At 42.1% G+C, this 72,089-nt stretch overlaps 2 protein-coding genes across 2 annotated transcripts; one reads left to right on the forward strand and one right to left on the reverse strand.

Annotated features, from left to right (window-relative positions):
• The first annotated feature begins 7,571 nt into the window (after positions 1–7,571).
• Positions 7,572–8,174, forward strand: LOC139689344 (uncharacterized). The gene has a single exon (XM_071586428.1). It carries the CDS (start codon positions 7,572–7,574, stop codon positions 8,172–8,174), a length of 603 nt encoding a protein of 200 aa, XP_071442529.1.
• Positions 8,175–31,041: 22,867 nt separating this feature from the next.
• LOC139689302 (endocuticle structural glycoprotein SgAbd-8-like) lies at positions 31,042–50,580 on the reverse strand. Its single transcript, XM_071586374.1, has 4 exons — positions 50,479–50,580; positions 41,613–41,737; positions 36,109–36,277; positions 31,042–31,931 (listed from the first exon to the last, which is right to left on the reverse strand). The coding sequence occupies exons 1-4, from the start codon at positions 50,485–50,487 to the stop codon at positions 31,809–31,811; spliced, it is 426 nt and encodes a 141-aa protein (XP_071442475.1). The 5' UTR covers positions 50,488–50,580; the 3' UTR covers positions 31,042–31,808.
• Between the last annotated feature and the right edge of the window lie 21,509 nt (positions 50,581–72,089).

Here is a 72,089-nt window from a genome sequence, read left to right on the forward strand (position 1 = left end):
AAATATTTTGAACAATGTCCTCGATCTCCTAATAATTTTTATTCTTAAACGAAGTTCCAGTAAAAGTTTCTTCTACCTTTCCCTCTCTAGACATCCTATTTGGGGGAACCGGCGAAGTTATTCATACTACCGCAGCACAACATACGTTTCAAGCTAGGAACTAATAAAAGACACAATTGTGCAAAGTCCCGTTTTACGTTGTCCACTTGAGGTTTAAAAATTTCAAAACTATGCAGTCCTGCGGATGGAGTTAGTGCCAGTGGATATCGCCATGAAGACATCTTAAATCGAAGAGAGAGAAATACTGTAGATTTAAAATTAAGGCCCTCCTTTGGTTTCTTCTGTGCCATTCGCGTAAAATATATACTTTCCCGAATGTATGGAATTGGGCGATGTAATGTGTATTCCGTCAATAATTCTGTCCGCATGGATATCCGTTCAACTTAAATAAATTTCCCAAAATTTCTGCATATTCATGGATCTATATGGTGTCTTTTCGTCTCTTAAATGTTATGTAAATACGAAAATAAACTACCGTAAGTTTACTTACTGACGGATCGATTATCTGTTATCAAATGACAATCAAAGAAGAGGGTGCTAAATAATGTGTAATGAACGAAGATACCAGTCACCACTTCACCGATCCAACGTAAAAGTTTGTGTCGCTGTTACATGAGGCCTCTTAGCCAGGATTCATTGCCATCGGAGAGGCATTTAGGGATGCGCATGTTCTCCAAAATTCACCCAACTCCCCCCATGGTAGGCCATTTAAATTCTGATACCAGAAGGTTAGAATTTCTAAATTCAACATACATATTGTTTTTTTAGGAGCCTCAAGGGGATAAAGGCACATTGATGAACCACACGCTGTCACCATCACTAATGGCGGGGTGCAAGATATTAGGCACATGGCTGCAAAAACTATCACCAATGAAAACAGATATTATTTTCCATTTTATAAAAGAGTTAATAGTGCTACACACACAATGCCGTCATTGAATTTAGTTTTGCTCAAAAATTAATTCCGTATATGTAAGGCATCAAGAGGGAGGTTCTGTTGTGTATTCAATAAAAAATTCGTCGATCTGCCCAATAGCGCAAGGGTCCATCAAAGAACCAATTGATTGGCAAAGATCCGAAGATTCTGCCAAAAATCTAATAGCGTATAAATTGAACGTCCAGGTAATCCGGACTCTCACATTTGTCCTGTTACATATTTAAGGAAGTGGAGAGAATTGGCGAAACGAGGGCTCACCTTCATTAAAGGGATTTACGCCTGGAAGGAAATAGGCGCTCCCCTTCCACAGCCCGCCAAAACTCTCTGAAAAAATCTTCAGGGCCTGCATCATTACCTTCTTGTATTACAGGTATACTTCCCTTTCGCTCCCCGATTTCCTTCGCACACATTCAAAATGGCACGGCTTCTCCACACCTCGGTCTCAAATGGGATTAGGTATGGCTCCCTCCTTAGTTCCTACATGCTCTTCCATCGCCTTAGGCTTCCATTCTCCGTACCCCCACCCTCCCCTTCACATCCCCTTCGAGGGACGCCACACCCTCTCCCTCCGCCCATCCAATACTCTGAATATCCATCTTCCCTCCTTTTCTCGATTTACAGCGACCTATGAGTAAGAAGGAACGGCATTGCATTGATGAAATAACACAGTTGAATACGAGAAAACATGTTTCAATACTTTTGATTGGTTCTCTCTGAGCGATAATCCGAATGTGTTCACTGCACGAATGCTGGTAGTATTTATTTTGAAGCTACGCTAATATACATATATTAGGAAATATTTCTTAGAAATATATATTGAGGTACTCACAGAGAAGTCCGCCCATTATGAAATTGTTGAAATTCTAGAACTGAGCTTTCTTAAGTATCTATGGTAGTGGTTTCCACGGAAGCTACGAGTTCTCGGACCATTATTGCCACGCACCATTGTTTTGATGCAGCACTTGATCTGAAGTATAACTACATTCGTAGATTCAAATGATTACATTTTCTTTAGAACCCTATCTACGTATAGAAACATGGTGTTTTCGTATTTTCCGGCTTATGGGTAATTTTTCAATATATTTTTCCTTTTAATTAATTATAAGTTAAAATTGCAGCATTGCTCAACTCGACTGATTATGACGGGTACTTCGTATAGGAATAGGGTAATTATTAATCACGTGTAATTAAGGAAAGTATTGGTGAAATGGACTTATGCGGATGGAATGAGTGTGAATGCATTGGCAAATATCAGGAGATAATTTGAAGTTACAGTAGGTAGTGAACAGTGTTTATTATGGTTAAATTGCCCCTTAAAGTGCATTTTTAAAAGAGTCAAAGTTGTTTCCATGCAAGGTTAGTTATTAAATGTACCTCTGCTTTAAATAGGAGCAGTAGATTCTACGATCTAGTTTTATTTACTTATATTAACGGGGTAATTCTCCTCCTATAACATGATTTCTCCATATATTTTTCGTCTAAGAATATGAAAAGTAAAAATGACGAAATATCTCGAAACTTGTTCTGTTATTGCTACGGGGAAAACAATTATGGATTGTGGTCGGTACTTTTAAACTAATCGGGTAATTGAGAATCGTGGATAATGAAGCAGAGTGACGGTGACCTTAGCTCATGCGGATCGAATGAGTGTGGGTGAATTTGTGAACTATAAAGAGATGATCGGTAGTTACAATAGTGGTCAAACAGATTTTTCTTATCGGTTAAATTTACTTCATAGGCTCATTTAAAAAATCCTCGAACTGTTTTCATGTCAAGTTAATTGTATATTGTTACTGTGTTTTAATAGAGAATAGTGGAGCAGTTAGTACATTTCTGCAAATAACTCAGACGTTATTACTTTTGAGGCGGCCACGTTCGAATTAAAAAATAGGACGTAGGGGATTATAAGGAAGAATGGCAACGTTTTAACATCAAGGTATTGTTCTTGGCTTTATGGAATTGTGTAAATAGAAATGGCTAACCTAAAACAGATTTTTAAAACCAGACACAAGGAGGAACCAAGTACTTACAGACATTTTTTTAATTTTTACATATTTAAGTATTACAGTTTTTTGGTGCAGAGTTTATCCTCATAGAAATATAGTAATACAGTGTATTTACAGTCTGTGTTCCTATGTCACTTTCACAATTTTCTTGTATCGCAGTTGGCTGTCCATGACCACCAGGTTGTGATCGATATTTATATCTGTGCCAGGGTAGCCCTTGCAGGGCTTTAACTTGTTTTCTGTATCCCGTTCTCATGAGGATGTATTCAATTTGGTATCTTGCCCTGTCCCCTGGCATACTACAGGTGTATCTTATTCTCCAATGTTTTTCGGAGAGGGTGTTTGCCACTACCATGTTCTTCTCGTTTCAGTTTCTCAATTTTGTCTTTCTCGGGCGGGGTTCCATTTACCCCATCCGCACTGTCCCACACTCCTTCCCTTTCGGCCCTCTCCAACCACAGCGTTCCAGTCTCCCATCACGATTAGGTTCTGTCCATCTTTTGCTGCTCCAATAACTTCTTCCAGCTGTTCACTTACTTCTTCTATTTCCTCACCTGAATGGCTGGATGTTGGCATATACATCTGCACTATCACTGTTTCTGTAGGCTCTCCCTCTAACCTTATCATCAAGATCATCTCACTGTATGGCCAGCACGATTTGACTCTTCTTTCCCACTCCTTTTTGAATATGATGCCCACTCCTGCAATTCTCTGTACATCTCCTAAGCATATCACCGTGTGTCCATCGCTCCAGAAGTCGTTGGCCACTTCATCTCACTCCCTCCTAGGATGTCGATCTGTCCATCTCCATCTTAGCATTTTCCAACATCGTGCACACTCCCAATAATTTCACGTTCCATATCCCTATCCTGTATTTGTCCACCTTGACTGATGTTCCCCTCCCAGTAGTCCCCAACCGGGGGTCCGATATACCATTCATGAGGGAGAGGAGGGGTGGGTGAGAGCCTCCTCCTCCCCTCCTCTCTCACCCACCCCTCCTCTCCCTCATGAATGGTTTATAAATGGACTGCGTCTTGATTAATTTTGTACCTGATGATGACGCTTGAGCGTTGAAACTGGTTGTACGTGAATAAAATACAGCGGAAAGATACATTGTATTCTTCATTTAATTAAGTCATTGACTACCAACACTGCATTATTTTAATCAGTATCAAATAAAAAATATGAAATTGTGCTATTTATCCTTGGGTAACATTCATTCTTTGCCATTCATTTCTTTTTTCCAGGAAGCGTGAATGGTTTAGCTTGGTGACAATATGTGCTGCTGTTTAATTGATGACAGTGCTCGGTTTCTGTGAAAGTGTAATTACAACCCTATAAAAATGACTGAAAAATAGAAAAAAATTGTAACCAACATGGTAAAGAAAACTCAAATTAACCACAACGAAAGGAAAAGGAGAGTTCATTTGTTTCTTAATTTGAATTCATTTGTTTTTCAAAACTATTTTGATTCATACAAATTGAACCTGTTTTTATCACGACCAATATTCTGTGTATTTTGGTTATCCTGTTTTGTTTTCAATTTTTCGTGCTTCATCTGTGGCGGCAGACGAGCGCGCGACGGATGCCTCACTTGTTGGCGTAGTTGCGCGACGGATGCCTCACTTGTTGGCGTAGTTTTGTAACCACCCACCAGAGGTCTCAATGGGGGTGGAGTGAACGCCGGAGCGGGCAGCCTAGGCAGTCCCTTCTACGTACGCGCTAGAGTACGGTTCCATTGTCAGAGTGCCTGCGGCACCACATTGTACCTCATATACAATAAACAACTGTTGTCGCTAACCGGCCTACGTTCTATTACCACCTGCCGCTAAAGTGGTGACCCCGAACGCGAATTTCTTTTCACGTTTTCTTTTTCTCCTCAAAGTTAGCGCGCACGTGGTCATTGCGTCTCCATGCCACGAGGACACTCCGCCATTAAGCGTCGACCGCATTGCCGTTAGGTTGCCGAAGTTTTGGGCCGAGCGACCGGAATTATGGTTTTCACGGGCGGAAATTCAATTCAGGCTGTCCGGCATAACATGTGACGACACTCAGTTCGGTTACGTGGTCAATCAACTTGAGGACCGATACGCGATCGAGATCGAGGATGTGATTACGAATCCTCCCTCCACGGGTAAATATATCGCCATTAAGACCGAGTTAATTAGCCGCCTCACCACATCCAGGGAGCAGCGTATCCGCCAACTCCTTGAGCACGAGGAAGTTGGCCATCCCCACCTACGGATGGGTAGTGCTGCGTTTAAATTTTCGCTTACGGCGAGATTTTTCCTGGCGGTTTGTGGTCGCTGACGTGGGCAAACCTATAATAGGCGCCGATTTTCTTAAGCATTTCGGCCTGTTGGTGGACATGCGCAACTACCGCCTCATCGACGGTCTCACGTCCCTTTCCGTCGGAGGGCACTTAGCTAAGGGAGAGGTTGAGCATGTGAAGTCCATCGCCGGCAGCTAGCCGTTCCACGCCCTGCTCTCCCGTTTTCCCAGCATCACCCGACCGGCGGGGACCCCTAAGCAGCTAAAACACTCCACAGTGCATTACATCCGCACCACACCTGGCCCACCGGTTTCATGCAGACCACGGAGGATGGCACCAGACAAGCTCGCCGCCGCACGGAAGGAGTTCGAGCTCATGATGCAGATGGGTACTGCGCGGCGTTCTGGCAGTTGCTGGTCCTCCGCGTTGCATCTGGTTCCCAAAAAAGGTGACGAGTGGCGGCCGTGCGGGGATTATCGCGCGCTAAACGTGCGGACAATTCCCGACCGCTATCCAGTCCCCCATATCGAAGACTTCGCCGCCGGGCTCCACGGGAAAACAGTTTTCTCCAAAATTGACTTGGTTAGGGCTTACAACCAAATTCCGGTTGCGCCGGAGGATGTTCCAAAAACTGCTATTACGACCCCCTTCGGGCTTTTCGAGTTTCCCTACATGTTCTTCGGTTTGCGCAATGCTGCGCAAACTTTCCAACGATTTATGGACAATGTGTTACGCGAGCTAGACTTCTGTTATGTTTACCTCGACGACATTTTGGTTGCCTCAGCCGACGAGGAAGAGCATAACAGGCACCTCAATGAAATTTTTACGAGGCTCAGCGATAGCGGCGTTCTCATAAACTCCGCCAAGTGTATTTTCGGTGTCGCAAAAGTTACCTTTTTAGGCTATAGTGTTTCCGCCGAGGGTACTCAGCCTCTCGCAGACAAAGTGGAAGCTATTTGTAATTTCCCCTTGCCCGGAACCGTAAAAAAGTTACGCCAATTCTTGGGGATGCTTAATTTTTACAGAAGGTTTATTCCCAATGCAGCTTCACTGCAAGCCCCACTCCATAATGTCCTGGGGGGGAAGGTAAAGGGCAGTGACGTCCTGGTGTGGTCGGAAAGCCTAGGGGAGAGTTTCGCTTCTTGTAAGCAAGCGATTTCGCAGGCTACCCTACTCGCCCACCCGAACCCCGAGCTACCCCTTGCGTTATTTTCAGACGCATCCGACAGCAGTTTGGGGGCAGCCCTCCAACAGTTAACACACAAGGGTTGGCAGCCCCTTGCCTTTTTCACGAAAAAGCTTAGCCCCGCGGAAGTAAAATACAGTGCTTACGACAGAGAACTACTGGCTGTCTATAGAGCAGTGCTTCATTTCAGGCACATGATCGAAGGGAGGCATTTCATTATATTCACTGATCAAAAACCCCTTACCTTCGCGTTTCGACAGAAGGCGGATAAGTGCTCCCCACGGCAGTTCCGCTATCTCGACATGATAGGACAGTATTCTACAGATATCCGCCACATTTCCGGGAAGGACAACGTCGTCGCGGACGCCCTATCCCGAGTCGAGGCAGTGTCGCTCGCAATCGACTACAAGGCCTTAGGCATAGCCCAAGAGAAGGACGACGAACTGCAAACTCTCCTGACAGAAAACTCGTCCCTCTCTATGAAGAAGATCATGCTACCCGGTGCGCAGGTGGAAATTTTTTGCGACGTCTCCACCCCAAGAGCCCGCCCTTTCCTTCCACATAATTTCCGAAGGGAAGCCTTTAATTCAGTGCACAACCTTTCTCACCCCGGCGTTAAGGCATCGGCAAAAACTCGTCGCCGAGCGATTCGTGTGGCCCTCCATCAATAAAGACTGTCGAACATGGGCTCGCGAGTGCATCCCGTGCCAAGCGGCGAAGGTGACTCGCCATGTGTCAACGCCGGTCGGCACGTTCACCCCGCCAAACGCCAGGTTCGAGCATGTACACATCGATTTAGTGGGACCGCTACCGCCATCCCGCGGGTACCGATGTTGCTTGACATGCGTGGACCGTTTTTCCCGTTGGCCGGAAGCTTATCCTTTGCAGGACATAACCGCGGAATCCACCGCCAGGGCACTCCTTCTGGGATGGATAGCGCGGTTCGGCACGCCCCTCAGGATAACGACGGATCAGGGCAGACAGTTCGAGTCGCATCTTTTCAAGGAGCTGACGAAGTTCCTCGGAGTGACTCACCTACGAACCGCCGCGTACAATGCCGCGGCGAATGGCCTGGTCGAACGTTTTCATCGCCAGCTGAAAGCTTCGATCATGTGCCATGCGACGGAGTGGTGGACAGACAGCCTCCCCGCTGTCTTGCTGGGCATCCGTTCCGCATGGAAAGAGGACATCCAAGCTACCCCTGCAGAGGTGCTTTACGGTCAGACTCTACGCCTGCCCGGAGATTTCCTCGCCCCAGCATCCCAGGCACCACCACACGACCCCTTGAGTTTCACCTCACAGCTCCGGGACCACATGAGACGAATCACACCCCAGCCAGGTTCCCGCCATGGGGACCATCCCGTTTTTGTCTTCAAAGACCTGCGGACGACATCTCATGTGTTCGTGCGGAATGATGCGGTCCGGGGCTCACTTCAGCCTCCTTATGAGGGTCCATTTGCGGTAGTCAGCCGGCTGCCGAAGGATTTCGTGGTCAACATAAGGGGGAGGAACGCCGTGATTTCTCTGAACCGGTTGAAACCAGCATATATGCCCACCGGTGATGAACCACAAACTGCGGGACATCATTGCCCAGAAGGAAGTGGAGCAGCAGAACAGCAGCAGCAGATCCCTGTTCCCTTTTCCCCAGGGTACACCACGAAAGCTGGACGAAGAGTTCGGTTTCCCCACCACCTCAAGGATTTCGATGCCTAGATTATCGCCATGACTTCATACTTTTGTTAATATTGTCATTCCTTCACATATTTTTTTTTGTTCATTTATGTATGCATTTCCTTTTTTTTTCTTCGATTGTATGTTTTTAACGTCTTTTCATTTACCCTCAGGGTAAATGACTGCTAGGGAGGTGATGTGGCGGCAGACGAGCGCGCGACGGATGCCTCACTTGTTGGCGTAGTTGCGCGACGGATGCCTCACTTGTTGGCGTAGTTGCGCGACGGATGCCTCACTTGTTTGCGTAGTTTTGTAACCACCCACCAGAGGTCTCAATGGGGGTGGAGTGAACGCCGGAGCGGGCAGCCTAGGCAGTCCCTTCTACGTACGCGCTAGAGTACGGTTCCATTGTCAGAGTGCCTGCGGCACCACATTGTACCTCATATACAATAAACAACTGTTGTCGCTAACCGGCCTACGTTCTATTACCACCTGTCGCTAAACATCATTCGTCCCTTTGAATGGATAATCACGAATTTCCTTTACTGATAATTTAATGAAATAACATAATGATTTTCAGCCTCATCCACTGGTACTTGCAAGAAAAATTCATTTTTTCACAGAGTTCAGCAACATTGCCTCTCACAATGCTACAACATGCTACCAACACTACTTCGTCTGACTTATGTGGGAGTTCAGATTACTGCAGGTTTACTCTGCAATTGTTAAACCCTCCTCTAACATTCAGAAGATTCAAATTTTCAAGTGGGATATTTCCTTTGATGAAACTTTCGGTTTTGTCTTTAATATACTGGATGCATCTCCCCCTTAAGTTGTCTGAAGCTATTCGGATATATATGTATGTGTGACTGCTGCTCAAACCCACTCATGCCAACATTACTTGTTATTTTATTGATATTTTGACACAATATTACTCTGTTTTTCACTATACTGCAGCTGTACCTTCACTTCCATGACACTGTTATGCAATAAAAACCACAAAAACTGTTTCTTCATCTATAATGAGTAATCCAGTTATTAAAAATTCTTCCAAACATCGTTTTCCATTACAGATAATTTTGGCATGATGACTTCATAGATGTAGTTAAAAGGTCACAAACTATATACCATTTAAATTACAATACATCATTTAAAACCCATAAAATATCCCATCTTTTCCCAGCAATAATGGTAGAACTGTAACTTGCGAGTACATGATTGGACACTGACTGACATGCCCATTCTATATCATGGGAAGCAGGCACCCTAAGTAACTTTTAACTCATTTGCAAGTCTTAAGGCAAAAATTTAGTGAACTTTTATTATAACTTGATAAATATTCAAAACCTGGCTAGAACAGCAGAAAACTATGTCAGTAGAAAGCAAGTCTTCTATTATACTTGTGTTAGGATTAGGGTGTCTGCAATAGAATTATTAAAAAATTCCCGGAAATGTCCAAGTGATGATTAATTATAGTCCAAGGGTGATTAATATACACCAGGTGGTAGTCACATTGAGACATAGATTTCCTATGAAATTAAATCTAAATTCTGAAAGAATAGAGATGGATTGTTACACTTGAATTTGAATGCCAATAGTTGCAAGTGACCATGAGTTTTCCAGAATTGTTAGGTTGGTGAACGCCATGTTCTATGCACACATTATTATTTAGAGTTTCCTCCGAATGTTGTAATGGTAGCTCCATGACTAGCAAACACTTGAACTAAGGCATTAATACATGCCACTAAATTACTTTACATTCCAAGACAAGAATTAAAAAAAAACTCATTAATAAGTACAGGGTATTTTTTTAAAGTAATCTACGGTTTAAAGTAGGTTTTGGATGGACACAGCTACCAAACAAATATTTTTTGACTTCTAACAAAACATAATCTAGCAACTTAGTCTACACAAGGACCCTTTTCATCTCTGTACTTCCTTCATCCCTTCATCCCGTCCAACATCCCTGTACCTGCCCTTTCCTCGTTTGCCTAACATTCTCCCCTCAATTACAGTCTTCAACATCCTGCTGCCGGTCAATACGCCCCTCATCCACTTCTCCTGTGTCCACGGGATTTCTCCCAACAAACCCCTCTCATCGCCCACCATACCAAGTACTTCCTCATCTGTTTTCTTCTCTGTCCATTTCACCTTCTCCATTCTTCTCCACACCCGCATTTCAAAATCCTCCAATCTACGTCTATCCTCCTGCTTCAATGACCATGTTTCCACGCCGTACATAGCTACGCTCCATATCAAAGTTTTTAGGAGTCTTTTCTTAACATCCTTACTCAAAGTCCCTGTCATCAACTCCCTCCTCCTTGTGAAAGCCTCTTTGCCTAGCGCAATTCTTCTCCTTACGTCCCCAATGCTTTGACCGTATTGGACAAAGCAGTAAGGAGGTATGGAGAAGAATTTCACAAGTACAGATTATATATTCCAAATTTCTAAATTTTTTCAATGGGAAGCAACATCCAGAGCTTGCTTCATGAGTATCATGGCATCTCATTCATGTTGAAAATGAAGACCTTAGTTTTCACGGATTTGATTCCAGGGCATCAAACCATTTTGAAACAGATTAATACTGATTGTTCAATAACATAACTCGATTTGCAATTATCGTATTCTAAAGAAATCTGACCTCAGAAAATTTTATTGAGCATGAAACGTTTAAGAGTGCCAAAAAGTATCCTAGTACAAAAATATGATCAATCGTGACAGAAAATTATTTCATATTTTTTGATGCCGGAAAAACGAAATGAACTTGTGCTTGACAAATGTTCAATGCTACTGCTTGGAATAGACTCCTAAATGTAGCCATTCATGTAAACTCAATAAAACATATAAGGGACCAAATAAACTACATTGGGAGATTCCAGCATACCAGCTGACATATCAGATACAAAGCGGTGGCTAGAATTTTGAGTGGTCAAGGTGTGAAGTGTATTCAACAAATTGGCTTGAATTCAAGTGCTACTATGCACCACTTGGTTTTAAAGGGATAAAGACTTCTAATATCAAAATTGTAATTAAGTACATAAGGGTAGTCAAAGAAATACTTATTTTTAATCTGAGGGAGGAATGGACAATAACATCAAAAGAATAAAATGCAATGCTGTAACGGAAATGACGTTAGAATGATAATAATCAAATGGATGATGAGAGACACCACTAAACATTAATAAAGAGGATAATAATGGAAAGCTGGGAAACTGGATAGCACTGATGCATAGGACCTCCCATGGGCCATAATTTAAAATTATAACCTTTTTCGGATAATATGTGAAGGAAAATGTAAGAAAAAAAATTCCTCCATTTCACTCTTGCTCCCAAGAATGAAAGAGAATCAAATAATGCACTCCCATATATGATGCAATTTGAAGAAATTACTGGCTGCTTAGAAGAGAATGGACTGCAGTATCTTTAAGTCCTCCTATGACTAACTGATGACATTTATTTGAATCACTTCTTTCATGCCATCTCATAATTATTTTAGAGTATAAATAAAGTTAGAGCAATAAAGTTCCCATAAAGACCACTAAACATCCTGGGACAGTAATTTTTACCATTAATTTAAGTCAAATCATCACACAAGTACACATATATAGGTGGGATCAGTATATTTCAGTCAATGAAAAACAAATGAAATATCTCTTTTTACCTGGACTTTAATCAACGCCCCATATCGCTGGGTTGCCATAGTTTTCAACACGTGGGCTTCATCAAATATCACATAATTCAAAGGAAGTTTACTGAATATTTTCTCCTCTACACTTTTGCCAACCAAATGGTAACTGAAATAGAAAAAATATTAATAATGATAGACTTGACATTAAACCTATAATATGTATAAGGCCTGTATATGTATCACTGAATGTGAAAACAAAAATGCTTCTTATCACATCATTTTGCCAATAAAAGATTCAACAACATGATTTTACCATTATTCCCTTTATTCATTCATTTCAAGCAATTATAAATGAATTCCATTCTATACATGCATGCCCTTGCAATATATACTCGTCAAATGATGTCTGCAATTGCAACTAAAGAATCAACAATAACACCCTACAGTGGCACATTCAGGGAAAAGTTTAATCAAGGGAAGTAAAAACCATAAACACAGTAATCAACCCGAAGGTTGGTTAAGTAGGTGATGGTAGAGATCACCCAGTACTAAGCCCTGAAAATTCACACATCAGGGTAGGGGGGCCAGTTCCTTTCCCTGTGCCGGTTATGATTTTCCAGGAAGATCTGGTACCAGAAAAATCACTTAGCTTGGGTGGAGCTGCAGGTGTCCAGAGTGCCTTGCCCGGGAATCGAACCCGGGACCCTCCGGTCAGCAGTCCAACGCTCTACCCACTGGACTACCGCGACCCACTCGAGGGAAGTATAAACTCAAATGAGATTTTTAATTTTTGCCACAATAATAATACATGCATAATTTATTTTGCATCCTTGTTTTGTGTACTACAAATTTTGAAATTCACCCTCTCAGTGTCATGGGATAATGCATCAGCTGGTAAAATGCACTTGCATAAATTTCAAAGTTTTGCAACACCTTTGGGAAAAAAATTAATGCGTAGCTAATTTTTTAAACATTAATGTAATGCTTTTTACTTAACCATAAAGAGATTGCTGATTTTAGTATTCTGAAAAATTGCATCAAGGTTAAACTGAATAATTACAACAATTTAATTGCAAATAATAATATACAAAAAAATAAATTGTTGTTTTGTGGCAACATATTTATATATTAATTGTCACATACACCATAAACTGCTATAATTACATACCAAAGTTAATATAGGAAGTTCTTTCCCAAAAAAGATAAGGAAATAATGAAAATTTAGGGAAATGTGTAAATTTCCATTGGTTCTTGCACACTGCCATTTTCTAATTTCCAATTTTCTTCCGAACTCCTAATGATTTATGCATACAGTTTGGGACCCCGACTTCTTCCAAACGTGTTTCCCACTGCAATCTAGGCAATTTTTTTTCTTTCTTGTCTGAAAGTCCAACTTTTAACCCACTAAATTGGCAGCGGGTGTTATCACATCATTTTCTGTTAATCCAAGCCATTCAGAATCCAGGGCTTCTATGATCTGTATTGATGAGTAATAATACATACAAGCAAACATCATGTGACATTACATACTAGTAATAAAATACAAATATCATACATACTAGGCTACATCATGTGAAGACTACAGAAGAAGTAGCTTGATTTCACATGCAGCTAAAGTGGTTCTCAGGATCATCAACAAGAAGATGAAGTGAAGGTAAATGATTACTCAGAGGATGTTCAGTTTGAGTTTAGGAAGGGGAGAGGCACGTGTGAGCCATTGTATTAAAGAGTAAAAGGTACTGATAGAGTACAATAGTAGAGTAGATAGAATACAATCAAAATTTATTTGTTCATTTTGTAGATTTTGAAAAGATATTTGATGGGAAAACTAATGAATGTTTTACAGAGCACAGTAGGAGATTGGAGGGATAAGCGTTCTGTTCATGTGTCAAACTGCTCAGGTATGAGAGGGGGGGCGGAGAGTCCGGATGGGCTGTGCTAGGAAATGGCAGGAGACAGGGCTGTCCATTATCACCGGTGCTGTTCAATATATATTCGCGTGTGGAGGAAATCATTAAAGAGGCATGAGAAACACTGGCCATAGGAATAAAAATCGGTGGGAAATTAATGAAATCATTTAGGTTTGTAGATAATCCAGCTTTAGTTTTTCAGTCAGCCAAGGGGCTGCTGGCATTGCTGAGCGCATGGGAAAGTCTGCAATAGATATGGGATGAGAATAAATGTTAACGAAACAAATAATCTAAGTTCATTCTGTTGTAAAATCTAGAAGATCCAGGTAGAATCAGAGCTGAACCAACTAACACTGCGAAGAGAACCATTGTGACCAGGTAGAATAGGTGACAAATATCATTGATTTCACAAAATGTTTTCATTACATGACAACTGCAGAAATGTGCATAACTCAAATACCGCAAATATTCTCTATTAAATCAATTAAGATGTTGAGCAGAGCCTTGATAAATAGGTAATGGTTGATGAAATATCCATTTCACTGTTGGAACTTTGATGAAAAAATTTTAATAAACCTAATGAAGACAGGATCAAGAACCAATGCTAATGAGTGTCACATTTATGGATCTAAAATACCAATAAAATAGCATTTAGATCTTGGGTGCAGACTCTATCCTCATAGAAATATAATGCAGTATCTTTGCTTTGCTCAACCCCACATCCTTCCCACCTCACTATGCTTATTCCAATAATGCCCATTTCCCATTTCTCCATCACTCCCTTCCATTTTTCTAGCTTTAAATGCCTATGGATGGTCAAAAGATTTCAGATTTATATATTTATTGTTTTCATAACACCTTATTCTTTCTAGTTAAATATTCTTCTCATGTAAAGCCCATGCAAGAAATCAGAATGAGTGGCTATGCTACTTTTGAAAAAAGGGCAGTTCCACAAGGCAGTGTTCTAGGGCCATTACTCTTCCTAATTTACGTAAACTATCTACCAAACAATTTACATTCCCAAATATGACTATTTGCTGATGACTGTATTATATACAGATGGATAGAGCATGTAAATGACCACGTAATACTACAAAATGACATCGATCGCCTGGGTGACTGGGTTACAAATAATAATATGGGCATTAATATAAGTAAGAGTAAGAATATTCAATTTTCAAATAAAAAACATTCAAAAAAGGAAATTTGCTCCCTCTTTGGAGAAAGAATCCCATTTACCAGTCAATGCAAATATTTAGGCATTTATTTAACTAGGGATCTTGGGTGGGGGGTCCAAGTAGATAATTTGACATGGAAGGCATTTAAAGTATTGCATTAGGTAATGCTGTAATGAGAAATTTAAAAGGAAGTAGTGTAGCCACAGAAGAAAAAGCATATAAGCTACTGATTATCCCTATCCTAGAATATTCGTCCATAGTATGGGATCCATATGAGGTGGGACATATTAAAAAGATAGAAAAAGTTCAAAGAAAGGCAGAAGATATATAGTATACCCGGAAGGTACAAAAGAACAGATAATGCCACGGATATGTTGGATGTACTGAAATGGGAGAGTTTGAAAAATAGAAGAATATGGAGTAGGTTAGGTGTGATGTATAGAATTGTTAAAAAGGACGAAGTGTGGGAAGATTTATGGCAAGAGATAGAAAAGCCTAACTTTAAGGGAAAAAACGACCATAGTTTCAAAGTAAAAATAAGGACGTAAAAAACAAATAAGAAAAAATACTCTTTTTTAAATAGAACTATAATTGATTGGAACCAGCTGCCTGGAGGTTTGTTTGAGCCCTTTCCATCCAATTTTAGAAATTTTAAGTATAAATGTAAAGCAGCCACTGGGTAATAAACTTCATTGTAGTTATTAAAATATTGTTTGTATGTGATGTGGAAGTTTGTTTGTATGTAATGTGGAAGTGTCATTGTATGTAAGAATATTTTGTCTCTTATCTGTTTTTCTAGTGCATTTATGTATGTAATTTTTGTTGTAAGAGTTATCTTTGATCAAACTTGAACATTGCCACCAGGAAACTCTTCTAATTGCAACGAAAAAAAAAATTTTCAACCTTGAAGATTCCATGTTATTATTTATTTATCTAGTTTTGGCTCCCGTTATCTAAAGAATCCCAAGTTCTCTTTATAGTTGATGTTATACGCTGTTTGTTGAACCCTACTTTCCTGAATCTTCTTGACTATAGTCCATAGTCTAACTCAAACCTCTTATGAAGGGATTCAACCTGCTTACAGAGAAAAGGTGCCTTTGAACACCATCAACGTATAACCACCTCACAAAAACACCTTTGAAACTCTGCCGTGTGTGACTCCTAATCATGCGAGTCCCCTAATTGCCAGAACTTTGGCAGAATAAACTGGCTGTGCAACAAGAAAAGCAGAATGGCATTAAGTTTAGAGTCTGCTTGAGTAAAATACACGTCCTTCAAACCAAAAGCATTCAGCATGCGAAAGTTGAATATTTAAGGATGAAAGGACAGATTAGGAGTTTGAGGAAGTGTTAGAGATATTTGATGGAGGGCAGGATGATGATAGGGTGCTGCATATGTTGCTATTTAAGATGAAGAAGTGTTCGATTGTGAAGTTGGTGGTAGGTACATTACTCCGTCTGAGATTGCAAGTATATGTGTTTTGCAGGCGATTAGAAATTTGGACATCTTTATTAATTTAGTTTCAGTTAATTTAGTACCTATACATATATTCTTAAATTCGTTGTACCAAATATATTCATGCAATATTTATTGGATTTAAATTTTTGGACTGGATTATTTTTAAACTAATTTGGATTTATTAAATAATCAGCAATTTCGATTCAGGACACAATTCAATAAAAATTTATGATTTTCATTATATTTAAAAATTGAAAGTTTATAAAAATTTTTGAGCATTCTGCCCGACCCTCTAATTATTTTTTATTCTTAAACGAAGTTCCAGTAAAAGTTTCTTCTCCCTTTCCCTCTCCAGACATCCTCTTTGGGGGAACCAACGAAGTTATTAATACTACCGCAGCACAACATACGTTTCAAGCTAGGAACTAATAAAAGACACAATTGTGCAAAGTCCCGTTTTACGTTGTCCACTTGAGGTTTAAAAATTTCAAAACTATGCAGTCCTGCGGATGGAGTTAGTGCCAGTGGATATCGCCATGAAGACATCTTAAATCGAAGAGAGAGAAATACTGTAGATTTAAAATTAAGGCCCTCCTTTGGTTTCTTCTGTGCCATTCGCGTAAAATATATACTTTCCCGAATGTATGGAACTGGGCGATGTAATGTGTATTCCGTCAATAATTCTGTCCGCATGGATATCCGTTCAACTTAAATAAATTTCTCAAAATTTCTACATATTCATGGATCTATGTGGTGTCTTTTCGTCTCTTAAATGTTATGTAAATACGAAAATAAACTACCGTAAATTTACTTACTGACGGATCGATTATCTGTTATCAAATGACAATCAAAGAAGAAGGTGCTAAATAATGTGTAATGAACGAAGATACCAGTCACCACTTCACCGATCCAACGTAAAAGTTTGTGTCGCTGTTACATGAGGCCTCTGAGCCAGGATTCATTGCCATCGGAGAGGCATTTAGGGATGCGCACGCTTTCCAAAATTTACCCAACCCCCCCAGCATATAAATCGTACGGTATACGATTCATATGTTGATATCAAAAGGTAAGAATTTGAAACTTCAACATTTATCTAGTTGTTTTGAGCAGCTTCAAGGAGATGAAGGAGTATCAATGAACCACACGCCCTAATGACGGGATTAAAGATACCAGGCACATGTACATATTTATTAGTCGCAAAAACTATTACCAATTAAAATCTTTGCTAGTTTTGCACTTCATTAAAGAGTAACTAGTGCTACGCACGCAATGCCGTCATGAAGGGCCCATTGAAATAGCTTTTGGTAAAAAGGTAATTCCGTGTATGAAGGGCATCAAGAGGGAGGTTCTGTGGTGTATTCAATAAATCATTCGTCGATCTGCCCAATCCTGCTCAAAGCCTGCTCAAAGAACTCATCGATTGGCAAAGGTCCGAAGATTCTTCCAAAAATCCATCAGGCGACCATGCAGCTGGATTGGTGTGGAATTTGGCCATGGCAGCAAAGTATAAATTTAAAAAGGCAAACATAGTGATTAGGGGGATTATAAGAAGAAAAGATATTTGGGAACGCAAAATCGACTTCATTAACGGAGGGAATAGACTGGGTGCGTCAAAGAATAGGTTTATTCTTTGTTGATACAAACTGCTGGATTAACGATGGTGATCTAGGGCTAGATGGTGTCCATCTTAACAGAAGGGGTTCCCATAAGCACGTAAAACTACTAGGCAATTTAATAGACACATAGAAGAAGGAGGGAAACTTATAGGTGTCAACCGCGGTGATTTGGAAGTGGAAATCAACAGCCACCGCAGAGGCGAAATCACTTTCTGTGCGACAGCCTCATTCAACTGGGGAGAGTTCACGAAAGAGTCTGTCAGACGAAGAAGAAGAACTGAAGCAGGGACCGGAAGCGGAGAGCGGACGAGCAGGAAGGCGGGGAATGGCGAGGAACTACGGGATGTGTAGCGAGCAATGTGTTGCCCAGTGGCTGTACAAGCAGACCCGAGGGTGTGCACGGAATAGACGGTAAAATTGAAGGTAAGGGCTTAAATATCCTCCAGGTGAACTGCAGAAGTATTCTCAACTAAACTAGGGAATTAAAGACTGTAATAGATGCGTGTAATCCTAGCATCATAATTGGCACAGAATCTTGGCTTAACGATAGCAATACATCAGCCGAAATTTTTCCGTCACATTACAATGTCTATCGAAGGGATCGAGGTTGGAGGGGCGGAGGAGTATTCATTTGTGTTTGCAGCAGCATAATGAGCTTTTTAGATTGGCAACAAAGTGACTGTGAGATGATGTGTGTCCATCCGCATTCGCTATCAGTTTTCATTCATTTGAGCATTCAAGCTACGAATTTATTTGTTAGTTGTTGACACACAATATATTGTAACGTACCCTCAGGTTTTGAACTATTACTCTTGGAAACTTTTTATTTTGCAATATGCAAATAAAGAGTATGTTAAACGAATTTTGCACTAGTTGCACGCAAAAATTATTTTTCTTCTTATTTAAAAATATTGCAAAAATTATAGAAAAATATTTAATTTTTGTCGATGCATTATTGAGGCGATTAAATGATTATTTTTTGTGATGGAAAGTAGTTTATGAAGAGTGATTCACTGGATGCCATGAGTATATATCATTTTCTTGAAGTGGACTCTAAAAAAACCAACGGAAAATTTTGTCAATAAGTAAATTAATCAGGGAGGTCTGGTTTGGATAAACCTTCAGTAGTGTCCTATCGACTTTGATTCAGCAAGAAGCCCCGGAGCGTATCAACGAAAGTATTTACGTATTTTTGAAAGTTCATGTCAAAATGCAGATATTATAGGGCTTACTACGAGAGCAATGCAATAAATAGCTACCACTTATTGTATTCGAATAATTTATTGCGTAAAAATTTTACTTTATGTTAAACTTTTAGCCTTATGTGTAATAGACATGTGGTAGAGGCTTCATTGATTTGACTCGAGCATTGCTACACGAGTAAGCACGTACACCTACGGCATCGATGAACGCTGCTTTGGAATTGTGCTTTCCCCTGAGAAAATTATCGGCAGGGGCACTTTTAAATCTACAGGAAAATTATCGAGAGGCTTTCCCCATAGAATCGCTAAAATATGATTTGAAGAAGTGAAAAAATCAATTTCTTGGGAAGGTAAACCCTCCAGTCACTGTTCTGAGAGAGCTAAGCATCTACCCCATGTGACTTTTTCCTCCCTCTCGCCGTAGTGAGGGTTTACTTTGGTGCAAAGCGTTCTTCAAGAAATGGCTTCCAGGATGGAGATGGTAAAAAGGTGGGACGAAAACTTGGCTTCTATCAACATTCGGAGTAAGGGCATGTCGTTCAACCGATACCGATTACTCCTTATTACTCAGTCTTCAAAAAATAAAAGTGGTGTCGCCATATTTCAAGAGGTATCGCCCGTAAAGTTAAATATATCAGTGTGATTGCAATAAGAATTAGAAATTTGGACGACAATTGAGAAGTAATTTCCTTGAATATTTCCTTTTTTGAACGCGCTCGTCGTAAAACATCACTCGTGATCACTTTTCAGTGCGTCGGGAAGATTACTATTTCTAAAACAAAACTAGCTGTCATGAAGAAAAACTCCTGCGGATGCGAATGGCTAAGAACGGATATTTGCGGCAAAGGAGGAGGGAGAGGTCAGAGTGTGGGAAGTGACGTCAGAGTAACGTGATGGATCGCGGACGGCGCCATTACTCGATGGGAGAGGTTCAAGGTGAATTGCAGTCGGAGGTACTGAAGGGTACGAGAAAGTAAGCGGAGGCTCTTATCTTCTTCTTGAGTGTGTATCGGGGGTGATGAAGCCAGTGAATTAGTCTTGAAAGCCTCCGAGGTTGTTGATCCTCGACCTCGTTGAGTGTTTCTCGCTGATTGCCTTTAGTCAGTCTTAGGGGATTGGAAAACTTTCTTTTAAATGAAAAGGTAAATCATTCACGAGTAAATCAATTAAATGTCTCGGTAACGGCGACCATTCAACGATGTATTCATGCCCGTAGTGTTACATCAGCTGGTTAGTTTCACTTCACAGACATTGTCTTGAAAATGAAAAATTGACGGATTAGTTCGGATGAAACACGTGGGCTACATAATCTGGAAGACCTGGAGGGCTTATGATTATTATTGGTATTCTACCGTTTAACGTAGGTTACGGATTATAGATGGACGCAAACTGCACAACCGTACATATATTTATTATTAAAACTCACATGCGCAGTTAGACAATGTCAGGTTCCACACAAGTTCCAAGTATTACAATCAAACTTGCCTTGGAAAAATAACAACATGACATCTCAAATCCAATCAATATGGCAAAGATAATAAATAAAATCAGTAAAGGAAACTTCGAAACGCCAACCTCTAACACAAAAAATAAAGAAAATCCCCACCTCATCAACATCAGTTTCCCAATCAACAAGAAAAAATAATCAAAACTAAACTGCTACATCTATTTTACACAATACATCGATCTGTTACATCAATCAAATTATTTTATAAACTGTTTACGTATTTTCTTAAAAGTGTTAGCCCTTTAAGGAGGGGCCTCGAATAGTATTGCAGTTAAACTGTTCCAATCAGCAATTGTTTTACTTATAAATTAAATTGTTTTGATGTGTTCTTTGTGCCCGGTATTTTACCTTGAATTTGTAATCATTCTTCCCCATAAAATTTGGGTTCCCCGCCTCTTTCCTAAGATCTGCCCAAGCTTTCTCTCCCTTCAGAATGCGGAACATTCCACAAAGTCGGCTTATTTTTCTTCTACTTTGAAGAGGTAGGAGGTAGACTCTCCATCCTCCAATGCTTCCCCAGTACCTATCAGGCAGCCTTTCTATGCACCTTTCCCAGTTTTATATCCTTTTTCATGAGGGTCCCTTACATGAGTACTCCAAAACTGGCCTTACCAGGGTCTTGTACGCCTTTGCCTTAGTTGCTCTAATGCTCGCTTTGAGGTTTCTCAGTACCCAATTTGCACCCATTTGCTCCTTCTAACAAAAAACAACCTGACATACTTGTCGTCCGACGCTGCAATTCACCCTTCTTCAATTCCGCATATATTCTATCTCTTTTCATTCCGTCCGTCCTATTCCTATCCCTTGCACGCTTGCCTAAGGTTCTTTCATTCATTAAAACCTTCGACATCTCATCGCCAGTTAAAATTATATGCATTTGCCCCTCCTGCCTGCTTTGAATTTCTTCCAGGATTCCCCCTTACTCGTCTACGATACCTACTACTTCCTCAGTCGTTATCCTTTCTGTCCATTTCACCTGTTTCATCTTCATAATCACCCACATTTCAAAAACCTACCATCTTAGCCTATTGTTTTGCTTCAAAGACCATGTTTCCAATCCGTACAAAACAATATCAAAGTTTCAACGAGCCTTTTGTTGACAACCTTACTCAACACCCCTACCATCAATTTTCTCCTCCTCGTGGAGGATTCTTTGGCTAATACGATTCTTCTTTTTACGTCCCTACTTCTTCGACCAGTTTCATACTAAACACTTAAAATATAATTTAACTCTTCCACCTCCTCTTGTTTGTGCCATCCTATTTTAACGTTTAATTTAGGCTTTTTCTTTTGGAAAATCACATAAATATTGTTTTATTTATATTCACTCCCATCCCAAATCTATCGTACTGAAATACCAATGCACTCATAAATGCTTGAAACCCCTAAATAACTGAAAAACTAAATCTTGGCCACCCACAAAACTATCTGATATTATCAATTTTCAAACAGCTTTCATTATAATGTGCAGTTTTTCCATGCTTCTTTGATCAGTTCCTCCACAAGGTATTCATGGTAACATAGCGCATAACAAGTAATGGCATCAGACAAATAAATAAGCTGGATTTTCATAATTGGGGGGACGAAATGAGTGATAGTAAGGAGGAAGAGGTCCGAAGGAAACTAGACGGGGAAACAAGACGACAGGGAAGACCGACGCGAGGAGATTGGGACGGGTCAATAGGGTCAGGGAGGCGGGTTGTATTACAGGGGTTGATGGAAGCCAAAAGACTAATGAGCATTTTGTGTGATTAAGAGGTGACCCAAGGGAAGAGGTCACTCAACCATCTTGAGCGCAAAGGCGCTCGAAGAGAGAAAAGAGGAAGAAGTTCCGGTAACCTATGGCCATTGGCAATTTTTACGATAACCTGTATTATATTCGATCAGAAAGGGAGGAAATGCTGAGAGAAGACATGATTGTAATATAGGGAGAAGTTACGGAAGTGTAAATCATGGCGGTGAATGATGGAGAGGAAGAAATTCAACGGGCGATCAAATGCGAGTTAGAGACAAGTGGGAAGAGCTGTGGCCCAAATTTGGGAAGAGCATTGATCGCGAATTGCTGGAAAGATAGTTATAGAATAATATAGAGCGGGGGTACGAAATCAATCAAGTGGTTGCCGTAATATTGAATAAAAAGGCAGAAAGAAGCGTAGTAAACATGGAACAAGTAACAGATAGAATATTACTAGTAGAGATAAAAGCAGAACCGACGAACTTGGTCATTGTTCAGGTATACATGCCACCGGGCAACCATACGGAGGAAGAGGTCGCTAGGATATATGAACAGTTAGAGGACATGATCGCGTGTGTTCCTGCAGGGAAACATTTGATAGTGATGGGGGATTGGAATGCGACGGTAGGCGAAGGGAGAGATGGTGATGAGGTCGGGGACTACGGTTTAGGCACGAGGAATGACCGCGGGGAGAAAGCAATTGAGTTCTACAGGAGACAGGGGTTAGTCATCATCAACAGTTGGTTTAGACACCACAAAAGATGCAGGTATACATGGAAAATGCCAGGTGACTCAGAAAGGTATCAGCTAGATTATATCCTGGTTAGACACAGGTTTAGGAACAGTGTGATAAATTCGCACAGCTTCCCGGGAGCGGATGCGGACTCAGGATCCAGATGGACAGTGTGAGGAAGAGGTTTCAGGGAGGGTTGTCCATTATTACTAGTGCTGTTCAACGTACAGGATATACGTGCTGTACCTGTATACGTGCGGGAAAGGATTAAAGAGGCATCGGAAGAACTGGAGGAAGGAATAAAAGTCAATATGAAATTCATAAAACCAGTTAGGTCTGAGTACATTGGAAATGAAGCGCGATATATGGGATGAGAATAAATTTAAGTAAAACAAAGTTTTTACAGAAAGAGAAAGGATGAGCTAAACATTACTATAGGAGGGCTATAACTAGATCTAGTGGAACCGTGCACCCATCTCGAAATTATTTTAGACCAAAATGGCCAAAGTATTAGGGTCATAAAAAGAAGAGTTGCGTTAGGCAAAGATGATTAAGCAAGAATAAGAGAATTTATGGCAGAGACGTTGAGTTCGGATGTTCAGAATAGGCTCGTTAAAACTTTGATATGGAGCATAGTTATATACGGCGCGGAAAAATGGTCATTGTAGCAGTATTCCAGGCGCAGATTTGAAGTTTTTGAAACACAAGTGTGGAGAATGATGGAGTTTTGCAGAGGAATGGTGAGATTAGTCGAGAGACGCGGATAAAGTGAAAGGTGAAGTGGATGGAAAATAAACGAGGAAGGGCGAGAGGTATGGTGGGCGAGGATAGGGGTTTGTTGGGAGAAATCCTATGGAGGCAGGAAAAATGAATGGAGGGCGCATTGATCGGAAGTAGGATGTTGAAGACTGTGATGGAGGGGAAAGTCTTAGGTAAACGAGGAAGGGGTAGGAATAGGATAGGGATGTTGGACGGAATGAAGGAAGTACGGAAATGAAGAAGGACTTATCATAGAATAGGATACGGGGTTAGTTTTTAGGAGAGACAAGGGATTTGTTGCTGTGCAGTTGCTTACAGCTTGTGTCTATCCAAGTAAATTAATTCAAGGACAGGGGAAACATAGGCTAAGAAACACGTGCGGAGAGCTGGCAAGTGAAATACAACACCACCTAATCGGTAAATTAAGGCCAATAATAGTGAAATACTGTGGCCATGGAGGAAACATATGGCCACCCTTTCTATGTTTAGGGCACTAGATAACACTGAGGTGGCAATATCTTCTTGCTGAACAATTCTCTTCTAAATGCATAAATCCATCCACCACATCGAGGTGGTAGTCCATGAGTAAGGCTTACCTGCATAATTTGTTTGAATAGGCCTAGAATTTTAGAATTTTGGATTTATGGTTTGTATCTTGAAGGTTAATTAGTACGCGGGGTTTTAAAAAATTATTTGTTCACATCAACGACGAAAACATTAACATATAGACTTTAGAAAAGTTGGATGCTAATATTAACAAGCGGGGTATAATCGATGGTTTCTGGCGTAACTTTATGCAAGCGATTCAGATTAGAAATGAAAAAAGTAGTAACTTTGAGATTCCACTGAAAATGTAATACGAGACGACCCGGGTTTCGACGCTCAACGTCATCTTCAGGTGACAACTCTGACGGGCATCCACCTGTATATATTACACTCCGGGGGGGGGGGGGTGAGAGGGTGGGTGGGGGAGGGAATTGAGCAATGACAGTTGGAAGGAAGGGTAGAAAGCATGATGCCCCCTATGAAGAGCATTCCTCCTGGGGGGGGAAGTACATGCCGAGCTCCCTCCCACCGCGTTAATCGGCCCGAAATTACACCCCCCCCCCTGGTGGACGGTGGTGGCGTGGGGGATACCCCCCATCGTCGCGTGCGACTCTTTGATCGGACCGCCCTGCCCCCCCCTCTCCGCAACGGATGTGACGTAGGGGCGCTTAATTTTGTTTGGTGTGCTTGAAGGTTGATTCGAGCATCGCCGCGCTTTAATTGTCGGTGCTCTGCGAAAGGAAGTCTAGGCTGGCAGGCACCTCCCCGTACACCCCTTCCCCCCCCCCTTCTTGAGCGGTGGGAAATCCATTGTTCACGGGGTAGGTGGCGGAATGCCCGGCGAGCTGAGATTGAGATTAGCCGAGTCGGAGATGAAACCGTTCTCATTATTTACGCGCGAAAACGTGAACATATCCCTTCCCAATGGGTCTCCGACATGGGACTCAGGGGTCCGTTTTTAATAATTTCCCTCTCGAGACCACTCGTATGGGAGCCCGTTGCGTCGAGTGGTTCGGGTGTCCCCCGCTCTCTCGCCGCCCCGGGGCAACGGGTGCTTGGGTGACTGGCATCTTCGGAGTTGGCTACACCGTTCGCTGGGCGGTGGTGCGGCCGATTCCGCGGCTCCGCGCGCGCAACTGCGCCGCGCTCGACGCACTTGCGACGTTTTATAATGTGAGGGAGCTTCATTTGAGACTAGACAGCCCTGAAAATTAATATTTCAATGTAGCATGGAACATTTTATTTTGTTTCATATTACTGTGAATCTTTGTGGAAGGATTGGTTCAATAATGATTTGCAAAAGATAACTTTAACTTATCAAAGCGCAAGGTATTTAAATAAACTTGGATGTGCATACTCTTCCCACTCGTAAACGGTCTTTGTTCCTCGGCAGTTCCTTGAGCGTTGGAGAGGGTTTCTTATTCTGGATCGATGTTCGTCGGTCCTATATGTACCTCTCCTCCCTCTTCTCTTTAGCGCTAGACTTCCTCTTATTATCATATTCTGAGCGGACACTTCCTGACGGTGCGCATCAGTGTTTTCTTAATCCATTTAAGGGACTGTATTTTTATGTTTTTTTTTGCGGAGGGTACAAAATGAGAAAATGTGTAACTCATTTTAACAAAGAGAAGATTTTTTTAAAATATGTTATCTGCACTCCATTCAGCATTGCTATCGGATAATGTGGCGACTCGATGCGATTGTAAGTAAACTTAAAATTGGACCAGAGCGCGGCCGGCTTATGCGAAGATCGGCGCTTCTTGAAACAGTTTCAATCGCTGCCGTCCAAATATGTTATCGATTTCGTACAATTCACGTAGCAATACGACATCGGCCTTCGTGGAACTCAAAGGGGACAATCAATGCGGTTTTTTTTCTATCACATAACGCAATTTGCCTGGACAAAAATACTTATTGTCTAAGATGGATATAGAGTTGACCAACAAAGGAAACTGATGCATATAAGTAACCGAGTTTCTGATTATAGAAAAAAATATATAAATAAAATATAAGTACTCTCGTGAATTCAATAGATTATATATAATAAAAGACAATAGTTTTATTTTAACTTTATTTGTGTAAGTGGATCGAGCATATATATATATATATATATATATATATATATATATATATATATATATATATATATATAACTTGGACAGCAACAAACAATATAACAACACATAAAAAGAACACTTGCACGTTATTTCTTGATAATTTCGACGGAATTTAGCTCCTTCTTCATCGGAAGAAACAGAAGACTATATATATATACAAATATATAAAAACACAGATGTAGATTTTTAGAATATAGAGACACAAAGAAAGGACACTCACAATTTGTTATTTTACGTTTTGACAGCACGGCTGTCGTCTTCAGAATCATGATTCTGAAGACGACAGCCGTGCTGTCGAAACGTAAAATAACAAATTGTGAGTGTCCTTTCTTGGTGTCTCTATATTCTAAAAATCTACATCTGTGTTTTTATATATTTGTGTGTCGCCGAAGAGCGTTCCATTTCGAAGATATTTTATATATATATATATATATATATATATATATATATATATATATATATATATATATATATATGTATATATAGTCTAATACATATATAGTCTTCTATTAGAAGAGGCGTTGAGGAGGGGGTGCTGACGAGGGGGGGATGGGGCCTGGCCTCTCCCCCGGCCGCGGAAGCGCGCAGTCTCCTGGGAGGTTCTCTCATCGGAGTGCCGGACGAGGCCATTTCCAGGACGAAGGGGCCTGCCGCGCTTTGAGGCCGCCGGCGAAGGTCGGAGGCGGCCGGGTTCCGCAAGTGAGGTGCGGGGTTCTTGTTCCCACGCATTTCGCCATTAATTCATTCCACAGCTTTCTGACTTACTTAATTCTTGAGCGTGTGAAGTTCCAAATTTGGTTTCAAGAATGTGACGACTAAATATGCGGCAATGGTTTTTGTTGGGATATCTCCCTTCAAGTCACCACTATTCATAATTTATTCATATCATTCGTTGTGAAATTTGCTACCATACGCCGAAAGACCCGTGACACCTTTTAAGCGCGAATCTGCATTCAGTGTAAGTTGCATCAGCCTACGGCGCATGCGCAACCTTTCAGCTGCTTTTAGTTTGTGATTACTTATCAGGTCAATATCTTTACTCTTCTCTTCCTCCAGTGCCCCCAGGAGTACCTCAGTGCTACTCGGCTTCAAATTGGACGTTTATTAATAATGAAACGTCTCGGGGGCAACTACGCAATTGCCCTTGCTCCCCGTCATTGTAATTCGATTCATTTAATTTATATTATATTCATGGATCTTTGTTGTAATCACGTCCGAGCGTCCTCGTGTTTATTACTCTGCGGGAAATAGGTCGCCCGATACGGCGTACGGAATGTTAAATGAGGTCAATAAATGGTTGTTAGATCGGACCAATCTGTTAGAGAAGCTTCAAAGGAAGATCATATCATGCAATAATTGTCTTTATTTAAGCCTTTCGCAAAATTAATTTCGGATAAAATGGTAACAAAGACATATAATGAAGTACTACTCTTTAACACAACATCATTAATTACGCACTATTGAAACTGTATCTACATTTCCTGTTGGAGTCCCAATGGTAACCTACTTTGCACTGCAAGCAGAAGCAGATTAATGAGTATTATGATAGGTATTCGTAATCGAGGAGAACCATAGAATAATTTTATTTTACATGCGTTTCAAATTTCCAAGTGTTCATGGTCTACAGCAATGGTTTCCCACGATGGATATGGTATCCAATGTCTTGCTAAAACAAAACGGAGAACTTTGATGAGTTGCAGCGTCAAACAACGACAGCTTGCAAATTATTCTACGTTTTATCCTGCCATCCTCCACTCATAAGTGAGGCAAATGATGCCGTCATAGGCTTAAATTAATTAAAACAGTTATGTAGCTCGCAAAATGAGCTTTCAAAAAGATTTGGCAAATTCAAAAATAATACTTCTAGCATGAGCGCTCTTTTCAATACGTTTAGCTTAAAAAAATTGAGTTTTTTCGCCACCATTATTTTCTTTTGTACCAGATTTGTTAATTCACGTATTTAAGATGTTTTCCCCCAGATACGGCTACCCACAAATATATAATAACTGATGTTATTACAATTCCAAACTAAAAGATCATAAATTGGCCCTTTCGGAATATCACAAAATTTTATCTTCAATAAAAGGTTGCACTCCATTGATTTTTGATTAATGCTGGATTAAATTAGTGTCAATTTTGTATATTGTACGTTAAATGCAATTCAGTCAACTCCATTCGTTCATTCCTTAGAGTTCTTCGCTTTACTTGCTATTGATAAAGATGCCACATTACTGCAACAAGTACAAATAAAATAATAATTATTTAAAATAAACAGCTGTCGGGTACCTAACAGATAGATTACGTTACGTTAATTATGTTATTAAATATCACGGCCCCACACTTAGATTGGTTAGATCAGACCATAAAGATGGGATAAGGAGGATGGATTCCAGCATACAAGGACACAGATACTCGTTCTTCCCCCGGACAATCAGGAATCATAATGCTAAGGAACCAAATTCACCATAGAAAAATCGAAGACATTCTACTCACAGGTCAGGACAAGATTAAGCGTTGCATAGACATAGTTGGTACGTTCGTTGATGGTATATGTGCCTGCATGCATGTGAGTTGTAAGGGTTTTTTCATTCATCAATACGATTTTGTGTGTGTGTGTGTACATTAACATGGGTTTTGCTCTGGTTTACGGGTGGTGGCCTAGCACCCCCCGCCACACGCCCTGGCGGCGGCTTGCGGTGTATTATGTAGATGCAGATGGACATTTGTAACGTTCTAAGTTTTATTCGCCGGCTTTGAAAAAGCTAAGGGAAAAAATACGATCCATTACTCGATATTTAATTATTCATTGAAGGCAAGGCCGAACTATGGACATCCTGGATATCCAACGCAGTGGGAAAACGTGGTATTTCTTCACAGTTTAACTTCGAACGAAATACAAACAGGCGCAAGTGTTTGAGGAATCGTTGTGTCTCCTTGCGTGATTTTTAGCGCCTGTTTAATTGATGTTGTGAAACATGTCTGAGAACACAAAATGATCACAACACGAGAACAAGCAAAAGGAGGTCTACGAGGTAAGTCCAATGAATACACGAACTGAGGCCATAAAACCTTTAGTTTGCAAAATTGAGTCCACATCGATTTTGTCCCCTTCAAAGTGCACTCCATTCATGGCCAGGCACTCATTCCATCTTCTTTTCCACAGTTTAAAGCAACCTTGGAATTCCTCGGCAGTTAGGCTTTTTAGTTTTCTCGTCACTTCTTGGTTTATTGTGTCCAAATCTTCCCAGTGATGTGCCCTCATTACAGTTTTGCATTTTGAGAATAGGAAAAAGTCGCAAGTAGCAAGATATGGCGAATAGGGAAGATGATCAAGGATCGAGGTGATCGATTTTTTTGGCAGAAACTGGCGAGCAATCAATGCTGAATGTGCAGGTCCATTGTGTCATGATGAGGGATCCATCCATCGCCTTGAGTCACATCTGGTCGCACCCGAGGCACGCGATCTCTCTGAGGACTGTAAGGTAGAACTCAGCATTTACTGTTTGTCCTTCAGGAAAAAATTTATGATGAACAACACCTTCAACATCAAAGGAAACCATGAGCATGACTTTGATTTTCGATTGGCTTTTTCTTGATATTTTGGTTTCCTTTAATCCACTTGAAAACAGATGCTTTCTTCAGAGCATTTTCACCGTAAATAGCTGTCAACATTTCAATAATTTCATGATAAATTTTACCGCACTTCACCAAAAACTTGATATTGAATCGTTGCTCCGTGATTTGGCCAATTTCCATTTTCGACGACAAACAGTGAAAACAAGGACAACAGAAACTAACATAAATGGCACCATACGCACAGCTCGACGATCCGCCAAGCACAGACGGCTGGCTCATTGAGTCTCAAGCAACTAGCACCACTGCTAGTGGTCGGGGCTATAGTCCGCGTAATGGCCGCCAGATTGTACCAGGTCACGCATTTATTGCACAGACCACGTCTGCTCTAACAGTTTATCGAATTATTTGAAGTAGGAGCTCCCAACCATCTTTAATTAATTTGCTTATTAAGCCTGAAGCGAATCGGCAACTAAATCCCCTCAACTTGCATAGCCTGTAGACTAATGTTTATCGAGTAAATGTTGGCTGTGTGGAAGTCAAACAATTTACAGATTTACTGCGTAGAATTATTTACACTTCAGCTCGAAAGGAATAATATAATTTAGACGCACACCCTTCGCTGAGCCCTCGGCCTCTCCTTGAGCTTGGAGGTTTCCCTCTTGGCAGACTTGTCGCTTGCTCCCTTTTGCCTCTCCTTCCTTGGGGGTACTTATTCAAACCGCGACTATGATGGGCTTCTAAAGCCACCCGTCATCAACCACCGTGAGCCGGAGCATAATGCACGGCAGAGTTGGTTCGAGGGAGTCGTCCGTTAAAACTGAAGAGACTTGACTTCAGAAAAAATTGCCCTAATTACAAAGTAGACGTGGAGTTAGCTGCCAGTGGCGAGAATTAAGTGGAATGAGGTAGATTATGAGGGTGAATGATGCAAAGAAAAATACAGGTTTCTTTATATTAAAGTATTTATTTTGCGCCCAGTTAAACGCTTACTTTATTACAGTAATATCATTACAATATCATCCAGGTAGCGTAGTGGGATGCCAGAAGGATCCTTCCAAACCTGGCGCCGGGCCCACGTGGCCCCAGATGGCCAGTGGATTTCCATTTGCATATATTTTAAGATATTGTACAAATTGCATATATTTATATATATATTAATTTATTACAGATAATTCTGTTATCCGTTCTGCAGGTCGGTACCCATATACCTATTGGCCGGGCTTTTTTTTGTCTTTTTATTTTGCGAGGAAAAAGTCTGTTCATATTTAAAAAAGGGGTGCTTTGGAAAATGAATTCACCTCGGCGGAGAGAAGGATTGCATAGGAGGAGGGGTTCATACTTAAAGCATTCTTTAGAGAATTTGCGTTTTTATAAAAAATAATTATTAATTATATTATGATAATGCTATAAAAATACGCACGTCGGCTTTCATTTTTCACTTCCGATGTTTATAAACTGTCTCGAACACTCTTCCAGTTCCAAAACTGTGGATTCCCACTCTCGCTCCCGCCTCCACATCATCACATTTCCACCCCCTCCTTCCCCTCCACCCTCCCCTCCACCTTCCACGGAACCCTGGCTGGTCATCTTGGCGTCGGGTCGAGTAGGGCGCTCCACTTTCGTGCCGTGAACAAGTCTCGCGTGCGGTCGGTCTCGTCGGTCGGAGTGTGCTCTCGTGGGCCGCTGGGCGTGGGTGGCGCCCCCCCAGCGCCTACCTCCTCCTCCTGCTGCCGCCTTGGTCCCCTTGGCGCTGTGCCGGGGGCAGAGAGGCGATGTAGTCGAGGGCCCTCTGGATGGCGGCCGGGACGGGCGGCGGCGTCGGCAGGTGCGCCCCCTGCAAGGCCACGGGAGAGAAACGTCAAAGGGGTCCCACCCCCTTCCCCCCCCCCATACGCACATCCGGGGGCCGCGAGAGTGGAGCGAACTGCCCCCGAGGTGGGGGGGGGCGAGGAGCGAACGACCCCACACAAATGGCGGCTACGCCAGCGGAAGTGCCAAATGGTTTCCGGCATTGACGTGAATGCAAAAGAATAAAATGTCAATCATTATATTTCTAAATGAACCCCTCTGCTTTTATCGAGGGGCTGAGTGAACCAGAGGGTAGATCGTTTTGCTACTGACAGGACGATTCTTGTTTCAAATCTGGGGTTATGCATTTTAGTAACCTAGTCTGAAAATCCAAGCGGTGCCATTTTTGGGTACTGAAACTTAATTGTGGGGGGGGGAATGAATCGCGAAAATAGAAAAGAAACTGACGCCCCTGAATTCATGAAAATTAACGTCTGCCACGCAATGCGCAATAGTGCCTCCTGCCATTCGGTTGATTGCACCCGGGTGATCTATTTGGCACTTCCAGTGGCACCTGTCACGATTTCGTGTTGCAAGAAACGTGGATCACACACAGTTTATCGAAGTTAGGAACAACGTTTATTTTATAAAGATAGCAAAGCTGAAATATTTTAATTTTTTTTCGAAGAAGTTAACAGCTATTTATTGGTTAGGTCCTTCAATACCGTAATTTAGGCCGAAGATAAAGTTTGTTCAACCTGATGTAACATTGCTTCCTTCAGGCTTAATTATTTTCATTCATATTACAAAAAATATGACTCCTGTCAGTTCTCACTCACCAGGGGAGACTTATATTTAAATCCCTCTTAAATTACATTTGGAAAGTACGTTAATGCTTCAAAGCTACGTCATTTCTGTTGTACTTTAATTTTTTAATCAATTAAGGGAACATGGCAGTGGAACAAAACAGAGCGAAATGAGTTTCATTTTTCCTCGAAAAGATAAAGAACCGAGTCTCAAATCAGAACGACTATAATTACGCCGTTTTCTTGTAATTTTATCTCGTAATCATGTGGCCGGAGCCGGTGGATTTGAGTTTCAAGATCCATTTAGCGCTATACGATATGTCAGTATGCGTGTGAATGAATATCTAAAGTACGTTGTGGAAGGCTGATAGAAAAGATGAGTATGAAGCGTCCAAATCTTATTCATTTATAAATATGATAAATATATAAATTCATGGCTATTGGTTTATAGAGATTTTTATACACTATTCAGATTTTAAATTTGAAGGTTAATACCCAAAAGATAATGATTAGCTTTAATTTTAAGTATTACTGAGATAGAGAGTGGCTTTTGTTGGATACGTAAATTATCCGATCAAAGAATGGAACACAACCATACGCTAATACTACGTGTTTTAATATCATATCATAGTTTTCGAGGTGCATTTTATGGGATTGTAGTGTATTACGATAGTATTTACAGACGTCGGCGGTGACGTCGGGTATTCAGGTTTGAATATTAATTACAATTATTATAAGATATTTAAGAATTCATTCAAGGTAATCAGAAACTACATTAGGTTTAATTTTGGTTATTATAGTACTCTATGATTATTCAAAATATTTTAATTTCCAGGTTTTACAGTTAGGTTCACCAGAGAAAATTCTCTTTTCATCCGTAAAAGCATCACTCATCAGTTTACCTCTGATTTCAAATTCCTTGACATGACTGAGAATAATGCAAGAACGCAACTAGCCTAGCCCCTTTTTGAATGCTTACCACTTGTTTGCTGGCACAGAAACACCAATCAAGTCCTGCCCGGCCCCTTCCCGATAGAGAGCTGCAAATGACACGTTAGCTTGCATTAGAGCCACTACATCCACAGTCCAGACCTATGCCCGAATCGCCCATCTACGCGCCCATGCTTTGCTTTTATGCGCGTATCCTTTAGAGCGATATGTTAATGCTTTCTAAGGAGAAACTACTAAAAAAAGCTTCATGCAGTGGATATTGCGTGTAATGCACAGGAAAGAGTGTTCTGGACAGTTTGCACTCCCTTTGGTCAGCAGTGCACGCGTCTTTGTGATTGCTGAAATCAACAAGTTGACTTCGATTAAGGGTGCCATGCTGTGCGAATCGGATGCTATTTTTGAGGGTCTCGAAACATGCAAAGTAAGTGCTATGGCATGCAAGGATGACGGATTTCTGTACAAAGAGATTTATTTTCAATGTGATGCGCAATTTTGAGAAAAGTATGGGATATTTTTGCTATCATTGCTATTTATGTTTCCTACCTAACCTATTAATTATGCATTAATGTATTCTGCAGTTTATTCGACGATGGGAACTGGTAATAAGTGCAATTTTAGCTACATATCAACATTAGATCTTACACCCAAGAGGCATGTTTATTGTTCAAATGCTCATCTGTATCCGAAGGGATAATGGCGAATGCACTGAAACGGCCCTCTCACATATTTTGCGTGGACTACTATGCGTTGTAATTCATTGATGTGATAGCAAATCATGCATTCAGTAAAATATAATGCATAATCAATACTCCAAGTGTTGAGTTCAATACACCCCTTTAAGAAAATGTACATTACTCTTATGCCTTTGATGGTATTTATCAGAGTCATTTCAATGTAACATTTGCGGGTAACTCCATAATAATATCAATGTCAATCTTCAGGATAAGTTTGAATGAAATATATAAGTAATATTTTTCTGTTGGACCACACTGGCGGCCCATCGTGCCAACATTTGATTTTACCGAAACACCCGAAGAAGTACTCATCCCCCTGGCACTTTGGTTTCTGCAAAATGTCACTTGCCCACCCATCCACAATTCCTATAGTAATGGACCCGGGCTTGGTCGGCGGGGGAGAGGGTTGGGCTCACCCAACGACAACGCCCGTGACACTCACCACTGCCTTGCACACAGCGCACGAATACATCGTATCAATCTGTAGCCCACAGATCGTGGTGCCCAGAGGCGTTACCATGGGGATTCCTGTCAGTAATTCAGTACTCTACCCACGGGACTACCACGTCCCGGAAAAGACGTGGCATCCAACAATAAAAAAATTATTCTTTTTACCTAAAACCCAATAAAAATGAAAGGGGGTATAATTCCAGTTGTGCTCATGAAGCGGCCTTGGTCGTCGATGACGGTTTACGAAGCGAGAAACTCAAATAACAAATCCCTTGAACTGAATTAGTGTCGATGGCTGATGATTTTCAAACCATGGGAATAGCAACCCATCACCGGTCCCTCGCCTATCGCGGGGGGGGGGAGAACCCTCCCCTCCTCCGACCCCCTTTCCTCCCCCCGCCCCTCCCTCGCACCTCGGCGCCTGAGAATGCGCGGGAGGCGACGGCGCATGCGCCAGCCGTCGCTCCGGTGGGCTCCAACTATTTGGAAACCTGTGCTAATTTCAAGTAGATTGCGCATTTAGTCCTTTTCCACTGTGTTTTGTGGGAAAGGAGAAAAACTCGATCTCTTTTCAATGTCCTCGCGCCTGTGTTTGTGTTTGTTAGTGTGTCCTGGGGGGTTCCCAGCGAAAAAGAGCAATTCTGTTCCAAAGATGTCGTCGCAGAGGAAGTAATGCCGAGGCAAAAGGGCTTCTGACGAACCTCCACGTTTTTCTGTTCAGCCCTAAAGCCTATCGAAGGAAGAACTATGCAGAGACGTGGTCCGATCATGCTTCGCTACTTTAGCCATGCATCACCGTTTCAAATGATTTTCACTGGTTTGAAACAATTATTTTATCCCTATCCCAAGATAGACATGAATGAGGGTGTGTTTACAGTAATTAGCTTAGGACATTGATTAGTTTTAACATATCTAGGTTATTTTCTTTTCAATTTTGAAGTATTTTAAATAGGTTCCCATTGCTTTCATATTAATCGACAATGCTGGGAAACTATTATCCTCTCATTTTATTGAATTTTTCATATATTTAATAATATTTCATTTTCTAAAACTAGATCAAAATGTTTTAGTTTTCATCGTTGAAATTGAGGTAAATGATTGGGATACTATATATTGAAATAAGGATCTTAAATTTGCAAAAGTAAATGGAATTAATCTTTGAAAATTATTTAAATTGATCTGCCAAAAGTGTCAGGTGGGAAAAGGAATATCCCACCGTCACTTTGGTCGCCACAGCACCTCATACCTGTGCTTCTTCGCTTTGTTCGCTCACTCTAATTACCTGTGGCTGGAACCCGTTCTCGTCGGCCGTGTAGGTGACTGTGATGCGCGTGCCATCTGGCGCCGTGTACGAGTAGGATCCGACGGCGCTCTGGGCCTCCTGGCCCTCAACCCCGCGGTTCTTCAGCTCCCCCTTCTCCTCCACGGCGATCTCATTGCCCGTCTCGTAGCTGCGGAGGAATTGTATTCGGGAAAAGGCGTTAGTGTTGGCAGGGTCACCTGACACGCGGGGCCTCGCACCTTCCGACCCAATGGGGCAACGAGAGCTTCCTTCTCGTGCCCCTCTTGGGTGAAAATGTCCCGTCTCATCCATCAATCCTTAACCTCTACTTTTGTATATTATCTCCTTGATAGATGATGGGTTGAGACAAAGTTAGGTATGCAAAATAGGTTAGGCATTATCGAGCACTGAAATACTAGACGTTCCACTGCTCGAGGCAGGGCAGCCAGTGAGAACCTGGGAGCGGGGTAGTGACCCTGGGGCGGGGGGAAATGAGGACTTTGTATCTTCGGGAGGACCGCTAGATTTATTACCCCAGCGTGTGCAAAATTACTTGTTAATAGTTGTTCACAACTGTCGTGGACAAATTAAGCAGTTCGCTTGAGAAACAAGGAAATGAACAAGCTTAAGGGCGATCAAGTGTTCTGCCCTGTCATCCTGAGCCCTTTCAGCCCTTTCACCCTGAGCTTCCAAATTGAGTATGCCAAGTAAAGTAGGGGAAGAACTTTGGCGGGGCGTCATCGGAAAATAATGCAACACCTTATCAAACTGAGCGAAAGCAAGTTAAAATATTAGTAATACTTGATCGTAGAAGGTCGTGCTTATCTTAGCTAGTGCGCCCGTGCGTGCCGAATGGGATGGGAGACCTCACATATCCTACGTGTCGTGAGGTATTTTATTAATTAAATGAAGGCAGTGCTGTTATTGCGTTTAACCCAAGATGAAACAATACTCCTTTCCATCCGTGGGTGTCTTTTGCGGTGAGTGCCGTGGGAGGGATGCTGCGACGGCAAATGCGCATGTTGGCCCCTCGGAGGCCACGCCGTTTGCTCCTGCAGGCCGCGGAGGCCGTGAGAGCCGGGGGCTCGTTTCCCGATTCGGGCGCCGGCGTCGTGCAGTGTCTATTGTTGCCACCAGGAATAACTGAGGACGAGAACTATTTGAACGGAACTCCAGTGAACATATGGTTACAGCTTTTGAAAATTTAATTAAAATGGGGTACTTGTAATCACATTCACACCGATCTTGTACTAGATATCCTATATTAATTGTTCTCTGTTTAAGAACTCTTATGACACGAGCGTAATGTTCTCCTAAAGAGGAATAATTTGGATGCATTTTCTTCGCATTCTAAATGCATTTTCACTCTAATGGCCACATTTTAATGAATAGACTTGTTGCCTTCGTGAAAATAACAATGCCGGTCTTTCATAAAAAGTTTCATTCACAAAACATTTTCTAAGAAATCTTAATCTTTCTCCATACCTAAGGTTGGATCGTATTTTAACCTCGCATTTATGAAAAGAGGTCACCAGTTAAGGTTTTAAGGGTGGATTGTGTTGCAATCCGTGTGAGGGGAGAGTGGGAGGAGCGTGTGAATCGCACTTCGAGTCGAGCGCCGCTGGTGCGGGGGCTGCCAGGGGGGTGAGGCACCACCCGCACCCGTGGCTACCAACTATCTGCATGAGGGATGCGCGCGGAGGAGGGCGAGCTCGTTTATCGAAGACGTCGTCGGCTGTGAAGAAGACGTATCTTTCCCGCACTTAAATTCGGCTTCCACCGCAATGCCCGCTCACAGACCCCGCATCTCGCACCAGCTCTCCCGCCAGGAGTGGGCGACGAATACGGAAAAGTTGATTCTTTAAGGTTTAAATTATTTTGGAAGATTAAGAAAGAAGATTTTCGAGAAGGCTCGTGGAGGTTTAATATTTAGATTGAAAATTTAGATTTTCCTTCTCTATTGTGGAGTGTCAACGACGGACAACCTGCGCGTCACTTGGGGCAAGCGTGCCATAGATTCGCCCCTCCCTTATTGGATTGAAACCTTTCGACGGCTTTCCGGCACGGGGCATAACATTTGCCCTGTGCATAGATGTCAAATAGGGATTGCCATCTTCGACTTCCAAGGCGGTTTTTCCCATTGCTGAGCAGCAGTCCAACAACGAGTGCTTCCTCCCGGGGCGCCCTCTTCGCCGCGACCCCCTTCGCAACCCCTCCGCTCCCGGGGCGAGCATCGCGCCCCGGCCCTGGCGTCACCACCGTCCGCCTTCCGGCCCTTCCGCCTGAGTTTTTCCACCCCTAATGCTCGAAGGCCAAACTGCTGACAAATGAAAGCGCGGGAGAAAATGCGATAGGTTGCCCTTGTCTTGCATTTAACGTTGACGACACAGCAACTCGTGCGCGTTGCACATTTCCTCACCAAGGAAAATCTCTTTCGGTCCTCCTTTCTAGAGGATTTTGACTTGGCTAACGAAATATTAGTTGCCCTGGAATGGACAATGCTATTTGGCAATCATGTGAGTGGCTGCAAGAGCCCCGTTGGTAAGGAACGTTACTGAGTCTCACCCCTATTGCGAATAATAGACAAATTCTGAAGACGTCTATTCAAACGACGTAACTTCAATACCCCGTGGCGGAAGATGATGCAACTTGACTTGAGATGTCCCTGGTTGAGGCGATGGACATGTACGGCACTGGAGGGGGTGGAGGGGCGGTCAGAGCAGGCATCTGCCTACCCTCGGCGCATCCTCACATTTGCGCTGCCGCGCCGGGAGTCCGTGAAACTTGAGCGAAGCGTTCCCGCGGTAGTAGTAGTTTTGAGGGTAGGCGACCGACAGCTGAGGTCATTTGCGCCATAGGGGATGGACAGGAAAGGATGAAGGGTGGAGAGAAACCCGGCGTCGGCATTAGCCTACTATTTACGAAAGGCGCCAAGGGGTCCGCAGCTTAACGTCCCATCCGACGGATGGCGTACTCACTCAAAATGCCCTCCACAAAGCACCTCAAGCAGGGATCGAGATACCTGAGAGCAGAAAATATAAATGCATAGTATATATTCTCTATCTAGTTATATATATATATATATATATATATATACTATATAATTATATATATATCTTTATATATATTATATCGTGCATATATATATATATATATATATATATATATATATATATATATATATATATTCATTTATATAGAAAAATGTATAAGGAAAAGGGATAGGAACACACATAAAGGAATATTTGTTCGCCATTTGGCTGGATTTCGTGTTTGAATGTGCATTAGGCCAATGTGGCTCGTCTCTTCTTCTGGCTAGACGAGCCACGAAACGCACTGTTCTTATCCTGTATTTTGTTGTATGATTCCTTTACTACTATCCCTTCCTCTTTGTGTCTTGTCTATTTCTCCTTTGATGGGTGAAACAGATCCCTAACGCCATCTCTTTGCCAATGATTCGGGGCACTTGCTTGCATAAAGTATTGCAGATCTCAGGATAAATGACGTTTCCTGGATAGCTCAAGTGGTTAAGAGCCTCCGCCCGGCAGGTGGAAAGATCCGGAGTTCATATCCCGGTCTAGGAAATATTTTTACACTCGTGAAATTCCTGATTCCGCCTTCCCCAACTCTCATGTGTTCGTCCTTTACGTGTGTTCCTATCCCTTTTCCTTATATATGTTTCTATATAAATGAATATTGGTTCGCCGTTTGGCGGGATTTCGTGTTTGAATGTATGTATATATATATACTGGACTACCGCGACCCATATATATATATATATATATATATATATATCTCGTGTGTGTGTATATATATGTGTGATTTTTCGGGTACCAGGTCTTCCTGGGAAACCATAACCGGCACAGGGAAAGGAACTGGCCCCCCTACCCGGATGTGTGAATTTCACACGCCGTATAGGGCTTAGTACTGGGTGATCTCTACCATCACCTACCAAACCGACCTTCGGGTTGATAACTGTGTTTATGGTTTTATATAAACGTTGTTATATATATATATATATATATATATATATATATAAAACAACGTCACACAATAACGTCTTTCGAAGCGCTTATGATACATGCTGCAAAATCTAAATTAAGGTGTCGGTTTGTAATCACTGCGAAACAGGATTTCGGTCATGGAACATTTAGTTTGGATTGTTGTAAAAATAAATGATATTCTATGATCAGACTGATTAAAATGGCGATAAATTGACGTAAGTTCGTTACTTTTGCAATAATTCTGCATTCCTAAACAAAGAACCATGTTTGCATAACTCAAGGGCGTGCTTAGCTCGACTAGAAAGGGTGAAATCGAGACAAAATCTGATATTTTAGAGAGAATACTCTTTAGCATGAGTGTTTGACTTCACTTGCTATGACATGTATTTGATTGAGACACGGCAGCATTCTCTAACGATTCATGATTTCTGGCAAGTGGCTATCGAAGTGGTATTTTCTTACGTGAGTACATGCTACAATTTTTGTCTTGAGGAGATGTTTTCAATATTTACTGCTGCGCTTAAGGATATTCTCGCGTGGAAATGAAGGGAGCCTTAAACACGTCCGTGGAGCACTCAAATCCTTGCAGTCAGTCGAGAGCAGTCCTCACATTTCCCCTCGCATTCGCTGGATTTGCCGTGAAATCTAAATAATGACATTAGAAACATCATGGAACCACGTGATAGACTCAGATGAGTTACTTAGAAAAGTAACTCATCTGAGCCTATCACGTGGTTTTAAGGTTAGTGTTTTTACTGCGGGAGAGATTAAATATTTTAATTTGGAAGGCTATTGAAATGTCGGAACGGAAAATTTTCAACAAAAAAAGTAATACAGCCAGTGATTGATTTCACTATCATTATCTAAGTGGACAGAATCCGACATACAAGTTTCAAGTGAACTAATCACGTAAATATAATTATTCATATCTCTCCAAGAGAAATACATACTACACCATTTGATACAGGGCCTTAAAATGGATTGACAACCACCCAGGAAAATTTTATTGAAATAAATGCACTCATCTTTAAAAGTGATTCATTTCCCCCAAATCTCATGCTATTCAATGAACGAGGTTATAAGTGGCACATTTCAAGAATGTTCATGGGGACATAAAGGTCCAACGAATATAGAAGACCTGTCATAATTAGCTCAAATTTGACATTTTTTTAAAAAGTGTATTGTGATACAATTATTTAATATCGATCGAAGGGTCAGCTTATTTTATTTGGCTGTTCTCGCTTTTTGGCTCGCGGCAAGGGTGCGTGACCTCCTGGAAGGCGGGAAGGCATTTGCCTGCAGGAGATTCGATGGCGGAGTCGGCGTGTTGGAAACGTCCTCGCCCGAATGCCTTGCCTTTTGGAGCAGCAGTGGACGCTTTGTCTCGGCAAATGGTTGCGTCGCTTGGGCTTCGCTTTTTTGTTTGGGGAGTCGGATCGGAGTTGGGAAGTGCGTCATGTTAAGTGGGGGCATGGCCAGTAGCGGCGTTGACCTCCTCACCTGTATCTGTAGGAGCCGTCGTGGTTGACTTCGCTCTCGTACTTGAGGATGGGGATGGGCGTGGAGCCGGGCTGCTGGGGCATGGCGATGGTGACCATCACCAGCGACGACGCGAGGATGATTGCCTGCAACGGGACGGAGAGAGAGGATTAGTCTCGGAGGAGATGGGAATCAGCCATTGTGCTATGCGGAGATTGCGCGTGTTCCCGAAACAGAATCATCATTCCAGCCCCGCAATCACTACCTGAAGTCAATTGTTAACCCTCGGTAACAAATACAATGGAAATAATTTAATAAAGAAAAGTAATTTCGTTATTTATTTCTAAATCATTGTAAAATCGTGCTGTCATTCTGGGCCTCTTTTCTCAGTCATGCGGAACTTCAGGAACCTTTTCTGACAAAATCATTCTGTTCTAACCAAAAGCTTGGACCTAATCAAGGAATTCTATCCATTCGTATCCCGTCAATTTAATCGTAATTTCTGATCCCGATTCAAAATAATTTGAAAGATTTTCAGGACTTACGAATTTTAAAATTCTCATACATTAATATTTACGACCCATCGTATCTTCTCTCCCGTATTTGAAATTATAACTTGATAATAGAGCCCACTTTGTTGCTTTCTATTCCATAAAATCCCAATTAACCATCATTACATATTCGCAACCGTTAATATTAGTATTCGTCATATTTTTAATTTTTTCCTTATATATTTTCCAAAACCGAATAATCTATGCTTTAATTGTCCCGTTACAGCCATTCGCTAATCACAATCGTTTTTTTCATTCAACATTAGCATCTTCATCGGTGATGATTATTAATGAAAAGTCATTGCGTTTTTTTATCCGCATTCACCATTTGCGGTTGTGCCATATGCAAAATTCGGGTGCCAACAGAATAAAATTTTCTTTTCGCAAGCCTTTTTAAAAATCAAAGTGAAATGGCGGCGCAAAAGACTAGCTTTATGAGTGAAAAGCACATAAATTATATAAAATTAATAGCATTGTAAATGCGATGCCAGTTTTTCACATTGCCCTCGCAACATCGTGCCGAAATGGCCGAATTCAGGTTTAATGGATGATAAATGGGAGTAATAGTGAATAGAATTATCACGCCCTAGCAGTCCGATGGAGTTATGAAGCGACACCGTCCTTAATGGTGGAAATGTTAAAGCATTAATGAAATTTTAATTTAATACTCTTTGATGAAGAAATTAAAGAAAATGTGTTGGATATATATGCCGTATTCAGCAATATTCGTGGCATAGAGTTACTAAGTTACCTGGCTTCATGCATTGATCGCCATCCTTGATTTGCCGTAGTCGTGCATTCGGTGAGGCGTACGATACATCACCGCGACTCCCGGGCACTTTCGAAACTCGCCCGTCAAGCTTGGGCCGCCAAGTTACTCCGAGAAATTCACTAAAACCTTGAGGCTCTTCAAACATCTCTGAGTGATGTTCATCACTTAAGAGAGGGAGCCTTTGTAGAAGCCCCGGGCAGCCGGGGACACCGTAAAGTGCTCGCATTGTGCGAAATCTGCTTTTTTCTCTGGTACTTGGCAAATTTATGGGATTAGACGCTATGGTTTAACACATCGGCTTGTATGATTTACAGCGTTTTAACAAAATTAAAACGTATTAGATATTAAAAAGTGTTACAAACAGTTAATGAAACAGGAAATAAGAGTTATGGACGTTGATTTCGACGAAAATATGTCTGATGTGTTCTTGAAAATGATGACCCCGATGCTATTGGATTTCATTTGTTAGATTGCTTCGAACTGCTTTTGGCGATCGCCAATGATTAAGTACTCCTCGTGAATTGAGCGGTCGGAATGATTCCTTGGCATTCTGAATAAACCAATAAACGTGGGAGCCCAACACTAAGGATCCGCAATTCAACGTCTTATCCGATGGACGTCGTACTCACTCATAGTGCTCTCCACATAGCACCTCAAGTAGGGATCGGCATACTTCTGAAAAATATCAATCGTCTCCAGGATTCGAACCCGGGCCCTATCGGTAGGAAGCCAGTAAGTTAAATACCGCACCGTCCCAACTATATAACGGAGAAAGTAAAATTTACTGAAGGGGAATTAATGGGTGGAGTGAGGGGCGTGAATTAGGAAGGGGAAATGGGCTGTCGGATGGTATTCGAAGAAGGCTGGATACGTGGATGCAAGAGACGCCGTGAGGCAATAGGATTGTGAAGTTGGCTATGAAGGGTTGAATACTGGGAATGAGAGGAAGAGGTGGAAAAGAATAGAGATCTTGGATGGGATTAAGAGAGGGCGAAGGAATGCAGAGCAAACGACTGGGTTTTTGCGATACGTGGTCTGAGGTCGAAGGGCATTTTGTGCCATACAAGTTTACGAGCAGTTACCACAACCATTCCTGAACATTTACGTCCTGAGTGGTGGTGCAGTGAACCATGCTTGCATTTACGGGAGGAAACTTGTTTTCACTTTAGTTTCATCTCGTTCCTAAGATCGGAGTCATTAATTTGACCTTAAAAAAGTTAAGACCGCGTATATTTCACATCTCTGTTGCTTAATGTCGTCTCTAATGCCGGTGAAGTAATATCATATGTTTAGTGTTCCTTGTGTGGTCGTTTAAGAAGTGTTGAAAGTCGAGGGTCGTTGTTGAAACATTTGTCTCCGTTTGGACATTCTTAAGTAACACGCAACTGGAGATTACACATGATACGCATTTAGGCAGCACTGGCGACACTGCGTGCTCCATCTTTTCTTGCGTGTGCACCAGTCTCTCCCCCGTCGTCCCTTGCCGCAGCGAGACCACCCCTCTTCCCCTCTCCGTACGCGCGCGACAGCGGAGAAATCTCCGCGGAGGGTGGGGGTGGGGGTCGCCAATCGCATCTGGCGAAGTCAGTCGGAGTCTTGTGGTCGGTCACGACTCGGACGAGCCCTTCCCTCCGCGGATGAAACTCAAGACGTGGAGAGGGAGGGACACAGCTGGCTTTACTCGACCCCTATCGTTCCCTGTCGCTTCGAAATCAGGGTCACAGAAAACACTCGAAAAGGGTTCTGATTAGGAGTAGTTCTGAATAGGAAGGAGTTTCGATAATTCACAAAAAACAGATTTTCATGTAAATAGAGCAATATTAAAATATTGTTTATATTAAAGTGTTCCCTTAGGTGAGAGATGAAAACAATATTCCTTATTTTCATTAACGCGAGATAAATATAGCAGTAGAGACATTAGTTGGCAATTTTCGAAAGATCGACAAAGTTGTGATATTCTGAAAGAAATTTATCTCATTCTAAGACTTTCTAATCGACCACTTCCCAACTATAATTTATTTCTAACTTATTATTTTTCTGATCAAAAATTCAAATATTTCCATGGGCCATATCATCCGTAGTGGTCGCGATAGTACAGTACAGTACAGCGTTGGACTACGGACCGGAAGGCCCGGGTTGCTGTCTGGGCGCCTTCCACTCTATCCCAGCTTTGTGATTTTTCGGGTACCAGATATTCCTGGGAAACCATAAGGTTGTATAAAGTTATATATAAGGTTAAAGACTGCTCCCCCTACCCTGCTTGTATGTGAATGTTCACTCGCCGTATAGAGCTTAGCACTGAGTAAAATTAGCTACCTACTCCTACCAAACCAACCTTAAGGTTGATTACTGTGTTTATGGTATTTTTATCATCCGTCATCAATTTTTAATATCGATATCTGTTGTGATGGAAATACAGACAGATTTTCTAAAGATATGATTCCCGCGTTTGCTTGATTTAAACTTTGTGTTTTTAAAATCCGTCTTGATGGAGGCAGTGGAGGTAGAACATTCTTCTACGCTTTATTTTGTGACCATCTGATCTACTTTAAGAGCTTTATAAGTTTAATAAAAGGAGTGGATATTTTCCGAATTGCGCGTAAATCAATTCTTAATGAGCTCCGATTCTGTTCAAACAGACATTGCAGTCCTTCGCCTCCCTCCTCGGCCCTCCTGATCGTTTCCCCGTGGAGGAGACCTTGTCGCCCCGGGGGGAGGTTGGCCCCCTCCCTGCCTCCGTCCATTCAGGAAGGGGGGGGGAGACGGGGTCGCCAGTGTGCGAGGCGGGAGCTTGTTTGTGTCTGACTCGGCCCCGCTTTCTCAACCAACCCCTGTTCCCTTCTCCCGCCTCCCTTGCCCAAGAGGGGCGCTGCGTCCCCACCATCCACTGCCCTCCTCGGAGTTCCCACTCCGTACTTTTTGCGAATGGTTGTCTCACATGCGAGCTCCGTAATCACTAAGGGCGCACTATGGGGGTCACCGCGATTGGACCGCACACCGTCGTATCTGCTTTCTTCGCCTTCGCAGGCTGTCGTTTCAGTTAATTTCCTTCATCAAATTACGAATGTAACTGAGAAAATTTTCCGCTTTTGAATTTAATGAGTACATTTATTTCTTTCCGGAAAAAAAAGGCAGACGATAAGATGGATGAACATAAGGCACACTCTTGGTAGTAGAAGACATTGCATATACATATATGTATGTATATATATATATATATATATACATATACATACATATATACATATATGCATATATATATATATATATATATATATATATATATATATATATATATATATAATTTTGATTATGATTTGATTCTGAAGACGACAGCCGAGCTGTCGAAACGTCAAATAACAAATTGTTGTGAGTGTCCTTTCTTTGTGTCTCTATATTCTAAAAATCTACATCTGTGTTTTTATATATTTGTGCGTTGCCGAAAAGCGTTCCATTTCGAAGATATTTATTTATATATATATATATATATATGTATAAAGGATTGGAACACACTTAAACATGACTGACATCAATATTTTGGTGGCCCCAGCCACCTCCATCTAGGTTTAAAAAGTCACTCCATTGTATATATATATATATATATATATATATATATATATATACAATGGATTGACTTTATATATATATATATATATATATATACAATGGATTGACTTTTTATACCCAGATGCAGGTGGCTGGGACCACCAAAATATTGATGTCAGTCATGTTTAAGTGTGTCAATCCTTTACACACACACACATATATATATATATATATATATATATATATATGTATATATACTATATATATATATATATATATATACATACATACATGTATATATACATGTACATATACTGAAAGGTGATCCCTATTCATTCTATTATTAATGATACAGCAATTTGAGTATTCCTTAGTTAGCAATTAAGCCGCGGGATATCTGCTTTTATCCTTGACTATTTTATGACAGACTGTTGTTTAATCCAATCATAGATAAATATGGGTCTCTCCTCTTGTAGTGGTTCCGTAGCCAGGGGGGTGGGGGGAGAGAGGGAGGGGGATGCCATTTTCATCATCGCAGTTAGAGATGAGGAAAGCTATATCTCGCATCCGGGAGAGAATAAACTGCAGGCGTCACCGGCTTGCTTCCTCCAGTCAACAATGGTGCATTTGATCTCTATGGCGATGCGATGAGTTCGATCAAATGATTTGATTTAAGTATCTTCTTTTGCAGTAGGAGTAAATCACGAGTACTGATCTAGTGTTGTTGAGTTGATACTTTATGTAGGTTGCTCTGGTAAATCTTCGGAGAAGTATTGGATTGGTCCCCGATAATTGAGGCGTTTGATCTATTTTTAATTTTGACATTTATTTCACTTGGATGAGGCCACTTCAGATCAGGATAAACTCCTCGAAATTAAAATTCATCTTCATATCACTGTTTTGGCTCGAAGTATTCTCTGAAATTGGTCATCTCAAAGATCCAACTACAGCTTTTTTCTCCTTCTCTTTTTTCAGGATAATTTTCAAGATCAAAATGATGGCCTCCCACTTGTTACTCAGCGTAAGCAGTCTATTTCTGGATTTATGTAGCATATTTCCTCATTTAAATCTCTTTAAGGTACTGAGAAAAACGTTATATTCGAAAAATTATCTTAGTTGAAGTTGCTATGGGCACCAACCACCGTTTTTGCCTTCAGCGGTCGTACCTCGATTTCTGTAGGTTTTCTGGCACCAAAGTTGTGCTTGCAGGATGTGCTCTTGGTATCGCCTTGGCACCGGGGCGAGCGGGCCGCCTGCCTGCCATCGGTACGCAATCCCTCGAATGTGAAGTAATCCGTTATTGTGCGTCCCTCGCCTGCGACATGGCGCCTCCGCACCGGTGACAAGTGTCACGGGTGCTTGGGAGAGGTGTGGAATGCGACATGACCACCTCCGCCAGCGCCTCTCATGCAAACTAGCGTCTTCGCAATGCCTGCAGGATCTCCGTGGATTTGCACAAGCTTCCTTTTTGCCTGCAGCCAATGACGCAATGGCGAGAAGAATCACGGATGCCGTCCCAGCCGAGAGATCCCCTTGGACTCCCGACTCTGCCCCCCGGCGGCGCTCGAAGCGGTTGCGCTGGTTGCGAACGCGCCAGGATACACCGCCTCTGCGCGGAGTGGCCAACGCATTCGCGTACAGCGAGTGCGTAAAGGGTCTGGCCAGCACTCTGGGTTCACTCCATCTTCGTACCCCGAACGGAAGGTGCACGGGGTACGTCAAACTGGCTTCCCTATCGATTTCCCCGACAGAGAGTGCCTACGTGGTCGCAGAAGCGTGTTATTATATAAAGAAATCGTTGAGATGTTGCGTCAGTTGAGTGATAATGGTATGCAACTCATAGTTACGGCTTTCCACTCTTGAAACACGACTCACCCACCGAGCAGTGTTTACGCGAGATTTCTTGTTGAGGATAGAACAGATTTTCAAAAGACTCGTCGTTTCTATTGTCAGAAAGAGGGTACAACATAATCTTTGATGATTATTGAATTAGGTAATCCACCGGTTGAGGTATTTTTTTGGATGGCACAAACTACACAACAATTCTCTTTTTTCACCTGATAGAGAAGAACCCAACATCTTTCTCTGCAAACAAGTCCCTCCTCATATCCGTATACTTCCTTCCTCCCTTCATTCCGACCAGGTTTCCCATCCCATTCCCGCCCTCTCCTTGTTTGCCTTAAATTCTCCCCTCTTATACAGTCTTCAATATTCCACTGCCGATCAATACGCCCTTCATCCATTTTTCCTGCCTCCATATAATTTCTCCCAACAATCCCCTCTCCACCGCCGCCAAATCCAGCACTTCCTCATCTGTTTCCCTTCCTGTCCACTTCACCTTCTCCATCATCCTCCACGCCCACATTTCGATGATTAAATGTTTTTGGAAATAATATCACTATTGGGACGTGTTATCCTTTTCTGACACGAAATGCAATCGAAAGAGTCAAACGACAATCTAGTTTTTAATCTGGGACATCGCCTCGCCTGTGTCTGTTTGTGTCTGGAAAAGACGCAGCAGTGAGCAATAACAGAATTCTAGTTAATTTTTTTAGAAATAGAGTCAAAAGTGTTTTACAGCCCACGCAGGCACAAAAACTATTAACAAAACGAAATCTCTCGTTAGGTTCAAAGTCGTCCTCGGTAGCTAGAACGAGGCAATATTTTCCCCTGAAAATTTTGCCTCTGAACTTCAAGTTCAAAATTTTCAGGCGAGGGAAATATTTTCAAAACGCTGCACGAAATTCCGAAGAATTACTTTTCGAAAGCACTAAATCCAGCTAAAACCTGCATTTAAAGATTGAGATATACCAGTTGTTTCTTGAAACTGAATCGATTGCCTATTATTCCAGTCGTGGGATATTTGCTAAATTGTCATACTTTAACATCACACAATAATTATTATATTACTTCCATTTTAGTTATATCTTTGGAATCAGACCATTTATATTTAATCTGTATTGTTGCTATATCATGTGTTTGGTTTTAGTTGAACGAATAAAAATATTATTTGTTATATTGACACTAATTTAGCTCAAAAACTTTTAATTGCAGCAGTCGCAAAAGTTAGTTTTTATAACAATGCCATAAATTGAATATAAAATTAAGCTTACTACTTTTAAAAGAATAATTTGTTGAAAATGAGGTCGGATATTTATTGAACATATCTGCGGTGTGCCATAAATTCTAAGGATGACTCATAAGAATATTATGATTAGAAGAATATTTGTGCAAATGAGTGTCTGACGCCGAAACGCGAATAAATAGTTGTCCCTAAAAATGAAGTCACTTCAATGAAATGTCTTAACTTAATCCCTTTGTCTTAGCGAAAATAGAAGCCAAAGATGAAAAATGCACTTGGAAAGATAACTGTATAGGTTCATTGACGATTATATTATAAAATATGTCCCGATGAACAAACATCTCTCAATATCTCGATAAATGTATGCAGATGTAGATCTCATGCAAATTAATGTGCTACTTGATCAATGAATAACTTAACTCCATATTTTTTCGCGCTAAGCCTTATTACACCACTACGGGTTTCGACGCAAAAATCTTCCTGATGCAATTGCCTGAACGGATAGTTGCGGAATGCGGTTTAGTTGGAAAAAATACGAAGTTTCACAGAGTAGAGCCTGAAACCATTGAATCCGTGCTGCTCAATGCAAGACAACTTAAAAAGGCTGTGAGGTTTGACCGAAAGATACTACTTTGAAGAATGTTAGTGCATGCGAATCAACACAATATTTCTCGACGACTAACGCATTGTTTCAACCACGGCAAATTGCTCGCCTCCCGAGTCGTCAACGGGTTTAGTCTATCAATCCTTCGATCGCGTCCAAGTAGAGGTGGGTGCAAGTGGCGGAAGCACCCTGGCGGCCTCCGGCGTCTTTCTAGCGTCGAGAGCGGAGACAACCGAAGCCTCTCCTCGGAGCACAGCGGGGACAAGTGAAAGGGCCTGTCTCAGCGAGTGTTGGACAAAGGAGGGTGCGGGGGGGGGGGGCGAGATACCCACGGGAATCATGGCGACGGCTCCTCGGCGGTCTCTGTCTGCTATATCTGTCTGGAATCCTCGGTGCACACCCCTGTCGTCTTCTTTCCTCTTGTCTGTCGAGCGATTTTGACTCCCGACCCACCGTCGCGATCCCCTATTTATATGGCGGAGAGAGAGGGGGTGGGGGAGTGAGGGAGGGAGGGAATGGGGAGGGGGGAGGGAGGTGCACCGCGGCAGCCGTGTTTTCTTTTCGCGTTTCCTGAGAGAGCTCACCATCCCCCTCCCCCCTCCACATCACAAGGGCGGGTGGGGGAGAAGGAGGGGGGGGGGAGGGGGGCGGCCTCGCTTCTTTTGCGATTTACCCTCGTGCGTGCGGCGCTGATCCTCTCTCGCGTGCACGGGGGGGTCGACTCCGCCGGTCCTCTCCCGGGGATTGATTCGATTTCTCTCCATCCTCCCACCTTAAAGGTTTGACATCCATTCCTGTCGTCACCAAGCGATCACATTATAAGCAAACGCACGTCTTCCGGGTGGAGGGCCGGGAGGCCTCGACTCCCCCTTTGGCGCCACGTGCGACTGCTCCTTCCTTCGGGTTCGTAGGTGTCCCTCCAGCCGTTCCCCTGCAGCAGAGTACTCGGAGGATGATTAAAGGGAATCCTTGATGAAATGAAATATTGTTTTATATCTTGTATTTGATATCGACATTTTTTTTAAATCTTTGAGGAGGTACTGGATGGCATATTAACAGGAGCATAAAGCATTAGTTTAGTGTTAAAATGATTTAAAACTTAAGATATAATCAGAGTATTTAAAAATTTCACCATCAATGGGTGTTTCACTAATGATTTATTTTGAAGTTCCTATGTTGAAGGATATTAAACTTGATGGTAAAATAGAATGAAGTTCGAGGGAGGTGGGGCGGAATGCATTATTTCACATCAATCCGAAACGAGCACTTTCGCCTTTGCATCGGACTTTTAACAATGATATAACTATAGAAACAATTAATAACACCCAAGCCCTAGATGGCGAATTCCACCTTAGCTGGAATCGGATCCCCCGACCTCTGGGTTGGCGGGCGAGGACACTACCCCACCGCTACCGGAGCAGTAAAAACTGTATTACTCATGAGTTGGGTGCAAGAGTGAGTGTTTGAGTCGAGGAGTTGGTCTATAATCATTTAAATGAGCCACGCCAAACAGAGAACATTTTAACCGGAAGATATATATGTTCATTACATTAGGTTGATTTAGCTAAAGACTAATTATAAACATAATTTATTGCGTTTTCAATTGCTTCATTTCTCGATTTTTAACCCCTTTGATAATTTTTAAGCATTACTGTTTATTATATCTCATATTTAACTACTTTGCCCATTGTGATGATCAAGTCTCGCACTTCCCTCAGCTTGATGGTTAATATCCTAAAAGTACCGTTTTAAAAATCGGCGAACGATGAGAATACTAATCGTATTGGAAACAGTTAATTCGGATCTTTTTTCGACACAATTGTCAGTTGAACTCCGAAAAAGACAAACAGTTGAAACGCTAAATGACGGGACAATTTACCGACCTTCTCGTACATATCCCAGTGAATCCTGAAGTCGGCAATACCGAGTTTTGTACACGTTATTTTGTTGTTGATAATTCTTTTTGATGTTGCCCACACGTTCCAACCTCTCGCAGGTCAACTCTCGGGTGCATACATTTCAAATCCTCAATTACTCACCATTCTTGTCACCATACGCACCTTTCATGGACATCTAGATATCTATTGAAAGGCCACAAATTTTTAATTTGTAAATTTCGAATTTGTCAAAGGTAAAACACCCCTTGTGCTTAAAGTTGGCTTTAGCCTCGTGGACTGTGGTGCAATGCGCTGGACTACGAATGCCTGTGACGTTGCATGTGCGGTATTTCGTCACAGCATCTTGTTCCTTCAGAGCTCTCAACGTTTCGGAGTGTAAGAGCTTAGCTTAGGTTGATTGGCCAAAGCACTCGGTCGGACGTCGAGCGATCCGGGTTCGTATCCCGGTTAAGGCGAATGATTTTTACACCCTAAAAATATTGCATTGCAATACATATTCAGCGGATGACTCCGTTGAAAGTTACTGCCGCGGTATCTCACGCAGTTTCTTGTAATAGATTACAAAGACGGAAGTTTTCTCCCGTTAGTTTAGTCAGTATTTGAGTAAGTTCAGCCAGCAAGAAAGTGCCCTCGGTCAGTATTTCACGTAAAATTATGGCCTAGGTACCCCAGCCCCTTGATATTATTAATATACGGTTTTTTCTTATTCTTTAGGTCTTAGCCATTCACAATTTGGTCGCATTTCCTTACTTGGTTCAAAATCAGAGAGCAAAATGGAAATATTATTAATCAAGTTTTGAAAGTTTTTTCTAATGCGTAGAAAATGAATCTCACTTTGATAACGGAGGAAAGTGAGAAGATATGGGAAAATAAACATGATTTCAGTGTACACAGGAGCGTATGTTCATCACTGAGTGTTATTACTTTTCAAGATATAATAGGTACATCACAACAATTTCTCGCGGTTCGATGTTGAAGGCACCCGGCATCCCTTGACCTTTGGCAGAACTTTAATCAATCTGTGAGGCGCTCTTGATGTGCCACGCGGATTAATATAAGTTTTGCTCTCTCTATTCCCCGAGAGAGCATTTAATTATGCCTAATGTGTGCCCTCAGATTTGGATCGCTCTTGACCTCGCATCACCAAAGAGGACACTCGACAGCAGTTGGAACACCGAACGCAGTGGCTAGGTCCTATTTCTCTTCAAGGTGGACTAATGCCTTCATCATGCAATTTTGATGTTTACTTCAGAACTAATGAATAAGACGCTTCCTATCATGCGAATGGATGCCTATCAAAACTCTCTTGCCAAGGGCCCTTCCGGTGCGTCAGAGTAATTGAACTTAATGGGTCCCCAGAATTATTTGGCAAGGGCAGTCGTGGTTTGGAACCGTTTGCAGAATTCCTCCCTTCCTCAACAGCCTACCCCACCTCCTCACTCCTTCACTCACCCCTACACCCGCTGCCACCCGCCACCAGCGAGGGCGCAGCCCTTCCCCCACGACCCCCCGCTCTCCCTCCACTTCCCCATGTCACCTACTCCCCCGCCAACTTAAGAGATTTCACCCTACCCCCTCGTTCCTAACCTCCCACACTCATCCCGCGATGAGTATCCCGCAGAATGCATGCACGTTCCTCGTCCGTCGCAGGTCGGAGAGTCGATGGCATCCTCCTGGCATTCGGTCACCGCACTCGCCCACAGTTCGGACGCCAAATATGACACTCTCAAGGAACTCGCCGAGGGGAAACGACCCGTTGGGATGCTCCCTGCTGGTGCGCGTCGAGAGTTGAGATCCGTGGTCACCATGCACCATCAGGCATCAAGAGCTATGGGGGGGTGGGGGGGTAAACCACGCGATGGTCCCCTCGTGACTCCGTGGACATCTACTCTCCTTGCGGCACCAGTGCCAGAAGGAAGAAAGGAAAGAGAAGGAAAAAGGAAAAAAAGTACGAACAGATCCTTCTTTCCACAGAGGAAAGCGGTCCCGAAAATTAAGGAATACTCATGAGTGCCCTTTTTTATGTTTTTCTATACATTTGTAAATTACCGGAGCGGAGGCATAGGGAATCTTTGTGCCCCGAAAAAGGTGGCTGGGATTACCGAAATATCGACATGAGTTGTTTTTTGGTTAATCTTTTAATTTTTTGTACCTATATATATATTATAAGGTAATATCCGGTTAAGGTTAAACAAAAGGATAGAGAGTGGGGCAAATGATTACTTATGGGATGAACAGTTTGGATTTAGGAAGGGGAGAGGTACGCGTGATGCCATTGCAGTAATGAGATTATTAATCGAGAGGATTATAGAACACAACCAGGAGGTATTTATTTGTCTGTTTCGTAGATTTCGAAAAAGCGTTTGATAGAGTGAATTGGGAAAAACTAATAAGTATATTGCAGAAAATAGGAATAGATTGGAGGGAAAGGAGGCTAATCCGCCACCTGTATATGTCTCAGACTGCTCAGGTGCGGGTGGGGAACGGGGAGTCCGGATGGGCAGTGTTAGGAAGGGGTGTAAGGCAGGGTTGCCCATTATCACCGCTGCTGTTCAACCTGTATGCAGAGGAAATGATTAAAGAGGCATGGGAAGAACTGGAGGTAGGAATGAAAGTGGGAAGGGAATTCGTAAAATCAGTTAGGTTTGCTGATGACCAAGCTTTACTTTGTAAGTCAGCCAAGGGGTTGCAAGCATTGCTGAGTGAATTGGAAATTCAGTGCGACAGGTATGGGATGAGAATCAATATTAATAAAACAAAGATTGTGCGATTTTCTAGAAAGAAAAAGGCTAGGGTAAGCATTTAAATAGGAGGGCAAAAACTAGAGCAGGTAGTACAGTTTACGTATCTCGGTAGTGTTTTGGACCAACACGGTCAAAGTAGTAGGGACGTAAGGAGAAGAATTGCGCTAGGCAAAGAGGCTTTTACAAGAAGGGAGTTGATGACAGGGACGTCGAGTAAGGATGTTAAGAAAAGATGCGTAAAAACTTTGATATGGAGCGTAGCTATGTACGGCGCGGAAACGTGGTCATTGAAGCAGGAGGATAGACGTAGATTGGAGGCTTTTGAAATGTGGGTGTGGAGAGGAATGGAGAAGGTGAAATGGACAGAGAAGAAAACAAATGAGGAAGTACTTGGTATGGTGGGCGAAGAGAGGGGATTGTTGGGAGAAATCCTATGGAGGTAGGAAAAGTGGATAAAGGGGGGATCGACCGGCATTGGGATGTTGAAGACTGTAATTGAGGGGAGAAGGTTAGGCAAACGAGGAAAGGGAAGGAACAGGATAGGAATGTTGGACGGGATGAAGGGAGGAAGAAAGTACTCAGAGCTGAAGTGGACCTGATGTAGAGCGGGATATTGGAGTCCGGAAGGTGTTAGGAAGAGGTGTAAGGCAGGGTTGCCCATAATCACCGGTGCTGCTCAACGTATATGTGGAGGATATGATTAAAGAGGCATGGGAAGAACTGGAGGTAGGAATGAAATTAGGAGGGGAATTGGTAAAATGAGTTAGATTTGCTGATGAGCAAACTTTATTTGGTCATCTAGCCTGCAAGCAAGCATTGCTGAGCGAATTGGAAATTCAGGACGATAGTTTTGAATGAGAGCCAACGTAAGTAAAAGAAAGATTATGCAGTTTTTCGACAAAGAGAAAGGCTAAGGTTAGTATTAAAATAGGAGGAAAAATCCCAAGGTAGTTGGAATAGTTTTTCCATTTCGGAAGGGTTTTGGAGCAAAATGAATGAGGAGAAGAGTAGTAATATGCGAAGCAGTTTTCACGAGGAGGAGGGAGTTGATGAGAGGGATGTTGAGTGAAGGTATTAACAAAAGGCCCATCACAACTCTGATATCGAGGCTGGTTTTGTACGGCGCGGAAACATGATCATTGAAGCAGGATGATTGGCGTAGACTGGAGACTTTTGAAATGTGGGTATGGAGGAGAATGGAGAAGGTTAAGAGGATAGAAAAGAAAAAATGAGAGAGATCTAGGTATGGCGCGAGAGGAGAGATGGTTGTTGGTAGATGTCATAAGAGGCCTCGTAAGGAGGCCGGAAAAATGGATGCAAAGCGTCTTGATTGTCATTGGGAATTTGAAGACTTTGATAGAGAGAAGAATGTTGGGCAAACGAGTAAGGGGCAAGAATAGGGTTGGGATGTTGGACGGAAAGAAAGGAGGAAGGAAGTATGGTATACGAAGATGATGAGGGCAATATTTTTTGTAGGGTAGGATGTTGGACTGTATTTTGTAAGGAGAAGTAAGAGAATTATGTGGTCGGTTGTGTCCATGTATATATGTGTATGTATAACATACGAGTATTTATTTATGTATGATATATATTTATTTAAAATACATATATTTACGCATAACACTTGAGCGTCACAATAGAGCACACAAATACCCATAGAAAGCACGTAAAAGGTCTGTCACATTTCAGATTGTTGGAGCCTTTCCTTCTCCTTCAGGTGAGATCTTAGGAATTCTGAAAGCTCAAATTATCTTAAATGTGTGTGTCCTTTAAAGTGTTTTCTATTTGTAATTTTGCGTCTTATTATGACGCATTTTTTCTTGCGAGTGTTGCCATATCATCGATATATATATATATATATATATATATATATATATATATATATATATATATATATATATATATATATATATATATATATATATTACATATATAATATAACACAAATAGAATAGAATAGCAACATTTAAAAGGACACTTACACGGTAAATTGTTCGAGCTTTCGGCCCTCTCAGAGGCCTTCTTCAAGAGAGACTCTCTCTCTCTCTCTCTATATATATATATATATATATATATATATATATATATATATATATATATATATATATATAAAACAAGCTTTAACAGCAACAAACAATATAAGAACACATAAAAAGATCACTCACACGTTATTTCTTGATCATTTCGACGGAATTCAACTCGGTCTTCATCGGAAGAAATAGAAGTAATCGTGTGAGTGATCTTTTTATGTTTTCTTATATTGTTTGTTGCTGTTAAAGCTTGTTATTCAACTCTTCCGTGTTACTTCGACGAAATCAACTATATATATATATATGCATATTTATATATTTGTATATATATATATATATATATATATATATATATATATATATATATATATATATATATATATATATTTATCGTAAATATTTATTTATACTTATGATCTGCCACAGGAAAGACGATGTATCAGATTTGGAATTACAAAATAAAGAGGCATTTACAATTACAGTTTTGTTTATTTAATATTTCGGTGGTACAGGCACCTTGCTCAATGGAAGTCTGTAATTGGGGATTTGTGGGGGTGGTTGTCACGGGGCTGGACTAAACGGAAGAAAGAGGCGCGCGTTCCACTCGCACTCGCATGCCCGCCCGCACCCGAGCTCCCCACAGCATGGCACCGTGAAATTATTCTAGAAAGTCTCTCTCCTCATTCCAACCCACAACACCTTCTTCATCCATAATAAACATTGCCTGCAAGTCAAATTCTGTGCGATCGGCTATAGGTTCAGCCCCTTAAATCTAATGCTCCACCTCTCTACCCTCGGAAGTAACATAGGTGATATTTCTAGCCCCATAGCGTGGATACCCTTGAAACATTCATTGTCTTCGTCAGTGATTTCTCTTCTCTCCCATTCACCTGCACATTCTCTCTCTACCTCAGAAATCATTTCCCTTGACGTCAACATTTCCCTCGCCATTCAACTATCCCACACCTCCGTCCATATTAAACCCACCATCAAACAATAATACCTCCTCCACTTCACCAGCTGCCACTCACGGCACACCAAAAATCTCTCTCCCCCACTCACTCCCCCCTCGTGGTCACCGCACCTGAACTCCCTGGACATATTCTTCTGCAATATACATCATGATGACCTCCGCTGCGGTTACCCCGGGTCCCTTCTCCACCGAAAAATCCTTCGACGACTTTCCCCGGCGCAAACCTTCCCACGACCCCCGCTCGCACTCCCTCTCCATTTGCATAGCAGTCTTCCCAGGAATATAGCCCATCAAAAATATTTTCGGAGAACTCTTCTCCGTATTGGTTAACCAAAAAGCAACGGCAAATTCACTAACACAAATATATTCCCCCTCGTGTATTTATAAACGACTAGCCATTTTATCGGACATATTAAAATCCATCAAGCCCTTATCTAAATCCTCTGCCATCCACAGATACACCCCAGTACCCTGCGATAAGCCCCTGAAGTGCAAAGCGTGTCCCATCTTCGACCGCTCCTTGCCTCCCCTCGCAACTATGATTCGATTCTCTCGCATCCCTCGGTACTCCCTAATACTCATCCCAAACGCAGTATACTAGTATACCAAATAACCCAGTCCCCAACAGGCCTCCCTCCTATGATTTTTTCATTCAATTTTACCATTTTTGCCTCCCTTCAGACACACAATTACAACTCAATACCCTTGAGGCGGTCTCTTTAACCCTTGCCAACGTTTCAATGCTCGAAGGTAATAGCATGCTCCGCGCCTCTTTTGTACTCGCAGTGAGGTGTTGACGTATTTTTGTAAATATTTTTTCTTGATATTTTAGTTATTTTCTTTTAGGATAAAAAGAGCAGAAGAATGCAGCTTATAAGATGAAAATTATTTTGCTAAAATACCTCCACCTTTCCTTTGGCAAGGAAAGGCTACATCTTAATGTTCTTTATTTTTTGTTGCTGGAGACGTAGACAATAAGAACTAATACTATTGCGGTCATATTAGGAACAGGAACTACTAGTGATGACCTCTGGGCACCCCGGGGAAATATGAAGCAAGCAGGGGGTTTCGTCTGCGGGAGGGTCAACTCAAGGGGGCGCCCTCAGAGTCGGGGGTTTAGATTCAACTGCCTTCGGTTAAAGCGGATGGATGGTCGCTATAGGAATAGCTGGCATTGTTTCTGCATAATTGACTGTTTCGTCACTGAGAAACATTTTGGTTCTAGGCAAGGAGGTATCTCCTGCATACTTTTTTGCCGCTTTCATTCAATACTTTCCATAATGGTGCAGCTTGAACCCTCTGCTTTGATCGCTGGGGCCTTCCCGCACGGCGTCGCTCCCCTCCTCTTCCCGGGAGACACCCCGCACCCCTGCCGCCGCCTCATCGGCGCGCGACGCCGCTTTGATTCCGCCCGTCAACCGCTGTGCCCTCACGTCCCCCGGAGCCGCGATCGCCAATCGCCCGGAAAGCCATCTCCGCAATCAGCAGGCCCCCTGCCCCCCCCCGCCCCCCCGAGCGCCCTTTCGCAACCGCCCCTCGAGGCGATCCCACCCCCACCCTCCCCTCGCCACTTCCCGAGGGAACCTTAACCCACTTAGGGCGGGGGAGTCTCTCGCACGGGACTATCGAAAATCGTGTTCCCCGCCCCCGCGCGACTCCTCACCCGGTAATCGCTCACCCACCGAGAAAATCCCCCGCCGCCATTCCCACCCCCTCCCCTTCTCTCGCGGGATCCTCATCCATGAATTATTGAAAGATGCAAACCATGGAGTTATTCTCGTCTTCCTGAATGTCACATTTCTGGAACTATTCGAGGAGAAGGGATGGAAATGAAGATTGCACGGCCGCCGGGGTAACGAGAGGAGAAAGAAGATCGCTTTGAAGTTAACCATCGAGCGGCTATTGACGGTATTTCTCCTTGTTGTAAAGATCGTGGGACATGGTTATACTGCGATTGCATGGACCAGCATCGTACGCCCGGCTTGAAATTTTGCGGTAAGTATGAACTGAATGCGCCATTTCTAACGAAAAATGGAAATGTGACTCGTACATCGAAACCAACGTCATTGAAACGAATGTGATGAAGTGAGCATTCTTGTGACTGTAGTAGGGTATTCGAGAATTGGCAATAATTTCACATGTGGAGAAAAAATATTAAATTGATTCATATGGCAGTCTACCGTTCAAGAAAAGGTTTTGGATGATCACCCTAACCAGTAAACACGGCTACATTTCTTAGCTTTTTCTATAAAAGGACAACCCAACATCTTACTCTACAGCAAACCCCTCTTAATATCCGTATACTTCCTTCCTCCCTTCATAACATTCAACTTCTCTATCCTATTCCTGCCCCTTCCTAGTTCCCCCAATATTCTCCCATTTATCACAGTCGTCAACATTTCACTGCCCATCCAAATTCAATGAATCCATCTTTCTTGCCTCTTTTGGATTTCTCCCAGCAATCTCCTCTCCTCCCCTTTCACCATAGCTCCTCGCACTTCCTCTTTTCACTGGAAATAACATCGAATCCTTCCTCTTTTGTTTTCATCCTCGTTAACTTTGCCTTTTTCATTTCTTCCCCACACCCACATCAATAGCACTCCCCAGATTATTTCTTGAAATAGAATTCATAGTATATCCAGTTAAATGATACTACCAAGTGCAATTGAAGAGTTACTGCTTCCTTCCACCCTCAGTCGCCTCTCTCACACTATTGCGTTATTTTGCCGAAAAGTCTCCAGGATTTGGGCACTTAACTTTTTCGCAAAATTGCGTTTCCCTTCCTCTTGGTACACAAAGCTAAGGTTCTTAAGCGACCTCTCCTCGGGATCTCCAATAGGTTTAGTCCCGGAAGCGGGGTTTAAACCGGTGAATCACTCACGGGTCGCCGTGAGCACTCGCCGGAAAAGCACCAAACCATGCACCAATCCTGCGTGTATCGTCGCCTAGCTAGTTTCACTATCACCAAGAGAGGGTAGGAGACGGCATTGAAGACGCGGCGTGAAGGGTATATTCCCAGACAGGATTCCACGAGGCAGGTAATCGTAGCCTTTGGCCCTTCTGGGGTCATACTTGCATAATTGGTTTGTATTAAGAAAGCCTTAAGGGTGACCGAAGGAAGACATGTTCACGACATCGCTGTAATATTCACAAAATTGGCATCTGAGCAGCGGAGTCGATTACCTCCCGTAATCGCATTTTTGCCTGTGTCCTTCATATGAGAGGCCCCTCTGGGCGAGAGGGGGGCGAACGGTGGCCCCCGGGGCCCATCTCGCCGCCCCTCGTCTCTCCACAGACTCCCTCTCAACTTCACCTTTGCCCTGGGCGTCCTGCGGGAAGGGGCGAGCGGCAGTTCGGCTCCGCCTCCCTCCCCCATGCACTGCGGTACGTGCGTGGGACACGCAGCATCACTCAGTACACTCGAAGCTGGCACCTGGCAGAGAGGCCGAAACGATTGAAGTTGCCGGGCTGACGAGCGTAGTACGTTGTCTTCGCGAACTTTTCCTGAAAATTGGCGTTTAACTACATTGAACTAGACACGCCAGCTAGACACGCACCACAAATATCATCATTATTATTTAAATCGTAAACAATGTTCTCGAGATGGCTATAATGGCAAAATGAGTGACTACGAACGAGGCTAGATAGTCCGGGAGGAGTCAATGCAATCGAGGGCGTTAATGGTTACGACTATTTCCATCCCTTAGCGCTCGCAGCATAAATCACCTTTTTATTTCATAGAGTCTGCAGCCTCCTTCTTCGATATTTTTATTATCCGTCTTGTCAGAATTTTATGGTTTCAAGTTTTCCGCAAAGAAAGAGACCAGTTTCAATTTCTAGTCCCCCCCCCCCAACACCATCGGTCGCTCGCTTTCTATTCTCTTGCGCTCACTTTGGAGATTGCCATCCACTGGCCTTTGTCTGCAAAGTGGTGATGAGGGGCGCTCGCTAACGTGGCCTACAAGTTTTGCTTCGCGTGCAGTCGCATCAATAGGCTTGGTAAGCGTCAGGTGTGACGCGGAGGATGCTCTGGAGACCGATATTCCTGCATCAAAGGCCGTCTCCGCGACAACCGGCCCCTCAAATATTAGGCTTCCGATAAAATGGTTAGTTTTAGGAACGGATACAGTATGCCCGGAAAAAAATAGGCATTCGATGAAGATGAAGGAGGATGTGAAAGAAACACAAATGAATCGTGAGATCGAGAGTGAAGGAGTTCATTCAGAAGTTCAATCATATATGAATTAGCAGTCGCGGCTGTCTTGTGTTTTAGCGAATTGCTTCACCAAAACAGGTTGCCAGATAACAGCAGCACTTGCTCAGTCAGAGTTCGATTCCATTAAAAACGGTTAAAGATTTTGATGAAACATATCACAGTATAATAAAATAACCCATAGTTAGAAATTGCAAGAGCAATAAGACACGTTGAAAAATTATTTGCCCTAAATTCGATTAATCAAAGTCTCCATTTCCTTAAAAATGATACTATATTGAGCTAAACTTATAGCAATTAAATACCCCATATATATGCATAAATAATTTAATTAAATTCCCCATAATACATAAAAATATTTCGATAACATTTGGAAAAACGAAGATTTTCTGTTGTAAAGTCTATTTTAATTGTAGGAAATATAGGTGAAGTTTACAGCCGACCACATTCACAGAAGATAATCATGGCCTTCTGGCATCGTTAATTATTGAGTCTTATCATCGAACAGATTAAATGCTGAGTTTTCTCTTATTTTACATCTAAATTCTCTCCCATAAAATGTTAGCACCGTTAAGTCTGCGGGATAACTTATTTCGCTGTTTCCTTTGAACAAAAATGCAGTGTAATATCCCACTGCATAAGGGTTTCAACTATGCCACATACGTAGGTTCCCGTCTTCAAGTTATGTGATGCTTTCGGGCACCCACGACTAAAATCACAGGAAACGTGTCTACAACCACTTTCCTTTGCAGAACCTAAATTATGTATTCAACCTGAAGTTATTTTTTTCCGAGGATGATTACTTTTGTTCGCCCCGGCTCACCGTGAGACTCCGCCCACGAGTGCCCGAGCTTAATTTTCCTGCGTGTTGACGCAAAGCGGCGATTTATGATTTCACCACGCGCATTTATAGAATATATATATATAAATGATTTTCAGCGATAATTGTCTGAGAATATTCGTGGCCAATTTCTGCCGCGATCTTGGCACCTCCGGGTGTGAGTGGAAAGCGGTTGCAGGCACTCGAGTTGGCGGAGGGTGGGTGCCGGGGACGACTGACTCATGAGATTCCTGTGGGTGGGAAGTCGCTTCTCTTTCCCGTGGTCTCCGTCGCCCATCCGCAATTGCTGATCGGAGGCATTCACCTCACCGTAGACTCGTAGCCTTTCTGAACGATTAAATATGGAACTATTCAGGTGTCCACTTTCAAGGAGGCTGCGAAGAATTTGATAGTAATTCTAAGTTTTTGGACAATTCAGTATCCATTCATACGCAAACCATATTGTGAGTTTATTTGAAGGATTTGCCCATTCGATGGGTAAGTAATGACTGCGTCTTCCATTGATTTGGATCCGTGAGCTGTTTCGACCGTTCAGAGTTTTCTTTCTTAAGGCAGGTAATTTTATTCATATTTAGGCCCTTGGTTAGCTAATGGACGCACAAGATTACTGGAACTTTAATTTAAGGGGCCGTATTATGACCAATTACCAACTGTTGAATACAGTAATATGGAGTGTCAATAATAAGTGAAAGGTTTTAAGCAAAGCCGTTTTCGATGTTCTTTTCTCTGCATCTTATATCACCAAATTTAATATTTCAAGAAACTGAGGGGCATGCCGCAAAAGTAACTTTGAACGGAGTCATCCGCTAAGTGTGTATTCTAATGCAACAATTTAAGAGTGTATAAATCATCCGCCTTGATCGGGATACGAACCCAGATCCCTCAATGTCCGGTCAGGGATCCGGCTTCGAATCCCGGTTTAGGCGAAGGAATTTTACCCTCTGGAATTTCTGAATTGAAAACCATATTTCATGCTTGCATGCTCTGCATGCATTTCATGCAGAAGGGAGGAGTATCAGCATGATCTAGAGAAAACTATGAGTGAGGAAAGGGAATTGGGCTCTATAGAAGAAAAATGGGAAGATATGAAAAATGGGATATTGAAAGCCGAGAATCAAGATATAAGGAAAGTAGATATTAAAGGGGCACAGAAATTATAAATTAAGAATGAAAAATTGAAGATAAACTTAGGCAAGCATCTTATCAGTATAATGAAAATATGACGGAGAGGAAAAGAGCTCAGGTGCGGGAATACTCGGCATGAAAGGAATTGAAATTAGGTGAGACCGTGGGCAACGTTTTCGTAGACCTACGAGCATACTTAGGAAAATATTGGAGAAAAATTGTAGAGACTAATACGTAGCAGTTACGGGGGAGGAATCTGGCCGGAAGACTTTGTGAGATTAGTGTCAGTCCCTATTCCGAAAGAGGCTACAGTAAAGTAAAGGCTACATCATGTGAGGACTACAGGGCAATAAGTTTGATATCCCACGCAGCTAAAGTTATGCTCAGGGTCATAAACAAAAGAATGTAGAGCAAGGAAGATACTTCGGGAATAATCAGTTTGGGTTTAGGAAGAGGAGAGACAAGCCTGATGCCATTGCAGTAATGGGATCACTAATCGAGAGGAATATAGAACACAATCAGGGCGTATTTGCCTGTTTCGTAGGTTTCCAAAAAGCATTTGATTGACTAAGATGGGAAAAACTAATGAGTATATTGCAGATAATTGCTGAATAGACTGGAGGGACACGAATCCGTAAACTGTCTCAGAATGCTCGGGAGCGAGTGGGGAACGGAGAGTCCGGATGGGTAGTGTTAGGAAGAGGTGTGAGGCTGTCGCGTGGTTGGCGACCGCGACATCATTGGTGGGAGTGTAGCATCGAATGAGAGAGTCGTATTCGGTATATGAGTCTTTTATTTAACCTTTTTCAAGCTTTGGGGTTCAGGCACCGGGGAGTAGGGACGAGCGAGCGGGGCAAGGCTGGGCATCTCTGGTGTGGTCGTACGTATGCTCGACCGACGGACACAGAGGCGACACGGGACGTAGGGAAAGGTGCAGGGCAAGGTTGGGCGCCTCTGGTGTGGTCGTAGGCTGGACCGACAGACACAGAGACGGGGTTTCGGGTGAGGAATGGGTAAGGAATGGGGTTCTGCTCTAGGAGCGTCTCGCTTAATGAGGCATCGCGACTTCGGGGGGAGGGATGACTTCAAAGTAGCTACATAGTAGCTACATTGTAGCTACAAGGGAATTAGGTAGCGGACATTGTCTTGTCTTGGTTTCCGAGAAACCCGCACTACATCACCATACATTGTCTGGTATGCTGGGGGGTACTCCTTGGGAGAGTTAACCAATAGTGGGGGCTTCCGAGAAACCCACACTACAAGGCAGGGTTGCCCATTATCACCGTTGCTGTTCAACGCATATGCGGAGGAAATGATTAAAGAAACATGAAAAGAACTGGAGGTAGGAATGAAAGTAGGAGGGGAATTCATAAAATCAGTTAGGTTTGCTTGATGACCAAGCTTTAGTTTGTCAGTCAGCCAACATGCTGCAAGCATTGAAGAGTGAATTGTCAATTTAGTGCGATATGTATGGGAGTTGAATACATATAGAAAAAAAAGGGGTATCTACTTCACGTAAAAAATCTAAATTAAATATAAAATGAGGAGCACATGAGCTAGAACATGTGGAACAGTTCTTCCATCTAAGAAGTGTTTCGGACCAAAAGGTTGCACGTAGTAGGGACATGGCTGGGACGTTGAGTAATGTTTATTAGAAAAGGATAGTTAAAATTTCGATATAGAGCATAGCTTTTACGGCACTGAATTGTAGCAAGACGTTAGGTGTACCTGTAGATTGGAAGCTTTTGAAATGTGGGTAAGGAGAAGGAATGAAAAGGTGAAATGGGTAAAAAAAACAAACCAGGAAGTGTTTGGCGCGAAACTAAGAAAGGGCAGGAATAGGATTGCGTATTGTACGGAATGAAACGTAGAAGGAAGTATGCTGAACTGATAACTTTTATTTATATTTCTGTAATATTTCAAGTAATGTTTCGTCAGGCAAGGTAGTTTTCTGTGTTTATATACTGCCTTCCCAATCGGTAAACTAGCTAAATATTCTGATTTAATCATCACTGTCCCAACATAGAGCGTCACATAAAATCTCATTACCTTATATTTTAATGATACATCTCTTTGAGACAAGTGTTTTATTAATGAAATTGACTAATTTTGGCTTGTCAACATACATTAGTTGTAAGCATTCATAAAAAAGTCCACCTCATAATGATAATTCATAAAAATATAACTATTCTATTAGATTGGTGCTATTCGGAATCATTATTATTTCATCATAATATGGCCTAAAAATCTGTTTCTTTCTAAATTTAAATGTATTTGGGGCTTTAAATTTTTTAAATATATTATTCATTGAATCTGTAGTCACAAAAGAGTTAACATATTTGACCTTAGAACAACCCAATATAATAAATACATGTCATGAATACAACTTCGCTTCGTACCTACTTTTCTTGGAATCACAAAACACACACTAATACAATTTGTGCATGTGTATAAATTTTTCAAGGACTTTCGCCTCGAAAACCATCCTATTATAGAAGTAAATAAACTCCGTAAATATCATTTTGTGCTAATGCTGACGTTTTAAAAAGAGGATTAGAATGAGTGATCCATTGTATAGACCCTGATTCCTTTCCTAGGAAGTTCAATTTCTTGGAATAGCATAAATTTGTGACATCACACAACATCCCAAGAAAAAATTCTCTAAAAAATTATTTTCGATCTTTAAATTCCTCCAGGAAAAATGATTTAAATTCCTAAATTATAATCCATCTAATATCCTAAGGTTTCTTAATTCCAATGATGCGCATTTAATTTCTAAGCCTGGAAGTGGAGAACTTTTCATCACTCCACTGTTAGCTCACCACGCGCAATAATACTTACTCCATGACAATTATATAAAGATGGAAGGAAGATAAGCACCTCATATACTAATGCTGAAACCGGAGAAACTGTTTGCACGAGCAGGAACTAAGCTGTGTTGATACAATGGACGGAATCACCTAGGACATTTATGCATCACAACAAATGGATTCGTGCCACGTGCAACCCCCGTTAACGTTGTCTAATAAATATACTGGTGGAATATTGAATTTTGATGATATTATAGAAGACAGGAAATACTGACCGTAATTATTCCGCGAGGAAAGGCTGTCTTGTTGCACGAGAAATCTCGGCATGAAAGAGTGAACGTGTCTATACGTGCATTTTATTACTCGGAGCTGATGATGGAAGTGGCCCGGATGCCGAGAAGACACGCGGAGACCTAACATCGAAGAGATTCGGACGTGTTTTCCATTGTTTTAAGTCCAAAGTAATGCGACACTGCGGAGAGACTTCAATGTACACAGGTTTAAATCGGTAATTTCAGGTTTGACTTTGTGGAACTTATCTAGAATGGAAAGAAAAATTGCAAATTTGTTAATTCCACTCAATGTGTAAATCTTAATTATTGATTTACGCGAATGTAAAAATGTCTGCAGATTTTTGATTTGTTAATCGACAAGTTGTATCGTCGACCGCTTACGTTGAAAATTGAAAATGAAATAACACAATTCTTGATTGCCAATGTCGTCAAGGACGTCGATTAATTATTTTTTTATCATACCGCATGGAACTTCTTGAAGCGGAACACAGTAATAATGCTTGCATTACTTTCACTGCAGTCCTTATGAGGAGATATCTCCTGAAACTTAATAGAATGAGTATTTAACAGTATTTTTGGTCCTAAAGAGGGCCATAATACACTTTTAATGCTTATCGGGTAGTTAATGCATAATAGTGACCATCACAAAGAATCACAATAGCGGCCTCAAATTGCATCGCTGACAGAGATGTCTCCAAGAGGGAATTTCGAAATGACTTTTTTCTTTGAATTTCGACTTGACTCGGCGTCAGGGTTAGGGTCATCCAAGGAAAGAGAGGGTCTTAGTTACCCTCAATCCTTTTCAATTGTTTTGAAAGAATATTGAAGGGAGTTCCTGTCCCTCCTCCGCCCGCTGTCGCTCCCCCTCCCCCGATCCTCCCCTTCCCCCCCCCCCTCATCCCCCGCTCTTTGCCCCGCAGTGCCCTTGCGCCTCTTCGAGCTCATCACGCCGCGTTAACTCTCTCAATCAACCCTCGATTGGTCGCGCCGAAATTTCGCCGATGCTTATTTGGAAAACATCCATTTTACGGCCAAAGTAATTCCAATCTTGATTATATCTTGAGGAAAGCAGCACCTTGGAATTCGCGCCGTCCATGGCTCCGATCTTTTAGTGTTGCATGAAAATTGTAAGGGAGCGTGTGCCCTTTTCACCCTCGGAGGATTTACAGAATATGTCTTTCGTAACTGTAAAAAACGGCCTTGCGTATTTCTTTTCAGAAGTGCTTCGCGGGTATTTTGAATCATATTAAAAAAAATCAAGGAGCACGCCTGAATCTAAGCGTGTCGGATGGCTCCTATGGCGGAAGGTGACCTGACCCTCGTCATTGCCCATGCAGAGTTTTGGAGGCGGTGTTTCAGCGGCCCAAATGACTTCTGTCTGTTAGAGGAGTGATCTTGCGTGGTGCACCCACCGGCATCAGCCGCTGGACGTGATTGGCCAGGGCGTGTGGCCCTCGCTTTGTCCTCCGCGATTGCCGCGCTGGGGTCGCTCTGCTCTATCGAGTTTCAGCTGACATTCCATTTCACGTTGTTTATTTCAACGGCTTTGGCATAGAGCGGCATCAATTTAATGGTTGGTCATCGACGCATTTCTTTCGAATAACTAGCAGCCTAAGGCTAGGGGTTGATGAGGTCAAACCTGCCATTTTTCAATCTAGCCATATGGTAAGTGTGGCAGAAACTGGGTTTACGGTGCGCCATCCGCGCATTCAATTCGAACGCTACGACGTGTAAATAGAATGAAACCGAGAGCCAATCGGAATACCTGTTGTGGACTGATACAAAGTTGGCTGTGATCACACCTATCTGCGGCTTGTATTATAAAAATGACAATTTAAAAAAATTGCTCTGGATATAATATGGTCCTTAAGAAAATTTCTACATTTTACACATGCTTAGCATAGGGTCAATGCCGACTTTTGAAATAAATTTCCCTCAATCTTCTCTTGTAGCATCGTTTTTGCCTGCATGCCGTACCTATCCTCAATGATATTGACACGACATTCATACATGTATTATTTGCGTGGAAGTTAATTTTTGCTAACAACCCTCTGAATAAATAGAGTACATGGCTGCACGAGTTCCCTTTGAAAACCGAAAACTGTTTTTATTGCGATGCTGCGGTACACCCTGTAAAGAATCGGGTAATCAACACACACAATGAGAGGTAAGCATCGTTAATGTCCACATGTAGGCCTTTTTTAAACGTGCGAAGGAATTAATGTAGATCAAATCAACATAAATCCTATTCCAATTTGTAAATGATGATAGTCATTGTAAGTAGAGTCAGTCGTGATTAATGGAATGGGTTTAAAAAACGAATGCTTAAGGAGAGGTTGGTCGCAATCCACCGAAAAACGATCCATTTCTTGGGTTGAGTCCCGAGCCCTGCGAAGCACGCAAACTCTGTCCAGGGGATTTGGATCCGGAATCATAAACTGGCGTGCCGAAAGAAAGGAAGGAGACCTCTTTCAGCACACGCTACGAAGTGGCAAGGAGCAGGAAGTGTCGCAAATCTCTAAGTTTAGTAACGTACGTCCGCATTTTCAACTGTGCGAACGATACGTACCTCTTGTGGAAAGGAGATCGTCGGTTTCATCGATCTACTTCTGGAGCATTCGATTCTGGAACCAGTGGCAGGCCATGGCACGTGATGCCAGGGCCACGCGTCCACCCCTTCAGATTCACGCTTCAGTGCCTGGGCGCCTGCAACAACTGAAGGATTTCAAAGGACGCTTAACATTTATGCAGATGTTTTCAAAGAGAGGTTTAGAAGTGTAGGTTGAATTAGCAAGTATTCTATAACATTAAATCTTTCCGAATAAATCTTTAGTTTCTCGTTTTAGTTTTCCGATTAACGATTACCTTTCGCAAAACGTCAGAGAACTTGGTGCCTGAACGAGACTGGAATAGGTTAAAGTTATTGATAGGTTTCTGAAATAGCTAGGGTTGTGAAAAAGTTGTTAGAAACAAGAAAGCAATGCCATGACACTATTTAAGATGGGAGCATTAACCGTAGGCTGAAATACAGGTGAAAGCCTTTATTTCAACTTCCAGTCGATAAAATGTTTTTTAAAATAAAGGTAACATCTGAGGATACTAATGAAATAATACAGGTCCCGACACACTACAGTAGATCAGATCACCAATGTAAAATCAGGGTACTTTCTTTCGTGTGATCAACATTTTTCAAGCTATGGTCAAATGAATATTTGTGTAGCGGTGACATGCTTGGGATTGTGCATGCATGGCTGGTGACCTAACACCCCCCACCATACGCCCTTGCGTCGGCTAATGGGGTATTATGCAGAAGAAGGCATATGTTTTTGCGTATTAGGGCGATTTAATGAGGAATGCAATTTATCCGTCGATTCTATGATTTTTCAGAAATTTTATCCGAAAGCATTTCTTTCTCAACTTAATTGATGCGTATTGATTTATTTCAATCTGATTTAAATGTTCTTTAGAGCTCCTTGGTGATTTCCGTTTACCTCAATACCAATGTTATCGAATTTCATGTCGTTCCAATGTCAACACTAATCGCCAAGAAGGACAGATTCGAGTATCGGTCGGAGGACGAACTCCGTCTCTTTCCCTCCCTTCATGCTGACAGCGAAATGCACGGGATTCCGCGGTTCTTGTTTCAATACCGACTCGAAGCATGCGTGACACGAAGTTACGCCAAGCGTGAGGGCAAAATTATGGCGGGAGACGCTTACGAAAACTCTGCGGTAAGGTGAGTTTCTCAAATTGTGTGGATATGTCTTCTGAACGATCATAATCTTTTGTCCCTCAAAAGTTATTTCACGTTTTTTGTTTCAATCGTGCCTTGTTTATTTTTTTTAAATGTGCACTTGAGATATTCTTTCTCGTCTTGAGTAAGTTATAGTGGCATACTTGTACTTATTGACTTTTTCCGACAAAAGACGTTAAGAGTCGGAAAGGTTAGTTGTAATTGTCGCTCGTATGCCTGAATTGCCCGTCTAACATTTGAAGTAGATGCTTGGGAAAGCTTATTGTGTTGCAATAGTTTCCCAAGGAAAAAACACGCCGTATAGCAAGCAGTGTGAGTCCTAAAACTAATCGTCGCCTTTATGTGCGAGTGGCTGTGGAGGCGACGGTGGAAGCAATGGGGTTACGCGGCGATTGCAGCTCGAGAAAAGAAAGGACAGCTGTCAAATAACTCTTACCTCGGAGTATTTAAAGCTGTAGGTAAAGTATTGAGAAAGGTGATTAAAGATATCTTGCACAATTGTATTTCCATTGTAAATCTTCTCAAGAAAAAGTTCTCTCTTCTGACACATCGTAGGAGGTTGTACACGTACTTGTACTCAAACATGTACGTAACTTAATTGTTGAAGAAGAATCGAATTGGTAAAATAAATAGAAATACAGTGTTGATCTGTATTTTCTATTTGATTTTGTATCTGAATGGAGGATTAGGCATGAGAAAGTGTTTTCATGACTTTCTAACTTAAATCATTCCTTTTCCCACATTATTTATTCATATTTCAGTTGTTCGTATTAGACGACTATTTGAAGGAAATCAGTGTTAATAATAGTGAAGAGGGAATTTTCATGGCATTGAAATGCTTCCCCTGCTACTGCCTCTGCGGTTCAGGGGCGTGGCGAGCTGCTAAAGTCCTGCAAACAATACAATATCCTTGAAATAACAGAGGGCAATGGATGACAGGAGTTCTGTGAATTCTAATGTACGAGTAGTTTATTTATATTTTACTTAGCGTACTTCATTCTTTCACTCAAGGTATTCCATCCGTCAAAGGCATGTTTCGGACACTTCCAGCGATTATTATCTTCTACGTAACACGAAAACCTACTTTGGTTGCGATACTTTCCTTTCTTTCTTTAAAAAGATTGCCATTGGGAGTACGTATTTTCCCAGCGACCTTTGTACATACAGCTATTCCCTTCATCTACATCTGCATAATAACCCACAAGCCGCCGCGAGGGCGTGTGGCGGGGGGTGTAAGGTCATCACCCTTAAAAAGGAACACA

Source organism: Hetaerina americana, unplaced genomic scaffold, assembly GCF_022747635.1.
Source record: "Hetaerina americana unplaced genomic scaffold, ioHetAmer1.1.p SCAF_22, whole genome shotgun sequence".
Classification (NCBI taxonomy): domain Eukaryota; kingdom Metazoa; phylum Arthropoda; class Insecta; order Odonata; family Calopterygidae; genus Hetaerina; species Hetaerina americana.

Bases quoted from the DNA above. Each gene is read 5' to 3' on its own strand.
- LOC139689344 (XM_071586428.1), top strand. From the start codon at position 7,572: ATGTGCCATGCGACGGAGTGGTGGACAGACAGCCTCCCCGCTGTCTTG.
- LOC139689302 (XM_071586374.1), bottom strand. The intron at 36,278-41,612 runs GTGAGGAGGTCA...ATTCCTCCGCAG, and splicing joins GACGGCTCCTACAGATACAG to CTACGAGACGGGCAATGAGA. The intron at 31,932-36,108 runs GTAATTAGAGTG...GTGGCCTTGCAG, and splicing joins AGAACGGGTTCCAGCCACAG to GGGGCGCACCTGCCGACGCC.